Source organism: Gossypium raimondii, chromosome 5 (genome assembly GCF_025698545.1).
Source record: "Gossypium raimondii isolate GPD5lz chromosome 5, ASM2569854v1, whole genome shotgun sequence".
NCBI classification, from domain to species: domain Eukaryota; kingdom Viridiplantae; phylum Streptophyta; class Magnoliopsida; order Malvales; family Malvaceae; genus Gossypium; species Gossypium raimondii.
Window position 1 is genome coordinate 25,990,416 of NC_068569.1, and position 70,227 is coordinate 26,060,642.

At 33.7% G+C, this 70,227-nt stretch overlaps 8 protein-coding genes across 12 annotated transcripts; 7 read left to right on the plus strand and 1 right to left on the minus strand.

The window, feature by feature from the left end:
• Positions 1-1,473: 1,473 nt before the first annotated feature.
• LOC105770477 (uncharacterized) lies at positions 1,474-3,819 on the plus strand. 3 transcript variants are annotated; one of them, XM_012591691.2, is made up of 4 exons: positions 1,474-1,596; positions 2,349-2,421; positions 2,530-2,742; positions 3,348-3,819. In XM_012591691.2, exons 3-4 carry the CDS (start codon positions 2,560-2,562, stop codon positions 3,615-3,617), a joined length of 453 nt encoding a protein of 150 aa, XP_012447145.1. In that variant the 5' UTR covers positions 1,474-1,596; positions 2,349-2,421; positions 2,530-2,559; the 3' UTR covers positions 3,618-3,819. The 3 variants fall into 3 exon arrangements, with proteins under 3 accessions (XP_012447145.1, XP_012447147.1, XP_012447146.1); XM_012591693.2 differs by having other exon boundaries at positions 1,498-1,596; positions 2,354-2,421; XM_012591692.2 differs by having other exon boundaries at positions 1,510-1,596; positions 2,505-2,742.
• Positions 3,820-4,699: 880 nt separating this feature from the next.
• LOC105770474 (CSC1-like protein At3g54510) lies at positions 4,700-8,714 on the plus strand. Of its 2 annotated transcripts, XM_012591687.2 has the most exons (10): positions 4,700-5,035; positions 5,122-5,262; positions 5,356-5,419; positions 5,552-5,764; positions 5,854-6,039; positions 6,602-6,900; positions 7,030-7,309; positions 7,714-7,992; positions 8,100-8,333; positions 8,424-8,714. In XM_012591687.2, the coding sequence occupies exons 1-10, from the start codon at positions 4,755-4,757 to the stop codon at positions 8,577-8,579; spliced, it is 2,133 nt and encodes a 710-aa protein (XP_012447141.1). In that variant the 5' UTR covers positions 4,700-4,754; the 3' UTR covers positions 8,580-8,714. The 2 variants fall into 2 exon arrangements, with proteins under 2 accessions (XP_012447141.1, XP_052487623.1); XM_052631663.1 differs by lacking the exon at positions 4,700-5,035 and having other exon boundaries at positions 5,153-5,269.
• Positions 8,715-8,803: 89 nt separating this feature from the next.
• Positions 8,804-11,683, minus strand: LOC105770475 (annexin D3). Its single transcript, XM_012591689.2, has 6 exons — positions 11,422-11,683; positions 11,198-11,343; positions 10,353-10,580; positions 9,755-9,967; positions 9,543-9,632; positions 8,804-9,150 (listed from the first exon to the last, which is right to left on the minus strand). Exons 1-6 carry the CDS (start codon positions 11,570-11,572, stop codon positions 8,947-8,949), a joined length of 1,032 nt encoding a protein of 343 aa, XP_012447143.1. The 5' UTR covers positions 11,573-11,683; the 3' UTR covers positions 8,804-8,946.
• A 4,436-nt stretch (positions 11,684-16,119) lies between these two features.
• On the plus strand, positions 16,120-18,989 carry LOC105770871 (annexin D4). The gene is made up of 6 exons (XM_012592233.2): positions 16,120-16,277; positions 17,120-17,289; positions 17,714-17,929; positions 18,080-18,304; positions 18,412-18,483; positions 18,637-18,989. Exons 1-6 carry the CDS (start codon positions 16,232-16,234, stop codon positions 18,820-18,822), a joined length of 915 nt encoding a protein of 304 aa, XP_012447687.1. The 5' UTR covers positions 16,120-16,231; the 3' UTR covers positions 18,823-18,989.
• A 6,459-nt stretch (positions 18,990-25,448) lies between these two features.
• Positions 25,449-27,118, plus strand: LOC105766909 (uncharacterized). The gene is made up of 3 exons (XM_052630285.1): positions 25,449-25,772; positions 25,824-26,789; positions 26,912-27,118. The coding sequence occupies exons 1-3, from the start codon at positions 25,449-25,451 to the stop codon at positions 27,116-27,118; spliced, it is 1,497 nt and encodes a 498-aa protein (XP_052486245.1).
• Positions 27,119-27,306: 188 nt separating this feature from the next.
• LOC128041014 (uncharacterized) lies at positions 27,307-31,764 on the plus strand. Its single transcript, XM_052630288.1, has 6 exons — positions 27,307-27,902; positions 28,311-28,737; positions 29,071-29,470; positions 29,585-30,924; positions 31,009-31,507; positions 31,679-31,764. Exons 1-6 carry the CDS (start codon positions 27,307-27,309, stop codon positions 31,762-31,764), a joined length of 3,348 nt encoding a protein of 1,115 aa, XP_052486248.1.
• A 9,339-nt stretch (positions 31,765-41,103) lies between these two features.
• LOC105765923 (annexin D4-like) lies at positions 41,104-43,475 on the plus strand. Its single transcript, XM_052631685.1, has 6 exons — positions 41,104-41,191; positions 41,976-42,148; positions 42,248-42,466; positions 42,551-42,784; positions 42,876-42,947; positions 43,115-43,475. Exons 1-6 carry the CDS (start codon positions 41,146-41,148, stop codon positions 43,301-43,303), a joined length of 933 nt encoding a protein of 310 aa, XP_052487645.1. The 5' UTR covers positions 41,104-41,145; the 3' UTR covers positions 43,304-43,475.
• An 8,740-nt stretch (positions 43,476-52,215) lies between these two features.
• Positions 52,216-57,796, plus strand: LOC105770482 (xylose isomerase). 2 transcript variants are annotated; one of them, XM_012591699.2, is made up of 21 exons: positions 52,216-52,362; positions 52,751-52,840; positions 52,939-53,043; positions 53,388-53,462; positions 53,545-53,674; positions 53,772-53,863; positions 54,021-54,071; positions 54,239-54,315; positions 54,387-54,441; positions 54,560-54,661; positions 54,850-54,901; positions 55,074-55,119; positions 55,210-55,265; positions 55,979-56,030; positions 56,148-56,227; positions 56,348-56,418; positions 56,520-56,560; positions 56,670-56,769; positions 56,863-56,934; positions 57,041-57,118; positions 57,450-57,796. In XM_012591699.2, exons 2-21 carry the CDS (start codon positions 52,784-52,786, stop codon positions 57,483-57,485), a joined length of 1,428 nt encoding a protein of 475 aa, XP_012447153.2. In that variant the 5' UTR covers positions 52,216-52,362; positions 52,751-52,783; the 3' UTR covers positions 57,486-57,796. The 2 variants fall into 2 exon arrangements, with proteins under 2 accessions (XP_012447153.2, XP_012447150.2); XM_012591696.2 differs by lacking the exon at positions 52,216-52,362 and adding an exon at positions 52,510-52,608.
• Positions 57,797-70,227: the final 12,431 nt, after the last annotated feature.

Below are 70,227 nucleotides of genomic sequence, written 5' to 3' on the forward strand. Positions count from 1 at the left end.
TAACAAGTCATGACAGTCCACTTACTTTACCTATGGTCTAATTACTCTTAAAGACCCTCAATTCATGTTTTTACAATCATTTAACACATATAAACTAATAGTGATTAACTTTTCTAATTTTTACAATTTAGTCCTTTTTCTTTAATTAACTATTCAAACCTTAAAATTTCTGAACCAAATTTCAAAACACCTATATAATCATTATTAAATATTTATAGGCTTGGTTTACAGAAACGAGGTCCCGATACCTCATTTTCCAAAACCACTTGACTTGAAGGACAAACCAATTAAACTTAACTATTCATTCAAATAACAAAAATTATCAAATCAAAATTTAATATAATTTGTGGCCTCAAAACCATTATTTCCAACACCACTGAAAAATAGGTTATTACACTTTCCCTCCCTTGTAAACCCTGTTCTCTTTCTCGGAGTAAGGGTTTTTGTTCCAAGTGGTTTACTACTTCAGCCTTCAACTTCAATTGTTTTTTCAATTGATTTTATGGTGGAATTTTGTTCTATTGATGATATTAATTATTCGATTCAACCTTAGTTTGAAATCAATTTGATTTTTTTTTGTTTTTTTAAAGGGTTGGTGGGTTTTGTACTAAGTTAAAGAAATGCCTCCATATGATTGTATGCTTTTTTGATGAAATGAATCCTTTACTTCTAATTTGACAAGAAAAATGGTATTGATGTTATTCCTCATATTACCAAATTTTGATATTATTGGTATATTTTCATTATTTAGTCCAATACTCTTGAGGCGGTTAAGGACATTTAAGAGGGTCTGGTGGAGGGCTCTAACTCTACTCTGGTCAAAAGAATTCATCAACTGTTGTTATGATCTGATCACTGGAGTATTTGCCACATAAGAGAGAAGACAATCAGGATGCTAATAGATCAGTAAAGATGGCACATGAAAGAAACTACGAGTTGCATATGTTCGAGGATTCCCCGTTTGGGGAAGGTCTTAGGGCTATGTAGTTAGTTTTTTATATTACTTGTCACCAAAAAAAAAAAAAAAACCTTAACCAAATGTTCCCTAATTTCTTTTAAAAAAATATTTATTTCTCCTTTGAATGAATAATTTTTTCTATAAATTTAACTTATTTCTTTTATATACTCCCAATTTAAAAAAAAAAATGTATCAAAATGAAAAGTAAATGCGATATTAGAAACTAAAGATGCATGAATAAAAAAATTTAAATAATTATTTTTTCATTTGATACTAAAAAAAATAATAAAGTACTTAACTCAAACTAAGGGCATAATTTGAGGGCCCAACTATTAAATTAAGCCAAAGAAAGAAATCAAAGCTCGGGTTGGGGATAGCCCGACATTGGACAGTCTAGTCATCATATCGGACACGTGTAAGCAACAAGCCCTCCTAAAAGCCTACTTCAAATCTCAACCGTTGATCTAACAAATCCGTAAAAAACCATCCTAAACCCTAAAACTTATCTATATAAATGCAAATCAATTGTGGCTGTTAAGGTTTCCAATTTGCAACACTATTCGGCACTTCCTCTCTTCCGTAATCTTACTTTCAGATTTCAGTCTCAGTAAAGCTTTTTTGGCACCAGCCAAAATGGGGTTTGTTTTCCTTTCTAAACTTTTTTTTTTTAATTTTTACAAAACGTTATTATTTGTTCGTTTCCATTTATTCCTTTCTAAACTTTCTAAACAATGATAGCTTTGTGAATCATTTTTGCGATCGCCGTTTGTTTATTCCAGTAAAGTAGTGCGTAAGATCCAGTTTATATGATTAGATGATTTGTGGGTCAATGATTTCTTTTCCCATATGCTTCTGGGTGTTTTGGTTGGTGAGGAAACTGTGGAAACTGTTTGGTTGATGGGAAAACTGTGGAAGAAGGGATGGTATGTGAAAAATTAGGGTAGTATGTCTGGTTATGGCTGTTGGTCATGATTTTAAACTTGTTAAAAAAATGATTGATGACCTTCTACATCAATGGGTATCTTTTAGATTTTATTTCTGTGATGCTTCCTTATCTTGAAGATTGCTGTTCTAGGGAATTTGCATTTCCGTTTTGGTGATTTGGGGTTGGTTCTGAAAAATTCAAAAATTTTACTTGAGCCTTAGTGATTGCTTCTGTTTTTGGTTATTTATTTGGTTCATAAGTTGGAAAATCGCAATTATTCTAATCGAACTGAAATTTATGCATTTTTTTTAATATTTCATAGTATTTAATTGTTTACACTATAGAAAATAAGTATTTTATTTCTAAATTGGTGAAAAAGAACTTCAAAATGCTATAGAAAAAAAAAGAGAGATAATTTAAATTACCTAAACCAATGGACTAAAGTGTAGATTTCCGTTTGATCAGTTCAGTTATATACTCTTTCTCGGAGTGAGGGCTTTTGTTCCAAGTGGTTTACTGCTTCAGCCTTCAGCTTCAGGTATATTTTTCAATTAAATTTATGGTGGGATTTTGTTCTATTGATGGTATTGATTATTCGATTCAACCTCTGTCTGAAATCAGTTTGATTTTTTTTGTTTTTCTAAAGGGTTGGTGGGTTTTGTACTGAGTTAAAGAAATGCCTCTATATGATTGTATGCTTTTATTGAAGCCCCATGTGAAGAAGGAGGGGCTCATCGATTTGGTAGCACGTGTAGGTAGACATGTTTATAGCAGAAATGGGGTTCTCACTGAGCTCAAATCATTTGGCACTGTTCAATTAGGTTATGGCATCAGGAAGCTCTCCGGAAGATACTACCAGGTCTGAAAAATCTTACTTTTTGTTCGTATTTATTGTTTGATCTTGCTAAAACTGTGTTTTTATTGTTGGGTTTTGCCTTTTTTCCCCTTTGAAGTTTATCTTGCTTTGATTTGGAGTTGCTTCCATTATTGTTATTATTGAACTTTGAAATGGAAGCTTTGCTTTATCTAAAATAACATGTTGGTTGTCAATGGCCAGTTTATGAGACTATGTGGATTGCTTGATGTTAGAATGTTGTCTCGGTTTAGAAAAAAGGAATTAAGTGAACTAACTACAGTAGATAGAGTTGCTATGGTAAATGGAAAATCCAAACATGTTACAGATTGCTCGTTGTTCTGTTTTGCAAGTTAAGATATTTAAGCTGGTTGTATCGAGGTCTGTCATAGTTCTCTGCTAACTTGTTTTATAGCAAGTTTCTGGTTCAGCTAAAGAACTGTTAGACATGAGCCATTGGCAACTATTAGGTCTTGAGTTCGAATCTTGGTATTTTCAGCCCCTTCTTTCTTTAGAACAAAGAAATTTGTACACAAATTGGTCCTTTTGGCATAGAAATTTATTAATGTAATGATGGATTGAACAATCTGTTTATATCATGTATTATACAGGGTCAACTCATGCAGATGACAATGATGGCCACACCCAATATCAACAAGGAGCTGCAGTACTTGAACAAGGAAGACAGACTGTTGCGTTGGCTTTTAGTTAAGCATCGTGACTCGAAATATGGGCTGGAATTCCTTAATGAAGATGATGGGGAATTGGAGCTTAGCAAACTCTCTCGAGGCAATATATATGAAGAGGACATTGATGACGACGACGACGACGACGATGATGATGAATACGATGAGAACCCAGGCAATGGCGGAAAACTCTGATCGGTATAAGATTTTGATAATCCGAGGATAGAGCAGAACCTGATAGATAATTGAAGTCGATAACTATGTTCTTTGTCTTTGTAGCATGCCTTTTTAAAGTTTTGAATGATCCAACTTATGTTGTTTGTAGGTCTTTAAGAGACTAGAAGAAATACAGGGAATTGCGACCATATTTCAATAAATGAGTGTTTTAATTTGTTTATTTTATGTTTTTCTGACTCATGAATGTCGAATATGTGAACATATTCAATGTTTTAAAAGTTCTTTTATGTACTTGGAGAATGTTTAGAGGGTCATATTTTCGTTCTCATGTCCGAATGTGTTGGATATTGGTGTCAAATACAATGCTATATGAAAAATCCTTAGGCATGCCAAAATTGACATGCTAACAAGTGTTTGCGACAAAGATATTGTAAATTTAGAAGCATCATTGTTTATAGGCAATACATGAACTTATTAAACTCTTAAATAGAAGCAAAATCATATTTTTATAAAAAACGGTAGACCAATGTATTTAAGCACATTGGTGTTCAACAATGATGTCAATTAAGTTAAAAGATTTATTACAATTGTTAAGATAGATCAAATTTTAAAAGTTACAATGATTCTCAAAGTTTATCAAATGGAGTAGAAAGTATATGAAAGTTTTTGTATTAAGAGTTAGATTATATTTTGTCGTTTTTATTTAAAAATAGAGTTAGATTATATTTTATCGCTTTTATTTAAAAATAGACAAATTAATCTTTATATATTAGAAGAAGAAAAAATTAATTTTTTATTAAAAAATTATGCATTTTTGTGGTTTAAAACTAAACATAAATAGCAGAATAATCAAGACGTGATTAATGTATCACATGCTAATATAGAAAGATAAATTTTCAACGATATCTAATTCAAGTCCATGGTCCTTTTCAACTTCAATTGGAGCAGCTCTTTTAATGGAGTTTTTCTATTACAGGTGTCTCGAACATGTGTCACTTTTTCATGCAAAAAATTCCAAGAAAATCTACGTCCTCCTCCGCATGCAACACTGCCACGTTGCAAGACCAAAGCTAACAAAGCAAGCCCCTTTCCTCTTCTTCTTAATTGCATCCTTCACTCAAATCTTGAATCATCTTTTGTTATTTTCTATCAAAAATGAATTCACAGAGTTTATTGGCTTCGGTAGGCATTAACATAGGACTGGCAATGGTGATTCTATTTCTCTTCTCAATCTTGAAGAAACAGCCTTCAAATGCTGCCATATATTACCCTCGTCCTCTTTCCAAACGACATCCCATCACCTTCCCTCCTTTCTCTCTCCGTCGTTTCATTCCTTCCTTTTCGTGGATCCCTCGTGCCTTTCGCGTCACTGAAGATGAAATCCTCCAAACCAATGGCCTTGATGCACTCATTGTTATAAGACTCTTCAAGTTCGGGTCTGTTTATTCTTATAATAATCTCTCTTCCTGCTGGTTTTCAATTATATACGAGTTAAGACCCTTTTTTGTTCTTCTTTTTTCAGGATTAATTTCTTTACTGTTTGCTCTTCTGTTGGATTGCTAATACTCCTACCAATTAATTTTGGTGGACAGCCAGCTTCCTCTGATAGCTATCGTTCCATGGATTCTTGCACAATATCCAACATCAAAACAGGTTCTAACATGTAAGATGTAAGACTATCACATATATATATTGTCTTGATTCAATCTGTTCATCAATAACATAATAATACAGAGTTTGACTCCTTTTTTTACAGGCTTTGGGTGCATTTTATGTGCTTGTGGTTTATATCTCTCTATGGATTACACCTTTTATATAAGGTGAGCTTTTACAATTATAAAATGGTGGATTATTATTTCCAAATTCATGTTTGTGTGTGTTCTGAGTCCTGATTTGTACTTGTTAACTTCCAGAAATGTTTGACATATAACAGGTGAATTCCTACTCTCCAGGAATATTCTGAGATTTTGGTTAAAAGGATTCAACAAGTTCGCAACCTCAGGCATCGTCCGGATCAATTTACAACTCTAGTTCGAGAAATTCCGGTCTGCGGTGAACACCAGGCTCGTGGCTGTTGTGTTGATCACTTCTTTTCTAAACATCATCCTTACAGTTATCATTCATACAAAATGTTATATGATGGGAAAGACATTGAAGATCTGTCGGTAAGCTTTCGATGGTCTCTAATTCGATACAATTCGGAAACATGTTGGATGCTGTTTTAACTGCCATGTTATAAATGATTTGAGTGTAGAAGCAGGCGAAATATGTGCATGAAAAGGTTCAGGGATTAAGAAAGAAATGTGAAGGCAAGAAACATGGTAAAGAATCGGATGAATGTCGAGATGATTTATTGAAAATTACAGGGCTTGAGGAAAAGCTTGAGGAACTTTGTCGTAAGTTTCGCCAATTACAGAGTGAAGATATGCTCAAAGGAAAGGTAATACTAACCTGCGCATGAGCCATGCATTTGTTTTTGGTCGAGTCGCGTTTATCACTGTTAATTGGAGATAGTTAATGAATATTGGATGCAAAGAGAGCCAAAACCTTTCATACTATTTAAATCCTAGACTTTTGGTGCATTCATGGAAGAGTAGATTATGTGCTTTTATTACTGTTCTTAGCCAAAAGACTGGTTTCAAGCTATGTTACCCGTACTCTGGTGCGAGTGCCGGATACAAATATGTGTATGATTTGAATATATTCAAAATCTACAAGTCTTTCCATGTATTTGGAGGATTCTTGGAGGGTTATATCCTGCACCACTGTTTGAATATGTACTTCAAAAGACTCAAACTAACATAGGTTTGGTTAGATAGTTGCTTCATCATGTAACATGGCTACTTCGATTCCATATGAGAATGAATATATTGGCAGTTTCAACCCTCTCCACTCATCGATATTTACGTAATTGACTGATATATTTGTTTCATTTACAACCACGATAAACATGAAAAGGATAATGCGCAGTAGATGACAATTTACATCTTTTTTCTTTCAAGGAATTACCTGTGGCATTTGTGACATTCAAATCTCGGTGGGGAGCAGCAATGGCGGCTCAAACTCAGCAGCACACGAATCCACTTCTATGGATCACTGAAATGGCTCCTGAACCGAGTGATGTCTCATGGAGGAATCTATCAATTCAATACAAAATCTTGCCTGTTTATAAAATAGGAGTCATTCTTGCAGCAACACTTCTCACTATTTTCTTTGCAGTGCCCGTCACTGCTGTTCAAGGGATTGCTAAGTTTGAGAAACTTAAGAAATGGTTTCCTCCAGCAATGGCTATAGAATTCATGTAAGAACTCTTTTTCTTCAGTTTCCATTACCTCTTAGACTCAACTCAAGTCTCCGATACGGAGATGTATCTGGAACAGGTATACTCTTTTAATGGTTCTTTGAGTTGACATATTTTATTGAACCATAGACCAGGATTATCCTCAGTGGTGACAGGGTACCTTCCAAGTGCAGTCCTCAAAGGGTTCATATACATTGTTCCATTTGCAATGCTTGGGATGGCTAAACTGGGTGGGTCCATCTCAAAAAGCAAAGAGGAGATCAAAGCTTGCAACATGGTTTTCTATTTTCTGTTGGGGAATGTTTTCTTTTTGAGTTTAATTTCAGGCTCTTTACTTGATGAGATTGGAGAATATGTTAGTCATCCTAAGAATTTGCCTAGTCATCTTGCTGCTCTCGTCTCTTCTCAGGTAAGTTCTCTCTTCATATATTCTTCTGTATTATAGTTATTTATGTAGCTCTACCAGTCTATTTTTGTTGAACATGAATATATTTGTTCTAAATGCATAATCATACATGGATATAAGAATATGATCTTTCAAATACATGAAAAAACTTACAAAACTCAAAGATATGTCTAATCTAGCCGACACACATCTAAGTTCGAGTAGGGTACTTTCTTTCTGTTCACAAATTATGTATGATCTGTGCACGTTTAAAGGATTAGCATCATAAGGATGAAAGGATTCAAAATGATTCACATATTCTTTATATAATCTGTTATTCACAATATATATATATATGTGTGTGTGTGTTTTCTCATCAATTATTTGCGAAAACTGCTCTGATTTGAGTAAGGATTCACATGTTCCAGGCAGATTTCTTCATGACATACATCCTCACAGAGGGGCTCTCAGGGTTTTCTTTGGAAGTTCTTCAGCCAGGATTACTAATCTGGGATTTTATAAAATCCCGGACTTACTGCCGAGGAAAAGAGAAAGATCTTTATCTTTATTCACTGCAATATTTCCGGATCATCCCCATCGTCTCCCTTTCAATACTGATTGGCATAGTTTATGCAGTCATTGCCCCATTGTTGCTTCCTTTTCTTATTGTCTACTTCTTCCTTGGCTACGCCGTCTATATCAATCAGGCAAATTTCTACGTTCCGGTTCTTTATTTTATAAAAACTTGACACTAGTACTCAAATCCTAGTGGTTGTGGCAATTGGGTGAACAATTTGGTGCAACATTTTTGCAGATTCAGGATGTATACGAAACTGTTTATGACACATGTGGTACATTTTGGCCATTCATTCATCATTACATAATTGTTGCAATCATTCTGATGCAAATCACAATGATTGGTCTCTTCGGATTGAAGTCGAAACCAGCAGCTTCCGTATCCACCATTCCCCTCCTTTTGCTCACCATAATGTTCAATGAGTACTGCAAGATTCGCTTTCTTCCTGCATTTCGAAGCCACTCTATTCAGGTACGTTGAATTTTTATAAATTATTCTTAATGCCCACCCAGTCACCGAACACTGAAATTAAACAAACTAGCGGTTGTTTTTCATGGACAGAATGCTGTTGAAAACGATGAACTTGATGAGAAAAGTAGTGAGATGGAACATAGCTTTGACAAGGCAATTGAAGAATATCTTCAGCCATGTTTGGTTCCTGTGAGTTTTACACAATCAGACTCTAGCTTGTACCAGCCTTTGATTACATCATGGTAGTTATAGTCTAAACACTGTTGGGGTCTTTTCTTTCCGATGTTCGAGATTGAGTGTTAGATATAGTATCTGTTGATACAGATTCATTTAAAATCTTTTCATATATGTGGATGGATTATAAACATATTCCAATTTTCAACAAATCTAGATGCAAATATTTCTAAAATTGCATATATCAGAATGAAAACAGAAACTAGTACAGAAACCTATGTACAATCAGATTCAAATAACATTCAAACAATGAAGGCTTTCAAATTCAATATCTGAAAAAGAAAACAATATCCATTGAAATACCAATATAAACAATCCATGGTTCACGAATTCAAACAGTATATATATATATATATGACAGACTGAATGAAAGAATCAATCAGATTTTTCCACCAAGTAAGGTGACCAAGAAATTCCTGTAATCTCCAGAAGTATCCCCCGTAACTGCATCATCGAGACTGGACTTATAAATGTTCAAATATTCTGATTTTACTTTCATCATATCGATTTCTGCTCTGCTTATTATTGCTCTTGTCAGTGAATCTTCATCGGTTCCCAGTCCAATGATTGAAGTTCCTACAACCTGTTGATGGGTTGAAGTTTGAACAGATTTGAAGCCAATCCAAATGGATAAATGAAAACAAAACTCATAAAAAATACACCCATATTTGAGGTTGAAAGTAGTACTACAACATAAATTCCAGTTTTATTATATGTTACTCTGATTCTTTATCTTTTTTCATATCCGTGTCCAACTCATTTCTAAACATGAATATAAACATGACTCTCTGATAGAGATGTAAATGAGACATCTGTGCTCACGAGTTATACTTGAGTTCTGACTTGAACAATAAACTCAAATCCAACTAGGCCAAACTTGAGAAGCTGAAGCTATTGAGCTAATCAAATTCAAATATTGCAATACTCTCAACTCTAGTAATTCATAAATCTTGTTAGAAACAGCTAAATACTGACCTCTGCAAAGTGCTTCTCTGGGGAATCAATGCACAAAATAACCATTCTCACAAGTGATTCCAAATCACCCTTCCCAGATTTCTCGATGTCCTGCAAAAGAAAGGGAAAAAAAAATCAAAGAATTACATCCGAGACTGTGATAAACGCGAACTCTAAATGCATACACAACCGCAATTTAAATCCTTAATGTTTATAATAGATGAAACCAGTACCTTATCAATAGGATTTCCATGTTTTTTCTTGTAGCATGCAAATGTAGTCCTGAGTTGATAGAAGTTTCTTGTGGAAAGTATAAAAACTACATCATCATGGGCCAAATCCTTGGTTTTGATAGCCTCATGTAACCTATCTGCCTCTAAGTTTGCCACATCATTGTCCACCACTTCCTTGTCATATCTGTAGGATGTCACTAGGCCCACCAAAATCTGTTTCACCAAAATTAACATGTCAACTAGTTGCTTTGCAAAACTGTTCTGACCTATGTTACTTGGGACTCAAGTGTGAGTATCGTGCTCATGCATGTGGAATGTCTTTGGAGAGTCATATTTCCATACCAACACGAGTATTTTAATTAAAAATGACGAGCCAGAACAACATAGGCTGTGACTCTTCATTTTCCTACAAGGACCAGTATCTAACACTTATATTATTCACATATTCAGACAAGGATATGACCTTCCAGAAAAACTTAAAGTATATTACTCATATCCGACACAGGTACCATAGTCTAGATAACAGAAGATTGCAAACTCCCAAAACCTACTATACATGAAGGTGAGATCAGTTAAGTATGGACTGGTTCTGATTTACCTTTCTGAGAGGCGGAGGTAGTGAAGCTACGATGTCTTCTTCGACTGAATGATCGAAGAGAGTGCAATAAGCCTGCCTTACTGCCACAACATGCTGAGGAGACGACGCACATGACATCTCAACAATGATCTCGAGATGCTTGATACCCTTCTTCTTTGACTTCAATGCTTCATTTGCCAGTCTAGCATCTCTCTCGGATGGATCATATGTCCAAAGAATGACTGCTTTCTGTTGAACATCACAAACTTTTTTTTTTCAAAGTATGGACCATAGGGATTCACATGGATTGAACATTAATTTTCAGAAATGAAATGCTTCATTAAAACCTACTGTGCTCTGGCCCCGTATCGCACAGATATTTGAGCATGGATATGAGGCTATAACATTCCATGGACCCTCTAAATACATAAAATTACACACCCCATATCCGACACTCATTTCTAAATCCAAGTAACATAGCATAAAACCATGGGAAAAGTTCAACAAGTTCTAAGACTAACTGCAGAACTAAAAACAAGACTTATCCCATATCGTATTTTTTTATGAAGCACCCTAATAAGATGTTTTAATTGAAAAGTTCAGCAAATACCCATGGGACTTGGGAGTACATATTCGTATCTGGCACTAACACCCGAATCTCCTATTAACATATGATTACAAGCTTCTGAATTTTAAGGGTTTGCTACAAAAAAATTAACAAACAATCATTGAAAGTTTGATAGGAATTTCACATTGATCTTAATTAAATCAACTAAACAACTATGTTGTAATTCAGAATAAGGAATCGGTCAAGATAAATTTTTTTTTTAAAAAAAAAAGGGAAGAAAGAACAGAAGAGAACATACTCCAAAATCACCAGAAAGTTCAGACTTAAGAGCATCAATGAGAGTTTCATTGTAAAGCTGGTGATAAGTTTCTCTAATCTTCTTCCTTTGATTTGCATCCCTGTGTCCCAATATCTCAATTATCCCATCCTCATCTGTTCCGAACCCTAAACAATTTCTCAACAACAACAACATCAAAACAACGATTTCAGATTCTCAAGAAACAAAAGGGAAAAAAGGAAAACCTTGAAAAGCTTTCTTGAGTTTGTGAGAGTCATCTTCAGGAGAAGGAATGACATCAAGTACTTTAAGTGAACCCATTCCTCCAATCTTAAAACTAGATTCAGGGTTATGTGTTTTTGGTTTACTCGTGAAAAGTTTCTTAAAACTCTTCATTATTGTTCTTCACTCAGTCAGTTACTTCAGTTTCGGTTGTGTATTTTCCTCCTAATAGTTAGCTGAATATCAGGACCCGTAATCTTTATATTTCTTATACTTTGATACCCTTTTTTGCAATATTATAACAATTTGAGTGTAAATTAAAATTTATTTGGTTATCACTTATCACAATACCTTCATGAAAAGGAAAGAAAAAAAAGGCTAAAAGACCCTCGGGTTTTGACATATTTGTGGAAACGTACATGAAGTTTTGCAATTTATGTTTAGTACCATTAAAGTTTGAAACTTTCCTTATCTTTGACTGCAATAATTCAGTAACATATCAGTCAATTATCCACTTTTAGAGGAGAAAGATAACAACTTCAGAAAAATTATTATTTTTTATTATCATGGGTGTTATCAGAGAGAAATTAAAAAAATTCACACGACTTGCATTCGTTTCCATTTAGATTGTCAAGTGAAGGTAATGATTTGGATTTGTGATGTTACCAACCACAATAATTTACTCAAAATGTGTTTCTCGTGTGGATGGTAGGTAGGAACAGCATCATGATCTTTCCACTGTTGAATTCAAATGGATAAGCTTTCATTTGAAAACAAGAAACAAAAATATCATTTTTATTTTTTATCATATTATTATTTTGGTGTCGTATTATTCATATATAAAATTATGGCAGGGAATGTAAGAGAAGAGTGGTGAAGGATCCAAAGCATAAATGAAAATGAGGTACATACAACCCAAAAGAGAAGAAACTACAAAAAGAAAAAGAGCAGTTTAAAACCAGTGGGTTGCATAAGAGGACTCAGTTATGAAATATTGGTGAATTTTTCCAATTTGGAAAGATCATACAATTAAACATGTTAAAAATTATTTTTCAGTCAATTAAAATGAAATGAAATGTCATTTTAAATCTAACAATAGCTTTTGCTTCTTCTTTTTAAACCAAACTGAACAATAATGCACAGCTTTTATCTCTTTCCAATTTAATTTTTATTAAAAATTAAAGAAAAAGAAAGATGCTTGAATTTTTTTGCATTAAACTAGAGAAAGGTATTACCTTTATATAGAGAATTAAAACTTAAGAATTCCAAAATGCAAGTCCAGGGAAGCAATATAGTTTTTATATTTACTTTTAATTTTTTTATGTAATTTTATTTATATCTAAATTCGTGCCAACACAAATATCTATTCCTTCAAAAAGAATTCATAAAAAATAGGCATAGGTTAATATATATATATGTCTGTTTATTAATTTAAGATTTTTTTAGAAAAGTCTTATATTTAATATTTAATATGTTATTTTATTTAATTAAAAAATAATCATACATCACTTTAATCAATGCAGCTGATTAGCATTTCCTAAATAAAAGGAAAATGGTTGGGAAGTGGAAGATGGTTGTGACGTGTGGTGGGTAAATTATGCACAAGTATCACATGCTCTTGCTTTTCCCTGACAACAGAAACAACCAAACATGAAAGATGAATGTGTTTCAAATTAAGTGATACAATCCAAAGGTGGTGGGGATATTAAATATGAATGTCTTAAATTATATTATATTTTTAAGAAGAAAATATCATTCGAATTTTAGAGATGATATTGAAAATAATTGTTACAAATTTAAAATATCAATTGTAAAATAAGTACAAGCTGTCAATGTTTCATTGCTCCTTCATGGGACCCTAGCTTTAATACTACTCAATAAGGTGTTTGGTATAAGGAAAAAAACTGTTTAAAAATATAAGGAAAAATATATTGTAAGAAGATCAAATGTCTAACCAGACATTAAAGTAAATATATATATATATATATATATTAATAGATTATTTGTAATGATGATTATATAAACTAATAAATATTTTTATGAAATTAATTTTGAAAATTTATATGAATTTAATGTTTAATTTTTCTTAAAAAATATTTCATGCTAACAATTTAATGTTTAATAATTTTATCAAACGTCTAAACAAATATTAATAATTTTGTTGTTTGTAAAAAAACAAAAAAAGTATTTTTTTTAGGTTTTCTTTGGATGGTTAGTAGGCATTAAGGAGGTTTGTTTGAACCCTTTTTCCAATCAACCGCACAACAATATGACGTCTGGATTGTGTTTCAGCAACTGGAGCTAAAATTTTGGTTAAGTGTATCACAAGTATTCGCACCATATCATTAAGTTTATTCTACTTTTTCTGCTATTAAAAAAATATTTTAATCTTTATACATTTAAAAGGTTAACATTTTAATCTTTCGATTTTATTTTATTTTATTTTATTACTTTTACATAATTGTTGTGTTTAAACTATTTATAGTTTGGTCCACATCGACCATCATTAAGTCATGTCATCCCATTAACAATAAAGTTTATGTGTAGGGAATAAAATGTATCTTTTAAACATACAAATATTCTTTTAAAAGTAAAGAGACTAAACTGTACTTTTAATATGATATAATGACTTGTAATAAACTTTAACCTAAAATTTTCAGATGAAATGGGTGGATTATAGCAAAATGGATAAGGTTATTTCTTTTTATCCTTCAAAGCTAGAATAATATCCTTTTAAAATTTGGGGAGGAATGTACTAGCATAGTGTAAAAATTATAGTTTTACACACTTCCGTAATTATTTGTATGATTAATATTTTAATAATTCAACTATTGAATCTATCAATACAATTGTACTTGGCACGCATGAAAAGTTTTGAACGATCCGATATCTCAATCATACCAATCTAAATTACTCTATATAATAATATAATATTCAACGGTTGAATTTTTTTTTACATAAAACAAATAGTAATAAATTTTAAATTTACATCAAATTTGGCATACATGATTTACATAAATAGATCGTAAAATATAACGGTTGGGTTGCTAAAATATTAATAATATAAATAGTTACAAAAATTTGTAAAACTACTTCAGTTTTTATACGGTATAATTGCATCCTTCCCTTTAAAATTTTATTCAAGTATAGTAATCTTATTTGTTAAAATAATACTTAGCATTATTGATAAAAATTAATTAATTACAAAAATTACCATTTCATATAATAAATAATTTAAAATGATTATAAAAATTAATTAAAATATTTAAAAATTACAATCTTACATATTTTTAATAATTTCATAAAATAAAATAATTTAAAACTTCTATTATATATCATTTTAATATAATTGACCTTAATAATTATTTCAATTCTCACCTCATCATTACACCATATTTGAATTTAAACATACAGTCTATTACCGATTTTAATTTCATTGATCCGTATTAATCTCACTATCATCATTATTTTTAATCTTACATCTCTCCGTCCATCCAAATTAAAATAAAAAAAACACATTTTAAATGTTTTAAATAATAAAATGACTTTGTTTGGTGTGTTTTTTTAATCCAAATCAACTTATCAAACTATAAACAATAATAAAATAATAATTTTAAAATCAAACTTTTAAAATTGATTTTCAACCCAAATTAAAAAAAAATTGTAAATAAAATTTTCAAGAGTCAAGTCCGGCTACTTTATTTTTATTCTTTTTTCAAGTCCTTAAGCTTTATTCATATTTATGGCTCGTTTTATCATCTCAAAATAATATAATATTAAAAAGTTAATATAAATATTTATATGTAAATTAAGTATAATTTATTTTTTATTAAATAAAAATTCAAGATAGATAGTGTATTTCTATTTATCCTTTTGAAAGAAAAAGAAAAATATTTGTATTTATTATTGGTGGAAAAAGATCATAAGGTAAGACCAGCAAACATATTAAGTTGGACATAAAAAGTTGACTTCATAGATGTTGCTTAATAGATGAAAAATCTTATATCATACCATTATCTTTTCTTTTTCTTCTTTATAAAAATGTCATTTTCAATTAATAGGTTATATTATCATCATATACAGTCAACCACGTGATGTTCTACATTTTGCTTTTAAACATAAAAGATGACCACCCTAAAATGTGACATTTCTCTGTTCAAACTGAAGATCAAAATTTCTTGGTTATGTTTAACAACATCACCTTATTAATTATTTCTGATGGTATGATTAAAATTAATAATTCATCGCTTTATTAATATATTTTCACGATTATTATTTTTATACAATTATTTTATGGTTTTAGATCGAAAAATAATATATACTTAACCATCTTTATCTCATATCTTTCTAACTATTACAATGATAATTATATTTCAATGGGCCAAATTACAATAATTACAATAATAATGGTTAAAATCAATTTAACAAGTTGTCGGGTGATGTACATGAAGAGTAATTTTGGGTGGAGGAACATTTGTATGAAGAGCATTACAAACTTGTAGTTTATGTATTTATACAGTAATTTATGTCAGGTTACATAAATATGGCAAAATTATAAAAGGAATACTAAATGAGACGTGGCTGTTACAATATGTTCACATTTATTAATTATTGGTCTTTACCGTTTAAGAATTGAAGCGTTACCTAAACCATCATTTTGTTTTTCTTAAATTATGGTCATTATTATTGTAGTTGTAGTTTTATTTATTTTCAGTTTTTTCTTTTTCTTTTCTAAAATACCAGAATGACAATAATAACCTTCCAATTTGATATAAATATATTTATCCTCTTTTGAAATATTAGTCATCATAAAATTCAAATTTTCCTCCATTAATGGCTCTTCCTGTCGATGTCGAAGCTCTTGATAAAGCCTTCTCAGGTTAACTTATTTTCTGTCTCCACCTCTAATTCCCATCGTCTGATTCAGTATTCTTCTTTAATCTGTTTTTTTTTTTCACTTAATAAGTTCTTAAAGTGTTTCTCTTTTGATTCTTGGTGTTGTTTTCAGATTGTGATTTGTGAATTTGGTGAAATTTTCCTTTTAAATGTGTGAATTTTCATGTAGTTTTCCATTTCTGGCCAGGGGAAAATGTTAGCCATTGCAGTATTTTCGATAGGTTTTTCTGATAAAACTTGAATTTTTTTTTTCCCGACGAAGTTTCTCGTTAGTAAAAAGCTTAACAGAGAAGTATTTCTTTATCAATTTGTTGATCCTGTTTTCTTTTTATCTTATATATCAGAGCTTGGTGCTTGTGGAATATATTCAAAAAAGAAATTAATATATTTACATGATTATACTTATTTTATATTTAAATATGTATCAGATTTGGAAAAAAATTCAAAAAGCAGCCCGAAGGAAAATTGACTAACATTGTATGCAATTTCAATTCTTTTCAAATATTCATATACATTATTGTATCTTAAGTTTCTTTAGTTTATCTAACTTCAATATAAGCTAAGACAATGACTTGCATAAGGTTTTAATTTTATTGGCATTTTATTCAGAGCTTGAATTTTCCCGTGAAATCTATAACTATCTCCTAATGTAATATTTGTGTACTTGTTTTCATATATTGTTGTGTATATAGTTAATTATATTTATATTGTTGCATATATAGTTAATTAGATTATTAAAGTTAGCTATTTAGTTCTCTTTTTTAAGATATAGATATATAAATGTTCAAATATTATTATTTTTATAAACTTTATTTTTTTTTTCAGGAATTGGAGTGGATGAGAAGTCACTAATCTCTATACTGACCAATTCAAACGAACACAAAAGATCCCTAAGGAAGGGAAGTTCCAAGTTGTTCATTGAGGATGAAAATGGATTTGAACGATGGGACCAATCTTCCATTAAAATTCTCAAACACCAATTCAACCGATTTAGGGTTTGTTACACATATACCTTAATATATTTAGCTTCGAAAGAGAAGAAAAAGAAACTACAAATATTTAACTTTATAATCATATATTATCCGCGGCACTCAAAGATTAATATTATATATGTTCAAACTGTAAAATCTACTTGAATGACCTACAAAGGATTGGAGAGATTCTTGAGATTGGTATAAATATTCAAATTCATAGACAACTTTGTATCAAAATAGACCAATTTACAAGTCGAGCCAAACGATCTAATTGGTTCTCTAATCAAAATTCAGGTCTACATAGGACTCATTGAAAAAATTGAAATAATATAATTCTTTCCTAGCTGTTGTTTTATATTTGGAAAGCTAGAATTATAATGCTGAAAACCATGTACTGATAAGATTTTTGTGGTTTATGTTTTACTCTGTGTTGGGCGGTTGTTAGGATGCTGTGGTGCTTTCACTCCTACACCCATGGGAAAGAGATGCTCGTTTGATTGAAAAAGCAATAAGAAAGGGCCCAAAACACTATAACGTGATAGTGGAGATGGCATGTACAAGATCATCAGATCAATTATTGGGTGCTAGGAAGGCTTACCATTCCCTCTTTCATCACTCCATTGAGGAACATCTTACCCACATTAAAGGTCGTGAGCGTAAGGTAATTTCCTTAATCTTTATTGGCATTCAGCACATACTTGAGGATTGCTAATTGGGTCTTGCTCGACCAACCCAATCTGATAAAAATATACTTTTGGACCATCAATAGCGAAAAATCTCATTCTTACTTTTTTTAATCTGCTTGGAACAGCTGTTGGTGGCACTTGTTAGTGCTTACAGATATGAAGGGACAGGTGTAAATGAAGATGTTGCAAAATCAGAAGCTCAAATCCTTTACGAAGCAATCAACAATGGCGATAAAAACAAACTTCTCGACCACGAAGATGCCATCATGATCCTGGCTTCCAGGAGCAAGCAACATCTTCAAGCACTGTACCGACACTACAACCAAAGCTATGACAAGACCCTTGCTCAGGTATACAACTTTGATCTATTCAAGAGCCCGAGGTAGTAATATTTTCCAAATTTGAGTAAACATAATAAGTATTTATTTGACTCTCATACTTTTTTTTGTTTGTTTAGGACCTCGAAGGTGAGGGAATTTTAAAAGATACCGTAGAATGCCTATGTACCCCTCAAACATATTTCACCAGGGTAAGGTCTAAACCAAAGGCTTATTTAGATGTAAATTAGAAGTTTACTAGATAAAGTTATCCAAGGGGAAAAATTACTGATTCCTAAAGATTACTGTATGAAGCAACTGAGTTACGAGTTATGAGTTAGCTAACCTCTTCACTTTTTGTTCAGGTATTGGAAGCAGCTGTGAAGGAGGACGCAGATGAGGAATCAAAAAGAGCACTGACTCGAGTGATTGTTACTCAAAAGGAGCAGCTGGTGAAGGAAGGCTTTGTTCCTAATAAAATTCAAGACATTCTTTTAGGGCTTTACAAGGATTTCATGCTTGCCTCCATTGCAAGTGGAGATATCAAATAAACAAGAAACCCCACTCTTAAATTATTCAATAAAATTATGAATTACCTTGGATTCCCCTATGAATTGATATCGTCCGATAGCTGTTGTTGATTACGACACAAAGTGCCTTGTGCTTGTATAAAGGCTGGATTTTCAAGTATTGTTTATCTCATTTCCTTCACAAGAAACTTAAGCAGTCCGGGAGAGATCATAATTTATGTTTTCCAACATAAATCCTCTGAATTTCCAGTAATATATTAAGTCAGTCTAGGATTTAAATAAATATTTAATTTTAATGCATAAACTGAGATAAAATCGGTAAAAGTGATTATTTTAAATTTAAAAAAAGATAATATCATATTTGGTACCTATACTTTCATAAGATATTTAATGTGGCACTTGAACTACCAATATGTGTTTTATTATGGTACTTGTACTTTCGTAAATGTCCAATATGGGACTTGATCTATCGGTATGTGTTTTATTATGGTTGTAGAAGCCCAAATTTGCCCAGGACCTACCAGCAAAATAACACCAACCCGCAAGCCCAATTACAACCCAAACCCGAGGCCCAAATTCGGAGCCCAATTTCCCAAAAAAACCCCAGCTAGGGTTTCAGAAAAATGAAACCCTAGCCAAGCCTAGCGCCGCACCCATCCCTCTACCGTTTGCCTTGTCCCATCGCCACCCACCGTGCCTAGCTTCATCAACACCGCAAAAAGCAGAGCGATCGCAAAAAGCAAAGAACAAATAATAGAAATATAGAAATAGATGAGATATAAAAGCAAAAAATATGATCTTTGTAACAACAACAACAACTGAAATAAAAAACAAAAAAGGTTGACTCCATTTTCTTTCTCTGTTCTTGCATTCTTCTTATTTTATTTTATTTTTATTTATTATTTTTACTCATTTGTAACGAAAATAAAAAAGGGAGACGAGGAGAAGAGGCCTTACCTGCGCCGTGCCGGACGGAGAGGAGACGAACGGTCTCCCTTCGTTTTTCTCGGGTACGGTGCTCATCTCATGGGATTCGGCCTCGAATCCATGTCCGAGAGACGACCGGTTCCAAAGGGGACCAAAAATGGCCCATTTTTGTGCCTCCAACCACCGTGTGCGGTGGCCAACGGACGTCGGCCCGATGACCGGAGGCGGTCGGATTTGAGGATTTGAGAGAGAGCCCCAAAGCTCTCTGATTTTTTTTATTTTTTTAAAAGAAGGATCTGAATCTGTTTTTTTTAAGGTTTTTTTGTATTTATACTAAATGCTAAACAGCGCCGTTTTGAAACCCCGACCATGCGGTGACCCGACCCGGGGAGGATCCGCTTTTTTAAAAGGGGATAATTTCGCGTCTAGCCTCCGACTGCAGCAGCGCTCAATTCGGCCCATCTTCACTATCTTCTTTTATTTTTATTTTAGCCCGTAATTTCATTTTTGTTACAATATGATCCATTTCAACGCTGCGTTTTGGGGCTTTTTGTTTATTTTCGCTTTGGTCCCCTCTTTCCATGGCGTGTCGCATTTTAGTCCTTTTCGTCCTTTTTATTTTATTTCAAATTTGCCCAAGATATTTGTTTTATTTTGATTTAGTCTCAATTTTTAGCAATTTTATTACCTTGCTCATTATTTTTATTATTTTAGCATTATATTCATGCTATTATTATTAGTATTATTACCAATATTATTATTACTATACAATTGCTTACATATATATATATATATATATATATATATTTCAACTTATTTGATATAAATACACAAACACTTTTTATATATCCATATATGTATATCTATATACTTTCCATTTTTTTCTCACGAATACATGTATACACACACTCTTATATTTTAGACATTCCATTTTTTTATACATACACATATACATATATATACATCATTACACATATTTTTATATTTGATAATTTTAAAATATGTATACACATATATATTTTTACATTCTCATAATTTTATGTACACACATATATCATTTTACTTTTTATATTCAGTATTCATTTAGTTATTTATTTCATTTCCGTTATTGACTTGAATGAATGCTTTAATTTTATTTGCTTGTATACATTGCTATTTCGTGTGTTATTGATTCATACTTTGTATTTATCTTTTTCGTTGCAATTGTTCGTATTATTTTGCACTATTGTATTCAATATCATCTTGTTATGAGTATTAACATCGTGTTTTATTATTTCATGTTAGATTAATTTATTTCAATGCATAAATTACAATTTTGAATAAGCAAAATCTCGTGTTTAGATTTGAGAATGTCGTACCCTAACTTACTGGGTTTTGATTTTCACGATAAATCTAAATGCACGAATCTTTTTAAAATCAAATTTTAAATGATCTCGAGATTAAAAGATCGTGTCCTAACTTACTGGTCGTGATCTCTTTTTTAATCCAAGATAGTTAAATATTTTTTAAATAAGCATTTTTTCATTCGCGTATCGGGAATTCGAGACATTGTGTCCTAACTTACTGGATATAATTCTCTTTCTCGAATAACGTGAAATATCCCATTTTTCCTGAAAATTTTCAACGTTTTAATAAAAGGATCGTATTTTTAAAATTCTTCAAGGTTCTCAATTTTCGACATTAAGACATTAAGTAATCAACTACGTACCAATTTTGGGCGTATCGAGGGTGCTAATCCTTCCTCGTGCGTAACCGACTCCCGAACCCGTTTTTCTGAATTTCGTAGACCAAAAGCGTTGTTTTAATAAAAATTAAATCGTTTATTAAAAATAACCACTTTTCGAGGTGACCCGATCACACCTCATCAAAAAAGATTGGTGGCGACTCCCATTTTCGTTCCCTTTTTTAAAACCCAAGTCGACCCCGTTTTTCATCAAAAAATGATGTCAACAGCTTGGCGACTCCGCTGGGGATGTAAATAAGAGAGTCAAGCCACGAGTTGATTATCTCTTGTCCTTTTGTCGAAAGTTGAAAATTTGAGTTAAATATCCGATCCTCTCATTGCATTTTATTTTGAGTTATAGTTTTTATCATGTTTTGTATTTTAAGTTTTTTATATACCTCTGCACATTGCATTGCATGACCGTTGGTCACACCTCTTAGGTGGGAGTGAGAAGCTACGCCTTCGTGAGGTTTTCACCTCCGCATGGGATAGTGAATCGCTTCCGGGATACATCCGTACCTATGTCTTCGTGAGATTTTCATCTCCGCATGGCCATAGGGAAATGTATTCCCCTGAACTGAACTCGGTCCGTATGAGCCTATAATGGGTGAGGATTGAGGAATCTGCTGGTTCAGGTACCCTGCTTAGAACCAAACCACATGTAATGACCCATAAGAACCGACCTAGGTAGAGCTACGCCAAACCTCAGTGCTTACCTAAATGGATGTTATATTTATCGTCATTTACGTTAAATCTTGTTCTGCGTAATATTATCTTTGCTTTATTTGCGATTGTATAGCATTGTCATTCTAAAAGAGGTATCGATTCATGTTCAGTGTCTAAAACGAAAGCTTATCATGGAAAAGGGATTTCTTGATAAAGTAGAAGATAATGCAGCTGTGCGAGTTTGGGCTGAAACGACACAACGGGAGAAAGGCGATAGTCTTACCGAGGGGCACGTGTTAGAATTATGGGATTTCACCCGTATCAGTGTAATCCAGAATGACCTTCGAGAAATGAAAGAAGTCTGGGATCAGTGGGATGTCGGGACCAAGCAGCTGTTCTATTGTAACTACGGTGACCTACCTTATCTGCTCAGTGTCAAAGTGGACAAGTATTTATTCCGAGCCCTTGCTCAATTTTGGAATCCTGCCTACAGTTGTTTCACTTTTGGGAAAGTCGATTTGACGCCTACTGTGGAGGAGTATACGACCTTGCTTCGGTGCCCAAAGTTTCAAGTCGACAGGGTTTATTCTAGAGCTGCTTGTGTCCCTCCATTGTTAAGGAAATTAATGAACATTACCGGGATGAGCGAGCAGTGGGTCGCTGCCCGAATCCAACAGAAGGGTGACAGTAAATGTGTCCCTTGGAAAAGCTTACGAGATTTGGTACTTGTACATCCTGACGTAAAGAAAAGGGTCGATGTCTTCGCTTTAGGTATCTACGGGCTAGTGGTCTTCCCCAAGGCTTTAGGGCACATCGACGAGGCTGTATCTGATTTGTTTGATCGGCTTAGTAAAGGGGTTACACCGGTTCCGGCAATACTGGCGGAAACTTTCAGATCCCTGAGTGCATGTCGGAAAATAGGTGAGGGAAGGTTTATTGGATGCGCACAACTTTTATTGGCATGGTTTCATAGTCATTTCTGGAAAATGGAAAAGGTCTCTTATCGAGTGTTCTCTAACGGTTACTCCCCTCTAGAGGAATTGGTGGCCACACCAAGACGGGATGATATTTCAGAAGAAAGATGGAGGGAGATACTCCAGAATCTCCAGGATGAAGATATTGAATGGAGGGCTCCTTGGTTAATTCCTGATGAGATATTGTACCGGTGTGGAGATTTCGACTGGGTTCCTCTGCTCGGGATATGGGGAGCTATCGGATATGCTCCCCTACTCGTATCCAGACAGTATAGATCACGACAATTCGTACCAGCAACGCTGGGGTTGGCCTATTCTGATTTTTCCTATAGGGAGGACAATTACAAGAAAAAGGTTCGAGAAGTGTCTAATGCCTGGAACCAAACTCGCCGAATGAGAATTTTAGCCGTGGGTCCGACGATGACCCCCGAGTATAGCCAGTGGCGTGATCAAAGGGTCAACGATAATATCCCGGCGTCTAATCCAGAAACTGCTCGATCTTTAGAGGAACACCTACAAGTACTGCCCTCTGAGATAGAGATTATCAAGCAAGAATTTGAAAAGAGGAGTTTGGAGATAAGAAAGAAAGTAGAGAAGTTAGAGGAAGAGAAAATGCAGTTAGGACTAGATTTGGACATTCAAAGATTAGAGGCCGACAAATTAAGGAAAGGGAAGAACAAGGCAGAAGAAGATTTAGACAGCCTGAAGACTGATTACAAGAAGTTGCGCAGGTCGATAAGAACTGCTGGCTTGGGTAAAACGTTAGAACAATGGCGACATGAAATTCAGGAGGAAAGAATGAAAGCTAATCAGTGGGAAAAGAAATTTCAGGATGCTCAAACTCGAGAAGTTACTTTGGGAGAGAGTCTGCTAGTCTACCAAAATGAGAAGACGAAGTTGAATGCCCGAATAACTGAATTGGAAAGGTTACTTCACCAATACCGTAGTCGTAATTCTGTGATTGAATTAAAGGCAAGCTTGGAAAGAATTGAAGAATTAAAGGGACAAGTAAGAGAGCTCGAGGACGCATTGCAAAGCAGCGAATTCCGAATAGAGCTTCTGGAAAGAAGTAGTGAGCAGTGGCAGGGGCAATTCCAGCAGTCTCAAGATCAGATTAGAGACAGAGATTATGTTATGGGTGAGGCAGTGGTTCAAGTACGCGAGGTAGCTGATCACCTGCAAACCTTAGCGGTTCAAGTTGATCTATTAAGTTTAAAGTTTGAGTTGGAATCGGACCAGGGCCGAGAATTAGCTTGGCTCCTTAAAAAGGTTAAGGCTTTGGGTATAAGGGCAAAGCCGTATATGTAATCTATTTTATGTAAAGAAATTTCTTCTCTAGTAAAGCTTTCTAATGAAGTTGAATTAGAATCAGTGCCTCTTTTTGCATTCATGCATTTACATATCATCATATGCATTAAGTTTTAAAAAGGGAGCCTAATTAATTTAAAATTATGACAGAACTACCCTAGAAACTAACAAAAATTCGCCAATCGTTTATCACTACGGTACCCGTCGCAAAATAAAAGCCATGGATCAAAGACTCGAAAGACTCGAACAACTCCAAAGGGAGATGCAAGAACAAATGCAAGAGCGGTTAGAGAAGATTCAACAAGATATGAAGAACGAAATGATAGAGTCTCAAAAAAGCATGATAGCTGAATTAACGCAATTGTTCAAAGGGGAAGCGACAAGGAAAAGACCCGTGGTTAATATGAGAAGAAGAAAATAATGATAGCCCTCTCTATCCCCTGTGTTTCACTCCTCCTCATGCATAAACCCAAGCCGAGGTGCAACCACGCAGATCATCTGTTACTATCAGGCCTCAGCAATTTCAAACTGGTGCCTCAATACCAGTAAATTTCCAAACTGGAATAGGTTTTCATCTCGGAGAAGCCCCTACTAATCCCATAGTACCCGATTTTGACGAAATGATGGGAAAAGAGAAAACAAAGGAAGAACTACCGAGCCGATTGGAGGAAAGATGTAAATGGCTCGAAGAGAAATTCAAAGCCATGGAAAGTAGCGAGAATTATCATGGGATGGATGCTAAAGATCTAAGCTTGGTACCAAATTTGGTCATTCATCCCAAATTTAAGATACCGGAGTTTGAAAAATATGACGGGACAAGTTGTCCCCAGGCTCATATCACTATGTTTTGCCGAAGGATGACCGGGTACATCAACAATGAGCAACTGTTGGTTCATTGTTTTCGTGATGCTTTGATCGAATCGCAGACTAGATGGTACAATCAATTGAGTCGAACCGAAATCCACTCCTGAAAAGATTTGGCGCAGGCCTTTATAAAGCAGTATAGACATGTGATGGATATAGCACCCGATCGAATTGTATTGCAAAACATGGAAAAGAAAACTAATGAGAACTTTCGCCAGTATGCTCGGAGATGGAGGGAGGTAGCAGCACAAGTTCAACCACCACTTTTAGAGAAGGAGATAACCATGCTTTTTATCAATACCTTGAAAGCTCCATTTCTCAATCACATGTTGGGCAGTGCCACTAAAAGCTTTTCAGACATAGTGATGTCTGGAGAAATGATAGAGAACGCCATAAGATGTGGCAAGATTGAAGCAGGAGAAAGTACTAAAAGGTCGGCTCCAAGGAAAAAGGAACATGAGATAAACAATACAAGCACGTTTAACAGGGACCATTCTAAATCAATCACGGTGGGGCAAGCCAGAGCAGTAACCGCTAATCAGTAAATTTTTTCGACACAGGAATCCAATCCAAGGCCAAAGGTAGAGAAACTTCAATTCACACCCATCCCAGTGACGTATAGGGAATTGTACCAGAACTTATTCGATGCACGTGTGATATCTCCATTTTACCTCAAACCTATGCAACCTCCATACCCTAAGTGGTATGACGCAAGCGTTCAATGCGAGTATCACGCGAGGACCAAGGGGCACTCAATTGAAAACTGCACTGCATTCAAGAAGTTAGTTGAAAGACTTATCAATTTGGGGATCGTAAAGATAGGTGACTCATCAGGACCAAATGTAGCAGAGAATTCGTTGCCCAACCATGATAATAAAGGGGTGAATGCGATAATTGAATATGGAGGAAGGAGAGTCAAAGCCAACATAGCAGAGATAAAGACCCCCCTTGAATGGGTTTGGAAACAAATGATGAAAAGAGGTCTCATCAAGCAAGTTTCAATAGAAAGGCCTGAAGGAACAAAGAAATTTTGCGAGTTTCATGCAGAGGAAAGCCATGACATCCAAGATTGCACCGAGTTCAGAACTATGATGCAAAACTTAATGGATAGCAAAGAGTTGGAGTTTTATAAAGAGATTAAGGGACTAGAAGGAGGAGAGGTTTATGCTGCAGAAGAAGGATCCACGGGGAAAGCCCAAAAGGCTAATTACCCGGTGGTAATTATTGCAAAACCAATGAGCAGAGAATCTGGAATACAAATAGCACCAAAGGTCGTAATCCAAAAACCTGTATCCTTTCCCTACAAGGATAGCAAAAAGGTTCCTTGGAATTACAACTACAATGTAACAATCCCAGGAGAGGAGAGCTTGGTAAATGCTTCAGGAGAGGATGAAGGATTGTATACACGAAGTGGAAAACGCTATGATCCGGCAAACGCAAGAGTGGAGTCTGGAAAAGGAAAAGCCTTAGCGGTTGAATTGGGAAAAGCAAAGACAGACAAAATTGAGCCGCGCATCAATCAGCCGGTAACTGAAAATGAGGCTAATGAATTTCTAAAATTTTTAAAACATAGCGAGTACAGCGTGGTAGAGCAATTACATAAGCAACCGCTCAGATCTCGATGCTTGAATTGCTTCTAAGTTCGTAGATACATCGAATGCTACCGATTAAGGTGCTAAATGAAACTTACGTCGCTGATGATATCTCAGTGAATAAGTTGGACCGTTTGGTTAATAATATCAGTGCCGACAATTTCATCTTCTTTAATGATGATGAAATACCGCCCGGGGGAAGAGGAACCACCAAAGCCTTACATGTTTCTACTTCTGGAAACATATGTTGTCAAGAGTGCTAATTGATAATGGATCAGCCTTGAATGTTTTACCCCTATCCACCTTAAATAGGGTACCGGTGGACAGCTCTCACATGAAATCATGCCAGAACATAGTGAGAGTATTTGATGGTACCGAAAGAAAGGTGATGGGAAGAATAGAAGTACCTCTCTTGATTGGCCCAAATACGTACGAAGTGGATTTCTTAGTGATGGATATCAAGCCTTCGTATAATTACTTACTGGGGAGACCATGGATTCATTCAGCAGGGGCGGTGCCTTCATCATTGCACCAGAAGTTGAAATTAGTGACAGAAGGCCGGTTAATTACGATTGACTCTGAGGAAGACATCATTGCATCGGTAACCAGTGACGCACCATATTTGGGAGTAGATGACGATGCGGTCAAATGTTCTTTTCGATCCTTAGAGTTCGTAAATGCAACTTTTGTCACTGAGGGAAAGAAAATCCCAATGCCCAGCATATCTAGAGCCACAAGGATGGGACTACAAATGACAGTTAGGAAAGGAGCTGTGCCTGGAAGAGGACTGGGAAGATGCCTTCAAGGAAAGATTGAGGCACCAGTGGTGAAAGACAAACAAGACCGTTTTGGTTTAGGATTTAAACCAAATGCCAAGCAGAGAAAGAAAGAGTTAGAGAAAAGACAAGACAGGAGGAAAGCGCGTTTGAACGGAAAAGAAGTTGATTGGGAACCTATGGCTTTCCCCCACATATCCAGGACATTCATATCGGGAGGAACCATGTATTCTGGACTGAGGACTCCAAGAAAGAAGACCGCAGAGGAAATGTTATGAAACTTAAGCATCAATGCCATATTTGAAGAAGAATCTGAAGAGGGAAGTACATCAGGCATCTATCCCGTTGAACCTGGGAGTGTTTTAAACAATTGGACTGCAGAAGAAATGCCTGAAGTTTTTAGAGCTTTTCCAGAGTAATATTCAAAACATATTAATTGTTCTAAGCCCGGAGAAAATAAAACTTTTGTGAACTAAAATAGGCTTATATGTGGACATTGTGATTTCAATGAAATATATCTTCGCATTTTGAGTATATATTCTTTTAAAATTCTTTTCATTCTTTCATACGAATAGTCATCCCGAATGCTTTTATTCAATCATTCTTTTATTCATGGTCATACTAAATAAGAATCCTTAAATTCATACATTCCTCAGACATTCTTTGATACCTATAACAGGTCCCAAGATATCAATGATATGAGTGACTCTACTATGGACTTAGAAAATCCTTTTGAACGAGATATGTGTTTAGAGGAATCTCAAGATTTTGAAGATAACACGGATTACAACCTACCTCCGGACTTGTTGAGGATGGTAGAGCAGGAAGAGAAACAGGTTCTTCCTCACGAGGAGACGATAGAGACAGTGATCCTAGAGGAGGGAAAGATGGTAAAGATTGGCACGTGCATAGCTGATGAAGTGAAACGAGACCTCGTTAAATTGCTTCGAGAGTTCAAAGATGTCTTCGCATGGTCATACCAAGATATGCCGGGGTTAAGTACTGACATCGTAGTTCACCGACTTCCTATAAAGGAAGATTACAGACCAGTTCAGCAAAAGCTCCGAAGGATGAGGCCAGATGTTGTGTTAAAAATAAAAGAGGAGGTGCAAAAATAATTCGACGCTGGATTCCTGCAGGTGGTCAAATACTCCGAGTGGGTAGCCAATATCGTTCCTGTCCCTAAAAAAGATGGAAAGGTACGAATGTGTGTAGATTATAGAGATTTAAATAAGGCCAGCCCCAAAGATAACTTTCCCTTGCCGCACATTGATGCCTTGGTGGACAACACAGCAGGACATTCATTTGTTTTCTTTCATGGATGGTTTCTCCGGATATAACCAAATTAAGATGCATCCCGAGGATATGAAGAAAACTACATTCATAACCCTATGGGAACCTTTTGTTATAAGATGATGCCATTTGGGTTGAAAACGCAGGGCAACGTGTCGGAGGCCATGGTAACATTGTTCCATGATATGATGCATAATGAGTTAGAGGTCTATGTTGATGACATGATTGCAAAATCTAAAACAGAAGAGGAACATGTGCAGGTCCTTAAGAAATTATTTATGAGGTTGAGAAAATTTCAGCTAAAGCTAAATCCAGCAAAATGCACATTTGGGGTCAGATCAGGAAAATTGCTTGGGTTCGTGGTCAGTGAGAGAGGAATTGAGATTGATCCTGACAAAGTAAGAGCAATACAAGAATTACCCCCGCCGCGTACTCAAAAGAAAGTTCGAGGTTTCTTAGGAAGGCTGAACTATATTGCTCGGTTCATCTCACAGCTAACTGAGAAATGCGACCCCATATTTCGCCTCCTCAAGAAACATAATCCTGGTGTATGGGATGAGGAATGTCAAAAAACTTTTGAAAAAGTCAAACATTACTTATCCAACGCCCCAGTGCTGATGCCACCCTGCCCAGACAAACCACTCATACTGTATTTGGCAGTATTTAAAAATTCCATGGGATGCGTGCTTGGTCAACATGATGAATCAGGACGAAAGGAAAGAGCAATCTACTATCTCAGTAAGAAGTTCACTGAATGCGAAACAAGATATTCGCCAATCGAGAAATTATGTTGTGCCCTAATCTGGACCACTCGGAGACTGAGACAGTACATGTTGTACCATACGACCTGGTTAATCTCTAAATTGGACCCTTTGAAATACTTAATGGAGTCAACCGCTCTGAATGGAAGAATGACCCGATGGCAAATTCTTCTATCTGAATTTGACATAGTCTATGTAAACCAGAAGGCGGTCAAAGGGAGTGCAATAGCGGAATTCCTAGCAAGTAGGGCTCTGGATGATTATGAGCCATTGAACTTCGATTTCCCAAATGAAGATTTGATGTATATCGCAACTGTAGAGAAAGATTTCCAAGAAGGTGGTCCTTGGAAGTTGAGTTTTGACGGAGCTTCAAATGCTATACGCAACGGAATTGGGGCAGTACTCGTGTCTCCCAATGGAGACTATTATCCTTTCACTAGCAAATTAGACTTTGACTGCACAAATAATATGGCTGAGTATGAAGCTTGCATTATGGGCATCCGGGCAGCCATAGAGCGGAAAATTAAGGTGCTAGAAGTATACGGGGACTCTGCATTAGTAATTTATCAGCTCAAAGGGGAATGGGAAACAAGAGACCTGAAGTTGGTCCGCTATCGAAAATTGGTTATGGAATTGATTGAGGAATTTGATAGTGTCACCTTTAGTTACCTCCCGCGAGATGAAAACCAGATGGCAGATGCTTTGGCCACTTTAGCCTCCATGTTTAAAGTGAACAAATTAGAAGATATGAAGCCTATCCAGATCAGCATCTACGAGGCTCCAGCTCATTGTTGCAACATTGACAGTGAAGAGGGAAAGGATGATCACCCTTGGTACCATGACATATTGCAATATGTGAAGAGTCGTGAATACCCTGACCATGCGACAGAAAATGATAAGAAGACATTAAAGAGATTAGCCATTGACTATGTTCTAGATGGGGAAATTTTGTATAAAAAGGGAAAAGATCAAGTATTGTTGAGGTGTGTGGATGCTGTCGAGGCAAAAGAAATTTTGGAAGAAGTGCATGAAGGTATCTGTGGAATGCATGCCAACGACTTCACGATGGCCAGACAAATTATGAGATTTGGGTACTATTGGTCCACCATGGAAGGGGATTGCATTAATTATGCCAAAAGGTGCCATAAGTGTCAAATCTACAGTAACAAAATGCACGCACCACCTTCACCCCTTCATGTTATGGTTTCTCCATGGCCTTTCTCCATGTGGGGAATGGACGTTATCGGGCCAATATCTCCAAAAGCTTCTAATGGGCATCGTTTTATCTTTGTGGTTATTGATTACTTCACTAAATGGGTGGAGGCTGCTTCATATGCAAATATCACGAAGTCGGCAGTTAGCAAGTTTCTGAAAAAGGAGATCATATGTCGATACGGGATGCCTGAAAGGATCATATCCGATAATGCGATGAACTTAAACAACAACTTAATAGCGGAAGTTTGTAGTCAGTTCAAGATCAGACACCACAATTTGTCACCGTATCGTCCAAAAATAAATGGTGCCGTGGAAGCAGCTAACAAAAACATCAAGAAAATTGTAGGAAAAATGACTGAAACCTACAAAGACTGGCACGAGAAATTACCTTTTGCTCTCCTGGCATATCGCACTTCTGTTAGAACCTCTACTGGGGCAACACCGTTTTCTTTAGTCTATGGGATGGAAGCAGTTTTACCCATAGAAGTTGAAATTCCTTCCCTCCGAGTATTAGCTGAACTAAAGTTGGATGAGGCTGAATGGATTCAATCTCGATATGACCAGCTAAACTTGGTAGAAGAAAAGAGGTTAAAAGCTATTCGTCATGGTCAGATGTATCAGAAACGAATGACGCGAGCCTATAACAAAAAAGTTCGTCCCAGAGAATTTTATGAGGGGGACTTGGTTTTGAAAAAGATTCTTCCTCTACAAAAGGATTTTAGAGGAAAATGGATGCCAAATTGGGAAGGTCTTTATGTGGTAAAAAATGCCTTTTCAGGAGGAGCTTTGATCTTGAGCGAGATGGATGGTAAAAGCTTGCCAAATCCTGTGAACTCGGATTCAGTCAAGAAATACTTCACCTGAAGGAGGAGGACCAAAGTGAAAACCCGTAAAGGGCATTCAAAAAAAAAAAAGAGGAGAGGCCAAGGTGAAAACCCGTAAAGGGCACCTTGAGACCAAAGGGGATTTGAGTTGAAAACCTGAAAAGGCAGCTCAAATTTTGAGAAGACATGAGGTGATCGAAGCAACCCAAATTTTGATTAAGATCTGGGGCATGTGGTAGTCTCGATATACCTGAATCAACAAGGAAAGGGTAGATGACATCTTGGGGTATCGACAAAACCCTGTTGATTCCCTGAACACATATCAAACTCAGAATGGTTTTCAGAAGGTTTATGCAGGGAAGCTCGTGCTACAATGTCTTGAGCACCTTTTGTCATTTTATTCATTTTGAATCCTGACAAAAGTTGTTGTCTTGATTAATGTATTCATTTCAAACTTTGCTCCCCAATAAAATTTCATTTTGTCTATTGAAATTTGCTATCTTGATTAACCCATTCGTTTCAAGATTTGTTTTCAATAACATTTGTTTGTTCGTTGTGATAATTTTTTTCGAAAAATTTTTTTTGAATAACTATTAATGAACTGAATGTTCAAGCAAATGGAGTTTTGCATATTACTCTAGAAATTTCTAAATAATGAAGGAACCTGAAACGGGACTGGTGTTTAGAGCACACCAAATTCAAAGTGTCTAAAAGGGAAAAGTCCGAGTCAGGACTATCCTTTCAAATTTTGTCGTCCAAACATTGAACAAAGTGACAAGATGTCGTGTTGGTGGCAAAGCTTCAATGAACAAACAAGCGATATTCACCAAGCTAAGAAAAGATCTTCTGGAATAAGAAAACTCTTCATTGGGCATAAACATTTGGTATAACACCTTGGGAACGGAGTAAAGGAGCAGAGAGCTTCACATTCTGTATCATTGAATTGTGATAGCAGATGATCAAGAAAAGGCCAGATCTTTCTACCTTTAGGTTACAGCGGGAGAAAGATGGTTCAAATTTTGCATCCATTGGATTGAACTTGGAGGCTTACAGTGGGGGCAATCTGATTAAATGTTTCTTTGGATATGCCAGTCGAGCAAGAAGGCATTGTAACACGTCAGTGATAAAACAATGAGTAATAACAACTCAAACAAAATGGATCATTCTTATGACATTCTGCATTCATACAAATATCATTCATACATATCTAGTTAGGAAATTTTGATTCATTTTAATCATGACATCCTAAACACTAGGCATAAATAGGTCCATCAAATGGATTATGCAGGTCATGTTCCCCAGAGAACAGGTCAATGAAGATAGTAGATCTTGCCTTCCTGCACTGACAGCGGATCTCACTTCCCCGACACTGCAATTTAAAAGATCGAAGCCACAGCGGCGAATCTCACTACTAGTGATGCAGCGGAGCAGATTGAAGCTACAACAGCGAATCTCACTTTCCCGACATTGCAATTTAAAAGATTGAAGCCACAACGACGAATCTTACTTCTGGCGATGCAGCGGAGCAGATTGAAGCTACAACGGCAAATCTCACTTCCCAGACATTGCAATTTAAAAGATTGAAGCCACAACGGCGAATCTTACTTCTGGCAATGCAGCGAAGAAGATTGAAGCTACAACAGCGAATCTCATTTTCTCGATATTGCAATTTAAAAGATCAAAGCCACAACGGTAGATTTTACTTCCAGACGACGCAGCGAAACAGATTGAAGCCTCAACGGTGAATCTTTTCCTCGACAAGACTCGGCAAAAATTGGTCTTTCTTAGTCTTTGCTCTGTTATCGTTACACGACAACGAGCAAAGAGGGCAAATATAAAGCCTAAATTTGCCCAGCCCTACCAAAAAAATAACACCAACCCGTAAGCCCAATTACAACCCAAACCCGAGGCCCAAATTGAGCCCAATTTCCCAAAAAACCCAACTAGGGTTTCGAAAAATGAAACCCTAGCCAAGCCTAGCACCGCACCCATCCTCTCGCTGCTTGCCTTGTCCCATCGCCACCCACCGTGCCTAGCTTCATCAACACCGCAAAAAAGCAGCGGATACGCAAAAAGCAAACAACAAATAATAGAAATATAGAAATAGATGAGATATAAAAGCAAAAATATGATCTTTGTAACAACAACAACAATCAAATAAAAAACAAAAAGGTTGACTCCATTTTCTTTCTCTGTTCTTGCATTCTTCTTATTTTATTTTATTTTTATTTATTATTTTTACTCATTTGTAACGAAAATAAAAAGGAGACGAGGAGAAGAGGCCTTACTCAAGTCTTGGTTTGGACGGAGAGGAGACGAACGGTCTCCCTTCGTTTTTCTCGGGTACGGTGCTCATCTCATGGGATTCGGCCTCGAATCCATGTCCGAGAGACGACCGGCTCCAAAGGGGACCAAAAATGGCCCATTTTGTGCCTCCAACCACCGTGTGCGGTGGCCGACGGACGTCGGCCCGATGACCGGAGGCGGTCGGATTTGAGGATTTGAGAGAGAGCCCCAAAGCTCTCTGATTTTTTTTATTTTTTTAAAAGAAGGATCTGAATCTGTTTTTTAAGGTTTTTTTGTATTTATACTAAATGCTAAACGGCGCCGTTTTGAAACCCCTGACCCGCGCGGTGACCCGACCCGAGGGGAGGATCCGCGCGTTTTCTAAAAGGGGGATAATTTCGCGTCTAGCCCTCCGACTCTGCAGCGCGCTTCAATTCGGCCCATCTTCACTATCTTCTTTTATTTTTATTTTTAGCCTGTAATTTCATTTTTGTTACAATATGATCCATTTCAACGCTGCGTTTTGGGGCTTTTTGTTTATTTTCGCTTTGGTCCCCTCTTTCATGCGTGTCGCATTTTAGTCCTTTCGTCCTTTTTATTTTATTTCAATTTGCCCAAAGATATTTGTTTTATTTTGATTTAGTCTCAATTTTAGCTATTTTATTACCTTGCTCATTATTTTTATTATTTTTAGCATTATATTCATGCTATTATTATTAGTATTATTACCAATATTATTATTACTATACAATTGCTTACATATATACGTATATATATATATATATATATATATATATATATATTTCAACTTATTTGATATAAATACACAAACACTTTTATATATCCATATATGTATATCTATATACTTTCCATTTTTTCTCACGAATACATGTATACACACACTCTTATATTTTAGACATTCCATTTTTTTATACATACACATATACATATATATACATCATTACACATATTTTATATTTGATAATTTTAAAATATGTATACGTATATATTTTTACATTCTCATAATTTTATGTACACACATATATCATTTTACTTTTTATATTCGTATTCATTTAGTTATTTATTTCATTTCGTTATTGACTTGAATGAATGCTTTAATTTTATTTGCTTGTATACATTGCTATTTCGTGTGTTATTGATTCATACTTTGTATTTATCTTTTCGTTGCAATTGTTCGTATTATTTTGCACTATTGTATTCAATATCATCTTGTTATGAGTATTAACATCGTGTTTTATTATTTCATGTTAGATTAATTTATTTCAATGCATAAATTACAATTTTGAATAAGCAAAATCTCGTGTTTAGATTTGAGAATGTCGTACCCTAACTTACTGGGTTTTGATTTTCACGATAAATCTAAATGCACGAATCTTTTTAAACTCAAATTTTAAATGATCTCGAGATTAAAAGATCGTGTCCTAACTTACTGGTCGCGATCTCTTTTTTAATCCAAGATAGTTAAATATTTTTAAATAAGCATTTTTCATTCAGCGTATCGGAATTCGAGACATTGTGTCCTAACTACTGGATATAATTCTCTTTCTCGAATAACGTGAAATATCCCATTTTTCCTGAAAATTTTCAACGTTTTAATAAAAGGATCGTATTTTTAAAATTCTTCAAGGTTCTCAATTTTCGACATTAAGACATTAAGTAATCAACTAGGTACCAATTTTGGGCGATCGAGGTGCTAATCCTTCCTCGTATGTAACCGACTCGAATCCGTTTTTCTGAATTTCGTAGACCAAAAGCGTTGTTTTAATAAAAATTAAATCGTTTATTAAAAACAACCACTTTTCGAGGTGACCCGATCACACCTCATCAAAAAAGATTGGTGGCGACTCCCATTTTCGTTCCCTTTTTTAAAACCCAAGTCGACCCTGTTTTTCATCAAAAAAATGGTGTCAACAATGGTATTTGTACTTTCCTAAAATGTCTAATGCAGCACTTGTACTTTGAAAATATCCAACGTGGTATCTAATGTTAATACCATTTATAACTTGCTAAATCAACCAATTAAAATTTGACACATAAAGTTTTTCCCAAACTATCAAACTCACATGGATAATATGACATTACGTGAAAATCTAAATTTAAAAAAAAACAAATAACTAAACATATGGTTAATAAAAAAAGAAGTAATGTACTTTCATGGATAAAAAAAGGCTTAATACCTCTTTTTGCCCTTATACTATAGCTAAATTATCATTTTGCTATCTATACTACTTTTTATCAGTTAGATCCATGTACTTTCATTCTATATACCTCGTTGCCCACATATATATTTATATATTTTCCATGAAAAGAAGTTAAATCAACCAATGGTATGCCACCACGTGCCAATTAAAGTAAAAAAATTTAAAATTTTAAAATATCAATTTTTTAAAAATACAGTAAGAATCCAAAAATTAATTAAAAATCTAAAAGCCCCTCCCAAAAATCTTAAAACGTAGAAAGTTATTTAAAATTTAAAAGAAAACATAATATATATTTTGAAAATTATAAAATTAATTTTATAATTATAAGTATGTAAAACTTCAAAATTTTAAAACTTTCATAAATTTTTAAAAAAATCGTTTTTTTTGGAATTTTAGGAGTTCTTTTAGAAAATCTTAAAATTTTATAAAAATTTAAATAATTTAATGATTTTTAAAATTTTAGGTTTTTTTGCATTTTTAAATGATTTTTATTTTGTATTTTTAAGGAATTTTTTTAGTAAAAAAATACCCATAAAATTCTCTAAAAATTAGCTCAATGGGAGGCATGTAGAGTTGCTCATGGGTCGGGCGACCCGGCCTGGCCCGACGGCCCGCCTAAAATATGGTAGGGTTAGGGTAAAAATATAGGCCCGAAATATGAGTTTGGGTAAAAAAATGAGGCCCATTTAGAAAATGGGTCGGGCCTCGGGCACCACTTTTTTGGCCCGGGCCTGGCCCGAACCCAGCCCGGCCCATGAGCACCTCTAGAGGCATGTAGTTAGATGGCACCCCTGAGAAACAATGTATAATAAGTTTGTCTAAAATGCCCAAGAAATTGATACCAAATAATACAGACGAGAGCTGAAGAGGATTGTAAGTTTGTCCAAGGCGTGGATTTGACTTAGGGCTTTAGACGATCGAAATAAACTTGGATTCTAACACAACTTGAAACGCAAACAAATCCAAGCCAGATCTAAGAATTTAAAAATTAAAGAAAGCAATGGAAATAGATAATTAGGACAGAAAAAAGAACAATTAAATAAATCAAAGATTTGAATAATTAAATAGGAGCAACATAGAATAAAAAAGAAAATAAAGCAGATAATAAAAAAGGTAGATGGAAAAGATGGAACGCGGCATGTAAAAGTCCTAAAGAGCCTTGGAAACAAGAAAAATCCACAACCCCTTTCAAACGGCTCTAATTTCCTCTTCAAGAAAGAAAACTTAACAAAAAAATTTGAAAATGGTTCCCACAATCTACAAAGATTGTTTAAATTCTTCTAAAAGAAAACTCAAGAAAAATTCCTAAAAAGAAAAAAAATCAAAGAAAATTTATTAACTCAAAACAGAATTGTTGAATAATAATGAATTGATTTGTATACAATGAAGAGGTCTTTTATGGGCTAGCTAAGTATATCTAAATAAAACTTTTAAATATATTGAAACTCTAATGACCGTAAACAAGAAGTAGTTTTAGATTAAACTTTCATGGTACATAAAATTCCTAAATAACTCAAAATACTTTAAAATTATCCAAAATTTGGAATAAATAAATAATAAAATAATAAAACTTAATAAATAAAATATTGAGCTCGTATATAATAAAAATTAAGCCCGAAACTCATAATTTCTATAATATCCTCGTCCAGAAATTCTACTTATGCAGTCTTCAACAAAAGCCATAACTCGAGCTCCCAAACTCAAAATCGGGTGTTTCAAAGTGCGTTCCGAAATTAAGAGATAGCTCTTCAACCGCTATTCAAACATCTAAGCCCATAAATTATGGATCCCATCCAAAAATTTGTTACAAGTTAACTAATCTTTTCAGCTTGAAAATTGGTAGCTTGGTTGAATTGACTTCAATAAATTTTACCAATTCCGTGCGTGTATCATTTTTCCTTTCCTCAAAAAGATTTATCCTCGCATATTGTCTTTGATCGAATATTAGTTTGATTTCATTGACCTTTAACATTGTTATTAGGCCTTGAGGTAGTTTAAACCCATCACATCCATGGGCCTAAAATTGAGCCTTCAGACTTGCATCGAAATTTTTGTGACTTTTTTTTTATTGTAATAATTTACATATCAATAATATTTATTTTTTGAGAAAAAAAGAAGTAAAGCGATTATCTATAATTAATATGATGAAGTTTATAAAGACACCGAAATTTGCAACAAGTTTAAAGATGCCTATTTCAAGTATTGATTTCCAAAGATCAACATAAGTTTGGGAGAAGTCCGAGGGATTGCATAAGTTTTGAAAGAATCAAATATGAAGTTGAAGGGGGATAATGGTAATAGGCTAAATTAGATTATTTTTTACTCACTACAATTTGAGCTATAGCAACCAATTTTGAAGAGTTTTTAAGTATGGCTCTTGGAAGGTGTAGATGATTATTTGAAGAGCTATAACAACATGTTATCTCACTTTACATTCAGCTTATTTTAAACATAAGGAAGATAGTTTTGCCAAACACTTAGGAACTATTATTAACTGCATCTATAATTCGTCTTTATGTGATAGGAAATTGAATCGGAAATATTTTTGGGGATTTATCTTTTGTAATTATTTTATGAGTTCATATATCCAGCGTATTAACTTTTAACTGTATTATCAATTGAATTTAGGCTATTAATACATTAAAGTATACGAATTATATGCACATAGGCATAGCCCCTCACTTGCTCAGAATTGAGGTAAGGCACACTATGATTAATGTCATTAGTGAATAAATTCATAAATAAATCTAGGATTTATTCTGCTTGGGTCATGTCTGATGTATTGTCAATCCAAACAACCACATCTATGTTTCTATCTTCTGAAAGTCATCCATTCTGATACTCAAGACAAGGTATCTCCTTAATCAGACTTGATATACAACATATTAGTCTTTTAATCGACTTGTTCAATCTCAATTAAATTAACGACTTGTTTAAATTATCTACTAATACAAGTTGTCTTCTCACATTATGATTCAACCACACAATGCAACTTAATATTAATTAAATGTTAGATAATTAATGAGCTAATATATGTTCTCATTTTATTTTGCATGCAAAAATCAAGAAATATAAATTTGAGAAAGAAAAAAAAAAAGCGTTGGAACTTAAGTTGAACAAAAGCCCTACAAGAGGGAGTGATTTGAGGGGTCAAGGATTGATCAGATTCAGCAAAGGGTTAGAGATTGTCAAACCTCTATTCCGAAGAAAGTCCCTTGTAAGGATGATTTGTTGAAGACGTTAAAGTTTAGCTTGGGCAGAATGTTAAGTTTGAAGGCTAAATTTTATATTATTGCTTGTATTAATAATCATTTTTAAAGTTTAAAAATATTAAAATATTGATTTCAATAATATTATACATATTCACATGTAATAATATATAATAAATTAGGCTTAATACCTCTTTTGACTCCTGTATTCTAGTTAAATTATCATTTGGCTTATGTACTTTCATTCTATATACCTTGTTATCCGTTAAAACAAATTAATTTGATCAATAACATGGTACCACGTGTCAATAAAAATAAAAAAAAAATCTTAAATTTTAAAAAACATATCAAAGAGAACATACCCTTTCTTTCATCAAAGAAAATTGCCCAGTGCAGTATCCATGTAGTTATGTTGTGACTATTTTAAACAAAAGAGGCAGACCGTTTTAATTAGGTCTGCTCCAATTTTTTTAAAATTTTTTAAAAAAATTCTCATTAAACTTTTAAATTTTTAAATAATTCTTATTAAAGTCTTAAATTTTTAAAAAAATCTTACTAAGTCCCCAAAATTTACCCAATAAGTCAACACACCCTTGCCGTAGTAATTAAAGACTTAAAAGCTCCTCGTTTTGACACTCAAAAACCAAGATTCAAATGGAAGTGTAATAAAAAATAGTGCTCCAATATGATACATATATAAAACGATAATAAATTAATGCCCTGATATGATACATATATGTTGCTTCACCGCTAAGTTGGTATATACATGAATTATATTTTATTTCTTTAGTAAAAATTTAATTTTATATATTATATCAAAAATAAATTGGTCTTTTGTTTAACATTTATGATGTTAAAATTGATCTCTATAAATCAAAATGAGGTACACATGTGTTACTTTTTATTGTTCTATCAATCACTTCAGTTTTTAACAGTACAAATAGATGAAATTTTTAATGAAACAACTAATTTGCTATTTGATCTAACATATAGAGATTAATTTACTCATTTTATGAGTGAAAAATAAAAATACAATTCAACTTTTAATACAAGAGTCTCTCGATACATAATATATATCAGAAAAGGAAGGAAGATTGAGAGAAGCAAGAAACGTACAACTTAAAAATAAAATGTTTTTTAAAAAATGGCATCTCATTTGCATAATATATAATATATGTGGCATCGCATTTACATAAATCATAAGGAAGTCGAATGTTAAATAATTTTGCATGCTAATTATTAGTATAATATGAAAAGAAAAGGAAACTGGTTATTAAATTAATGACAAAAAGAAGTGTAAAGGCATGCACATGCAACTGCTTTTTCTTTTATTATTCAACATGCATGCTTTTCAAAACCTATTTATTATAAGTATTAAAGGTATTATGAGATGCATGAATTTCAGATTTGATAATAAACTACAATTGCTTATGTATGTATTATAAGTTTATTACCGACATTATTATTATTATTGCTTCTTTATTCTCTCTTTATATCTATATATATATATATATATATAGATATATATCTTTTACTTTTCCTTTAATTCCCATATGCAATCTTCCAAAAATATCCTAAATTTGAGGGAATTTTTTGACAAAAATAACCTCATAGGTTGATATAAATGAAAGGCATTTGAACCTTGGAGTGTCAAGTCTTTGTCTTTCATACTCCAAAACTCTATTTTAGATTAAGGAAAATTAAATGGCTAATCCTTGTGAAGTGGAAGTTCTCAACAATGCCTTGTCAGGTTCTTCATATCTTCTTTCCCTATAACCTTTTTTTATAGACATTTTGAATTAATCCGAAATTATAAATTATGAAATAAAGAATATATAATTATAAATATAGTAAATGTAGGTCAAATATATATATATCCATAAAATATGATAATAATTTTTTATTCATAAATTTTAATTCCATATTAGGAGTAAATGATAGGTGATATAAATTGAATTCAGTATTAAAAGAATATTTGATAAAAACTTTAACGGTGCTTTATATAAGTTCTAATTAAGTTGGTATTACTTAACTCATAAGTTAACTAGATACTATAATGTTCGGACAAAGACTCAATCTGCTGGAGTTAATTAATTTTTGCATTGTTCCAATGGGGGAAATGAAACATTTTCTTTTCTAAACATGTGTTGAGCTATTTTTTTTTTTTTTAGTATTTAACATTGTAGTCCACAATGGCTGTTCATCATATTCAAATTAAACTTGTTTACAGCATGAATTTAATTATAAACTCAACTAGTAAAGCAAGGTTTTAGCCTAATATCAGTAGCTTGAATCGAACTCATACTAGTATTAGAAAATAACAAAATATTGTGTCAGAATATGAGGCGACCCAAATTCATATCACCCCTATGCAAGGCCCTGGATTAGACGGATAGCCAAGTCCTTAAAGGTTAAAGCCTACTAAATTTGGAATTACAAGAATTATATGTCATCCTTTGTGACAAATTATTGCTAATTAACCTTTAGTATCGAAGGTTATAGATTAGTTAATTTTGTTTTTTTAATTAATTTAGGGATTGGAGTTGATGAAAAATCACTAGTTTCAATACTGACAAAATCACAAAATGAGCACAAGAAATCCATGAGGAAAGGATGTTCCAAATTCTTCCTTGAGGATGAACGTCAATTTGAGCGATGGAACGACAGTGCCATCAAGAGCCTTAAAGCTGAATTCAAGCTATTTAAGGTATATATTCTTATCTAGTTCATTGGCTGTATAATCTGACTTTGTGATCGTAAAGCTTAAATAAAATAATTTGTAGTAATTTATGAATATAAACATCAGGATGTTGTGGTGCTTTCGCTGATGCATCCATGGGAGAGAGATGCTCGATTGTTGAAAAAGGCGTTGAAGAAGGGACCTCCACACTATAACGTGATTGTTGAAATAGCATGCACCCGATCATCCGATCAGCTTTTGGGTGCCCGAAAAGCCTACCATTCCCTCTTCGACCGTTCCATCGAGGAAGATCTTGCTTCCCACGTTAAGGGCTCCGAGCGCAAGGTCCATCCATCATTTTTTACACATTTGTATATTTTAAACTTGTTATGTTGCGGAATAATTAGATTTATGTGTTGTTTTGAGCAGTTGTTGGTGGCACTGGTGAGTGCTTACAGATATGAAGGACCAAAGGTGAAGGAAGACGCTGCAAAATCGGAGGCCAAAGCACTTTTAAATGCAATCAAGAATAATAATGGTGATCATAAGAAGAAGGCTATGGAGGAGGATGAAGTTATCTGGATTCTAACTACAAGGAGTAAGCCTCATCTTAAAGTAGTCTATGAACAATACAAGAAAATTTCTGCCAAAACCATCACTGAGGTAATCAAAAACAAACCCAAAAAATACAAGATAATTCATCCATCAATGGAGTTTCTAATTTCTATTTGTATTGCTTTTGGTTTTGGTTTAGGACCTTGAAGTTGAGTTGCTCTTGAAAGAGACAGTGGAATGCCTCTGCACCCCTCAAACATATTTCACCAGGGTAACATAATTAACGTCTAAACCTTAAGCTATGGGTCTTTTGCTCTTTTAGTGATTCAAGTTGGCTCAAATTACATTTTAATATGTTTTACTTCGAGTTGGATGCAAGAGCAAATCTAATCTTATTCATAAGCATATTTGATCTTGATAAATTCTCTTTATCTCTAGGTTTTCGATACAGCTTTAAGAGAGGATGCGAAGGAAGATGCAAAAAAAGCACTGACTCGCTTGGTTGCAACACAAGAAGACGTAGATTTGAAGGGAATCGCTGCTAAGTTTGAGGACAAAATAAAAGAGAGAGTTAAAGGAGCCTATAAGGATGTGTTGCTTGGTGTGTTAGCAGATGATAGGAAATGAATGGTCAACTAAATGCCTTCAATTTCTATTTTAATTTGGTGGTTGTCTTTTTAAATGGTTGTTGTTTCTCCGTTGCCTACATCAAATATTGTTCTGCCCATCTTTGGCCTTACAAGGCTATTCTATTGCTGTTGCTTTAATCTGTACTCCTTAATAAAATCATCTTTCATTCCTTTTGCCCTTTTCCCTCTAAAAAAAATCAGAGCAATTTAATCCATGTTAATTTCGAAAGTGAGCAATTAAGGGCAATTAGTCTCAACGTTAATATTTTCTGTCAGTTATACGCAATTTTTATTGATATGATAACAAATTTAGCTCTCAAAGTTTAGACATTCTGTCAATGTTGTCCCAATTTAACAAATTTAGCCTGTAACATTTGTGTAAATATTGATGTTAAATTTGTTGAATTTTTTAGAATTAAGACCAAATTGACAAAACATATAAATACTAAGGGCTAAATGTGTTGTTATACCAATCAAAATTATGTACAATTGACAAAATATATTAACACCGTGATTAATTGTCTTTAGTTGCTCACGTTCGAAATGGTTTGAAATTAAATTGCTTTGATTTTTTTTCGAGAGACGCCAATTTACTCAATTTCAAAATTAAGATGGACTAAAAAGAACTTTTTACCAATAATTAACCATATATTAAAAATAAATCAAATTACATATTTATACCTCTATATAAAAACATGTTATAAGTTTGGATTAATCGAGTATTTGTTTTCCAAGGCCAACATGAAAAATCTATTATACTATTTTAAAATAATAAAATATTAAAAATACTTTTATATTATTTATATATTTTGATAATTATTTTTGAAAGGATTTTGATAATTAAATTTAAATTTAACTTTTCATTATAAACTATGTAATATTTATCTATGATATTGTAATGCTCATTATTGGATTGTTGTCATGAGTTGATTGGTACTAAGTACTAACTCAAATATAAAAAAATTAAAAATTATTTAAATAATAATAATATTTTATTATTAAGTGGACGCCCATCAAAATCAAGATAAGTTTAATACATTTTAGGGTTCTAACAATCATTAGAAGTATAATTTTATATCATGTATACTTTTTATGGCAATAATTATAGACTTCGAAAAATATTGTAAATCATTCCTATTAGTAAAATTATCGTTTAAACTTTATAAAATTAAAATTAACATAATAAAAAGTTTTATTTTAATCCTTTCAAAATTTTATAATTTCATTTTTACCTTACCTAAAACAATTACCTTGCATTGTCGCTAAACTTAAAGATGAAACCCAAAATTGATAATAAAAAAATTATACAAAAGTCGTTAGTCGTTAACACTTCAATTTTTTTATTTAATAAACAACTTTTCAAAATATATTTTTGACATAAAATTTTATAATATAAAAATAAATTATAAATGGAAAGTTGGCTCTGTAATAAAATTATCACGAGAAATTTACGTGTACAACTTTATTTGAGAATCGTAATACGTTGTTATATCTTCATCTATATTTAGAAAGTGATCAATGAAGTCATCGTTTTTTTGTATTTTTTCAATGTTACATGTCTCTAGCTTTTGATATCTTGGAATTTTACAAAAGCTTTTAGATGATTTGATTATATAAAGTCTAGGATAAATTCTAAAATTGGTTACTTATATTTACATAAATTTATGGTTAGGTCATTAAATTTTTTTTAAAAAATTATTTTATAATCACTAACATATCAACTTATCTTGCATCTATAGCCATCCCACTCACCTCCACTTCTCGACACGATCCATAAATCTAAGCCTCCATTTAACACCAACCTACTAAATCACGCCATAGCTCCCTCACCAACTAATTTGCTTCTCATCACCTCCACCTTTCCTCTCTACGACCAACCTCATCATTGCCACACTAACCACAAACTATCTATTGGTAGATTGCAATGTCTAGTAATTTCACATTGCTAATAAATGAATAAATTATAGGTCAATTGAATCTCTATGACTAGCTCATATAGAGCTAGCTACTTATTTGGCTCATATATATATATATATATATATATATATATATATATATTATAACAGCCCGATTTTGGGGCTAGATGGAACAGTGGTTTCGGGACCACAAATCCGACAAGGAAAAATTTATTTTAAAATTATGACATGGGTTGCATTATGATAGGAAGGTTGCATGAAAATACTGATATGGTAAAATAAGGAAATAAAGTGATAAAAAGGGTAATTGAGTTATGTCAACATTGGAAAGTATATTATGACATATTAATCCAAGAAAGGATTAAATTGCAAAAGTGAGAAAAGTTTTGTTACCCAAGAGTAAATACTCAAAAATTGAGGGGTTAAAGTGTAAATATGAAAAAGTTGAAGGACCAATAGTGTAAATATCTTAAGGGTGGAATAATCTAGAAACTAAGAAAAATGGATGGATTAGGACCAAATTGAAAAAGGTGAAGAAGTTTGAGGGACTAAATCACAATTTTACCAAATTAAGTGATGAATCAAGGATGAAATTTTAAAAGATAATAAAGGGCAAAATGGTCAATTAGAATAGAGAGAAATCTAGAAGATAATGATGATGTTGGAGATATTTTAGATTAATAAATAAATAAATATTAGTTTATTAATATTTTAATTTGATTTTTTTATGATATTATTTTATTATTATTAATTTATTTAGTATATATATATGTGGAAAGAAGGATGAAAAGCATCCATCCCCACCATTTTTGCATGCATTAACGTGAGAAGAAGAGGGGAAGAAAGAAAGCTTTGCTTTCTTTACAATTTGGTCCTTTCACCAAAAATTCACCATTTTCACTTAGAAATCAAAAGAATTTCCATATCCATCAAGAGATAAAGATAACAAGGAGACTATGGGGAGCTAGAATATCAAGTTAGATTCAAGAAATAGAAGATGGAGGAGGGAGAAAATCAAGTTAAAGATTGAAATCAATGGCATAAGGTAAGAACATCAAGATTTTTATATACTTTTGAGTTTGATATTATTGAAAAAGTTGGAAATTAATGTTAAGGTAAAGTTTCATTATATAAGGTTCTATATTCTTGTTATGTTAGTAAAGGAAATAAGAGAAAGTGATGGAAAATATTGAAGAGAAAGGAAAGGAAAGTGTTATAAATTTAGTTATCAACATTTTACACTAAAATAGTTTTGAAACAGCAGCAGTAGTCTGATTTTGAAAATCTACCAAAAATCGTATAAATTGAATTAGAGGATGAAAAAATATGAAATTAAATATTATTGAGTCTAGTTTCTCATAGAAGAAACGGTGTAAGCAATGGAATTGTAAGTTATGAGATATAATAGGTTTTGTGAGATAATGTCAGAATGATTTCGGGTTCCCTGTTCTGACTTTGAAAAATCATCAAAATTGAAGAAAATAATTATGAGTTATAATTTATATGATTATAATCCTTAATGAATCTATTTTCAAATTAAATAAACAGAAACGTCATCTGAAATCTGTACAATTATGTAATTCATTTTTAGTGAAGAAGGGTCGGAACTGTCAGACAGCAGAATAGAGATGACTTTAAAGAATAAACTGTACTTATTGGATAAATCAAAAATTCTGAAAATTTTATGGTAAGAAGATATGTGAGTCTAGTTTCAGAGAAAATTAACATATTCTAATTTCAAGTTCTGTAGCTCAAGATATAAATAATTTAGTGACTACGACTCAAGTGGACAGCTTTGAATGAATATTTAAGTAAATGGTGAAATTATAGATAATGTTACCTATAAGCATGCTATATACATTAAGGATGTGGAATGGAGAGGAGGAGGAGGAAAATATATGATTATTCAACTAGCATGAGTTTTCATTAAGAATGACCAATTTACATGTTTTAGGTTCAGGGACAAAATTGAACAAATGTGAAACTTTAAGGGTAAATTTGTAAAAATATCAAAAAGTGACCAAATTGCATTAAATGAATTGTTTTATTATTTAAATTACTAAATTGAATGAAATATTAATTTAGATCAAGTTTGGGTGGAAATTCGAGAAAAATAGAATATTTTCAAAATGTCCCTGAATTTTGGTATTTCTGCAATTTAGCCTAGTAAGTTCGTATGAACTATATTTTGTATAATTTTAATTGAATTGAATGCTATTTGGTAATGAATATTATATATATGTTTGTTTGGAATTGAATTATTATTGGTAATATGTATAATTATTAGATGTTTTGAAATGATTATCAGAAGCTCGATTGGGTTGGAAGCTTGTTGGAGATATATCACATTATTCATTGATTCTATCGGTAATTTTGGATGATTGGATTCTGGTTATAATGACTTGTATAAGTTAAGTTGGTTAATGTTAGCTCATAAATGTTTTGATTTTGATTGGTTATAAATATGAATGCTTGATGAAATGAAATGTCTGAAAATTCATTTGTAAACTTCGGTAATGCTCTATAACCCTATTCTGGGGAAGGATACGGGTTAGGGGTGTTACATATATATATTCAAAGATATCACTTTCATGTAAAGTAAATGTTGGTCTGAAACAGTTACTATGTAAGAAATAAAGTATGAGAAAAAGTGACAGCGAAAGTAGGTACTTCAACAAGCGTCTTGACAAGCACAAACAAAATAGGGAACAACAAAGTTTGTTTATGCAGTTTAGTTTCTCTACGTTTACGGAGTCTAGCTGAGTGAGAAGAATCTACTATCTCCAATCAAATACAACAAAGTGAATATAATTCTAATGCACTCCAGTGAAGAATCCTCACTCTTGCTCCTCAAAGGCTAGATCTCTCATCACAAATTCTCTCCCTAAGAACTTAGTCTGTAAAACCATAGCTTTAAGGTTTTACAATCTCAAATGCACTCGAACAAATAAGTGTTTTCAATAATCAATGCACCTATACAAGTCTCATAAGTATATAAAGTTTTTGAGACTAACATAATAAAGATTCATCACAATCCCTACTAAGCAAAAGCTAAAATAGCTAAATACAATATATATTAATAACCAAGGTAAACATGGACTGTTGATAGCTAAGTCATTAACGTTTTGGTCCGATCCAACTTCCTCTATCCAAGGGATTTGATATACTCAATTTGATCCTTTTCGACCTTCTAAATAAGTTTCTCCAAGTGAATTGATCTTCATTGATGGGTTTGATTTGTTCCATAACATTAACAAAACCCAAAGATATAGTTCAATAAATTGCTAGTTTTCCAAAGTGGCAGAGGAAATGGACACTTCTCTTAGCACATTGCAGCAACTTCAAATATCTCAATAATCCCCCATTTGGCAATTTGTTGAACAAAACACATACAAGACAAGATGTTTATTCAACAATCAATCAACAACTCCCACTTAGCATACTCCCTTTAATCCAATCAACTTAACTTAGAAAAAAATTTAAATAATTTAACCATCAATGCTTAGTTTGAAATTGGAATCAATAATCAAACAACTATAATTGTAAATAAGTAAGCTAATGAATTAGGAAATTATAAACAATCAATGTAAACAAAAATATTCATCCACCACAAGCATTAAGTTCAAATTACAATCCTAAAAAATCCCAAAATCAAATAAAAGTTCTTTAAACAAAAAACAACATTTGCATAAATAGTAGCACGATATCAACCCTTTCACCAGCATATCCCGTTGACTTTCATCTCCCCTTTTTTGATCAACAAGACTGCCAACTTAATCTTCATCAGGAAGAGAGTGAAGTTCAGCTCAAAGGTTCTTTTGCTTGTCTTTGATCTTCTTTACAAATCTTGGCTTCAGCTCGAAGTCTGGCAATGCGTCAATCATCAATGCCAACTGGTTCCTCCTTTGGTTCATTGGTTGTGTGCTTGCCTTCTAGGCACTTATGGGAGAATTTGAGCTCTGGGACAGGCTTTTCATATTGCTTAGTGGCACGGACAACTCACGGGTTTTGCTTGTGCAAGATTTGAAAAATCAGGGATAGGAATGGTAGGAAGGATCTACCATGTACCTTTTCAGCGTGCTTTACTATCTCTTTAAAGATTGTTTGGTCCAAATCAAATTCAACCATCTTGACAACTTTTCTTAGAAGGATTGCAGTCTTCCTGCTTACTGAATGAATCACACTGGCTATTAGGAAGCCAGTTCCAAGTTGCTATAGCATATAAGGCAACATAAATTGTAAAGAGAGAGGAAGCATGGATATCACCTTTCTTTGGTTATGTTAAGTAACTTTTCAACCTACACCAGAAAGTAATTTTCCCATATTTTATTATAGGAGGAAATTCCTAAGGTAAAGTTAGATTCTAAAGAAAATAAATTTTTTTGACATACCAAATGTTGGAATCACTTTCCAATGGATTAAATTCCCAAAAAAGTTATCACTTTCCACCATACCAAACGCTACCTTAGATTAGATTAAAGGGGAAAGACCCACTTACAACGGTGTAAATCTACTTTAGTTTTATACCCTTTTGTATATTTTTGTATGATTAATATTTTAATCATCCACTGTCATATTTCTTATTCCATTCATATATATTATGCATGTCAAATTTGACGTACATGAGAAATTGCTAACTATTTGTTTTATACAAAAAAATTCAACCATTCAATAAATATTAATATATACAGATCAATACGATGAAGATATCGGATTGGTTCGAGAATTTACATGCATAACAAGTACAATTATATCTATAAATTTAACGAATAGATCTTTAAAATATTAAATGTAAAAATATATAAAATTAAATTTACACCTATGTAAGTGAATCTCTATCTAAATTAAATATTAGATATATTATAATTTTAAAGAATAAAAATAAATAAGGACTCATATCTTTATTTATAAGTTAGAAAAACGCTAAAAAAATTAATAATCCTTTATATGATACTAATTAAGTACAGCACGGATATAATATTAAAATAATATATTTTACCAAATTAAAATAATATTTAAAATATAATAAAATACAATACAATATAAAATATATATATAAACACAATACAAGTTTATACATATACGAATAAACCAAAAGTTATATAAACAGGTAGTTTGCAGGAATGGATCGTCTTAAACCTGCAGAACAAACATGAATTGGGATTTGGAGAAGTCGATTGGAAATGCTTTTTTGAGATCTTAATACGGCGCATATGAAAAAATTGCAATCTCTTTATTTTTCAAGGGATGTCTTGGAATAGTATCGACACTATTAAGGTCTCCTATAGCTGGGTCAAATAGTTCATGATGGCAGCTAGGGCCCAACGATATTACTTCAGGCTTCAACTTCGTGTTCCAATCTACATAGAAACTGTGTCTACTTGAATATTGATGATTTCGTAAGGTCTGTGGATGACTCTGCTTCAACAAGAGGAATTGTGCGAGACGAAGTTGGGAATTGGATCTTGAGTTTTAACAAATTTTTAGGGAGTTGCTTAGTATTCGAGGCTGAATTGTAAGGCATCTTAGATGGCTTAGACATCTTGATTGATTGAGGCTACGATAATGTGTTAGTTCAGACGAATAATCTTGAAGTGGCTACTGTCGTGCAGGAGGAACTCACAAGATGATCAAATTCTGCTTTGATTAGGAGAATTCTTCAGCGGGTTCCTCGGTTTCAACATTAGAGCATCTGTCATATTCCTAGAGAAGCGAACCAAGAAGCTGATAGACTAGTCAAATTGGCTCATTTGGATAGTCAATGATTACTAGTTTTATAAATATACCCATTTGGGGAAATGAGTTATGTGATGTAATTTGTCCTTTTTATTTTCTTCTTTGTCAAAAAAAAAAAACTCAAAATTATCAATACATTTTAATATGCATTACTTATTAAAAATAAATAAATTTAATAAATTCATTACGTGTTGATAATATCCGTTAATTTAATTCAAAAATCATAAGATAATCAAAATTATCATTATAATAACAAAATAAATCAAGTGATAAAACAAACAACTTGATATTACAAAATTACACTTTTTTCTTTAAAAAAATTAAATTTTAAAAATATATATTTTAGTGTTTTATTATTATTATAAGTGTAAACTACACCCATGATCACTTTTGTTTATCTTAGGTTACATTTTAGTTACTTATGTTTGAAATGTTACGTTTTTGTTACTTATGTTATCATGTTGTAACATTTTAGTCACTGAGCTATTAATTGTCTCTAACAATGTAACGGTAAGTTGACGTGGCACGTTAAATCATCATTTCAAACAAAAATTTTAGGGTAAATTATACAATCGATCCCCATATTTTTTCATTTTGAGCAATTTAATTTTTTTATGTTCTTTAATTTTTTCCTTTATTTTCCATTATCTTTTGTTTCTCCCTCTATTTTCTTACCTTCTCCATTTCTTTTAACATATCAAGAAGCCGAATTGGCAATGAAGAAATAAGTCGAAAACCATCATTGCCTATAACCAAAGCCCATAAACCCATACCATGCTTTTTTCTTCACTACCAATTCGACTTCCTGATATGTTGAAAGAAATGGAGAAGGTAGGAAAATAGAGGGAGAAGTAGAAGAGAATGGAAAATAATGAAAAAAAACAAGAAAGTTAAAAGAACATAAAAGAAAAAATTAAATTGCTCAAAATGAAAAAAATATGGAGACTAATTGTATAATTTAACCTAATTTTTTTTGTTTGAAATGATGATTTAATGCGCCACATTAGCTTACCGTTATACCGTTAACGACAATTAATGGCTCAATGACTAAAATGTTACAACACGATAACATAAGTGACTAAAACGTAACATTTCAAACATAAATGACTAAAACGTAACTTGAAGTAAACAAAAGTGACTATTGGTGCAATTTACCCTTATTATTATTTTAAAAAGAATAACATGTTTTAGCATCTAACTTAGACCTAAAAACATGTAGAATCCGATTAACAAAAGGAAAACCATCCGAAAACGGTGACAGTGAGACACGTAATCTTTATCCAAAAAAATATAATAATAATTTTCATATAATTATGAATTCAATGTAGCTATAAATACAGAGTCATCATCCTCAGTGCTTGTTTCTGCTCTTCTTATCAAAACCCTTTTTTTCTTAATCAAATCTGTATGTCCTCTATATTTGTTTAATACTTTCTGCCATTATTTCTTTCGATTATTATTATTTTTTTCGATTTTCAAAGGGTCTTTTTTTTTATTTGCTATTAACCAATGATTTTTATGGGTTTAGTCATTAAAAAATTTTGTTGTTCTTATGTGGTATCTGACGATGGGTATTCATCAGGAAAAGAAAAGATACTATTTTTTTAGCATGCAAAGTGATTTTTTTTTGTCACTGTCGGCAGCACTATTGGTTGTTCCGACTATTATTTCTGGTGTTTAAAAAAATTTTTTTTTCCTTTGATGCTAACTTGATATGTGGTGATCTGAATAATTCTTAAATATATTTTCTTTGATTGGATTACTTATAGTTATTATTTTGTTATTTTTTGCAGGGTTCAGTTCGCATAATAGTAACGCATAAAAGTATGGCTGGGAGGATTTTATTACTAGTTCTTTTTATGAATGCTGCCTTTTTAATAGTGGTAAAAGAACTTTAATTTGTGATGTTTAAATCTATTCTTTATGTACTTGTTGCTTCCAATTTTTAATTATTGTGAATTGGAATTGTTTTTGCCTGTAGAATGCTGTACCAGAAACATGCCCTGCTGATCTCGGTGGAAAATGTGGTGAAGATGGTGAATGGGAAGGGGAATTTTTCCCTGGAGTTCCTAAAATTAAGTATGAGGTAAAAGAGTTACATCCCCTGCAGGATTTAACTTAGGTCTTATTTGTTGTAGTTGCAGAGGAAATGAATGTTATCATAGTCAATATCGGTGAATATCGACTCTCTAGAGTTGGAACCCTAAAACAGCGACAAAAAGGGTTACTTCCCCTGTAGGATTTAAAGGGTTGAATATATTTTGAATAATTTAAAGGGTTGAATATATTCTGTGTTTTGAAACCTTGCATCTTTCTCTGTTCGAGATATATTATTAAAGATCTGGAATACATTCTTAGTTCAAAGCACTTTTGATTACCATAGCATTAATTATTTGAATACTTGTTATTTAACAGTAATTTTGACTGCAGGGTCCTTCTAGCAAGAATCCACTTTCATACAAATGGTACAATGCAGAAGAAGTGATTCTTGGGAAGAAAATGAAGGTTAGTTTCAAATTTCCCATTCTTAACATGTATAAGATTTATTAAGATGTTGATGATTGCTGACTAGTTGTCAATTGTTTAGGACTGGTTGAGATTTAGTGTTGCATTTTGGCATACATTTCGTGGAACAGGTGCCGATCCTTTTGGTGCACCCACAAAGGCTTGGCCATGGGAAGATGGTACCAATTCCATTGCTATGGCCAAAAGAAGAAGTAAGATTGATAGTTATTTCCTCCCTATCTGTGCTTATTGATTAATACTAGTCTGCAGGATGGTAACATTCTTTGCTCCTCTTTGAAACGATTGCAGTGAGAGCCAACTTCGAATTCCTAAACAAGCTTGGAGTTGATAGGTGGTGTTTCCATGACAGGGACATTGCTCCTGATGGCAAAACACTAAAGGTTGGATATTTTTCTTATTGACTCTTCAAGTTGCTTTTCATATCTAAATGCTTGAATATGAACTGGTTTTGACTAAACTTTCTTAACAGCCCTCCTCTCCTATTGGTTTTTTTTGGCAATTGTTTATCGATCATTTTTTCTATTGTCTTCGTTGTAGGAAACTAATTCAAACTTGGATGAAGTTGTGGCACTTGCTAAAGAGCTTCAGGTAATTTCTGAATTTGCAAAAAGTTTTAAATTGCTTGTCTCAAGTAGAGACCTATCCTCCTCTTTTTTCTTTTTCTTTTTCCCCTTTTCTCAAAATTTTAAACCCTCTTGTTTGATACAAGACTAAGTTATATGTTTCCCGAATATCTTTGTTACTTGACCATGCAGGGGGACAAGATCCGTCCACTGTGGGGTACTGCTCAACTATTTATGCATCCTCGTTACATGCATGGTGCTGCTACAAGGTATCCTTACTTAAGTGATTTGCATATTTCCCTTGATGAACTTAATTCTTACTTCTGCGTTTGCTTTTCAGCTCTGAGTTGGGTGTTTATGCCTATGCTGCTGCTCAAGTTAAGAAAGCTATGGAGGTGGGCTTTTACTTCTATATAACATTGAGGTTAAACTTATTGCATTTTGTGTTTAGATTACAGTTATGTTGTTCTTATGTCTGTTAATTGCTTTATATTTTGCTTTCTGTTCCTATAGGTGACACATTATCTCGGGGGAGAAAATTATGTATTTTGGGGTGGTCGTGAGGGATACCAAACACTCTTGAACACAGACATGGAAAGAGAGCTTGATCATATGGTATATTTGTTAGTCATTTCTTACTTGGAAATCTGCTAAATAAAGTTTTTCAATGTCAGCTGTTAGTTTCATGTTACTTAAAATGTTTGCTCTATTTTATGCATTTTTCCTGATTAAACGTTCTTCTTCAAGTTTCCAATGTGGCGTCTTAGTTATTAACTATGCAACTCAATTATTTATTTTGACAGGCAAAATTTCTTGAAGCTGCTGCTGCCTACAAGAAGAAGATTGGATTCAATGGTAATTTTCCATTATAACAATCTTAAGACTGTATGCTAGCTCCCCTTCCAGCAAATGTAGGTGATGAGGAGGGGGACAAAAAAAATTATGCTATTCTGGGCCACAGGGTTGTCTTTCTGTAGTTATTTATTTATTTTTTCGTGGAATTCTGATGGAATATTCTTTGATTCAGGAACTCTACTGATTGAACCTAAGCCTCAAGAACCTACCAAACATCAGTATGTTTCGACAATCCCTTCCTTTCTCAATTAGTAATAGCAGTCAAGTTTGCTGTTCTGTATATGAATTATTGCTTGATTTATTTACAGGTATGACTGGGATGCTGCAACAACACTTAACTTCTTGCATAAATATGGGCTGCTTGGTGAGCTCTAATGAATTCTTGTCTGGAATCTAACATTGCCTGCTAGACGATTTTTGATAACTGCTGCATAGCTAAATAAAGTATTATCTAAACTTGTGTATTTGAAGGGATTTGTTTCATGGTTAACTCTTGCCTGGTAAAAGAATAACTGATTTCATGAACAAGACTGCATGCACGGTTTGAAAAGCATACCTTAAGTGTTTAGGTCTAGTTTATACCAGGACCAGAAAAATTGAAGAACCTGATGATTACAGGGTAAAATCATCTGGCTGAGAAAAAAAATTATATGATGAGAGATTGTAGTCCTCAGTCCAGAGAGTTACTAATTTGGAATTTATTAGGCTTTCTAATACTTTGTGATGTAGAACCCTATTTTGCTTACACTTTACTTTGCTTGAAGAACCTGTATCCGACACTTGTGCCTCCAAGGACCTTCCTTCTCATACATGATCATACTTCAAAAAAGTTGAACATATCTAATGTTGAACGCATATTTATATCCAGCAATTAAACCTGAGCCAAGTAACTAGATAATTTTGTTTAGTATTTGGCTTCAAAACCATGCTGCTTTCCAGAAATTGGAATTTCTAGTTGGTCAGGTCCATTTTCATTTAGAAGGAAAACAAGGCGTCGTCCAGCTATGATCTATCTGGGTATTATCTCTTTTGGTAGGCGGTTACGTTTAACGTACTGTCCACTATTTCCTTTTGCAGGAGAATTCAAACTTAACATTGAGTGTAACCATGCGACACTCTCTGGTCACAGGTTTGTTGTGTTCCATGCCTTCGAATTATATTTGCATATCATTTCCAAGTAAAATTTCCCCACAACTGCTTGCATGTAAATTCCTCTGCCAACCTATGGTGCTTATGTAATTTGCAGCTGCCATCATGATCTTGAGACTGCAAGAATCAATGGAATGTTAGGAAATATTGATGCAAACACTGGGGATCCTCAAGTTGGTACGATCAATTATTAACTTAAAAATTTCCTAGTGTTTACAAAATATTCTTATTTCATGTTTATGAGCTTGGGATTACAATCTTCTTAACATTGAAGATATGGATTTCTTTGTGATACAGGTTGGGACACAGATCAGTTCTTGACTGATGTCGGGGAGGCAACCATGGTTATGCTAAGTGTGATAAGAAATGTATGCGGCGGACTCTTATTTTATTTTCTTTTGATAGTTCAAACTTCAAAAGAGTGTTCGACTTTCTACTGTTTTACACTCTTCACATTTGTGTGTGGCAGGGAGGATTAGCACCAGGAGGCTTCAACTTCGATGCAAAATTGTGTGTAAACATTTCCTTCGTTATTTTCTTACAATTGTGTTGTGTTTACCTAGATTCTTGTTATCTTGAGCCACTTGTGATGATCTTTTTACCTTTTATTGTTTTGTAGACGGAGAGAGAGTACAGATGTTGAGGACTTGTTCATTGCTCATATTAGTGGAATGGACACCTTGGCTCGTGGACTCCGAAATGCTGCTAAACTGATTGAGGTAATACAATATCAAAGTTATCCCTCCGCTTTCTAACCAAATGCCTATTTCTCCCCTCTTTCATATATTAATTAATAATTTTCCTCATTATAGGATGGTTCTTTGGCTGAGCTTGTTCGTAAACGATATTCTAGCTTTGACACAGAACTTGGTGCCCAGATTGAGGTGATGCTTTTTTCTTTTTTTCTTTAAATGATAACTTCTCCTTTGGCTTAAAGTCTGGCCTTTCCCATGGAAGAATCGCTAATATAAGTAATCCATCATCGAACAGGCTGGTAAAGCTGATTTTGAAATGCTTGAGAAGAAAGCCATGGAATGGGGAGAGCCCAAGGTTGCTTCAGCCAAGCAGGTAGATATTTTACTTCAAAAAAGATGTTTACAAGTTTTTTTAACTTCATGCTATACTGTGATGACCTATGGCCCATAACCGACCAAATAGCGAGTTATTCATATTAGATTGTTTGTTACGTTACGAACTATAATTTCTAACTATAAAATATAACAGAAAGCAATGCTTTTCATATAAACTTTTTGACTTATTCAGTGTTACCTTTTATATACACTCCATTTCGGAGCGATCCGTCCTGTGTCTGTCCCGTATACAATCTATAAACAGAAAATAGCATGTAATGCCAGTATGAACCAAATCTAAAATGAAAATTTTGGTTGTCTTGTTGCAGGAACTTGCAGAGATGATTTTCCAATCTGCACTTTAGGATACCTTGATTGACCGATTATGGTCAATGTTTTCGGTTTTTCCTTTTAGTTAGGAATAAGCCATGATGCTTATACAAATAATTAGATTTATGTAGTTTATAACAATGCATTAGTGCTTAGGTTTTTAAGAAAAATGGTATGTTTTAGTAGTTGAACTCTTGGTGGTATGCCACCTTACCATGAAGGGAATCCATGCCCTTTTTAGGTACCCTTCTTGGAATGTTGTGGATAAGTGATGGCAAGTTTGGCTTTAAATAAAAGGAAATTGAATAAAATTATCTCAGGGGGTTCATGCCTTCATGGTTCTTAATCGGATGATTAGACCTTAATTTTTGGAATATTCAAGTCTAAATGTATTTAATTTATCCTATGTTCTATCCTCGTATTACATTATTATCATTAGTATAAAAGCTAAATTTTTTCTTAAGTTTTCATTTAAGTAATTTAGCTATTCAAAAGTTTTATTTAAGTTATTAGGGTATTAAGTTTGTTTCTTTAAATTCTGTCGGTCAGTTTCAAGCAACAGTTCGGGATCGTTATTAATATTCGTTGATGAGTAAAAGTACATATTTTAGACTCAAGTTTAATTAAATAAATTTGTGGCGTTGCTTTTAATTAGTGTAGATAATGCAAATAGAAAAAGATATATAATATTGATTTTAATAATTTAGTGATGAAAATTTTAACTAGTTTAGTGATTAAATTATAATTTTTAATTAAATGATTAAAAAGTTACTCACAATTTAAGGACTAATGATGTAGTTTGTCCTTAATTTAATTTAATTGTGTTGGGTTTAGATAGTAACAGTTGGTTGTCCGAATTTTTAGTATTTAAATTATATTCTAAACATAATATAATAATTATTATATATATATATATCTATAAATTGATACGAGACTCAAACATTTAGATGTTATTTGTATAAATAATGTGTATTATTGTTAAAGATAGTAAAACGACGGTGGATTTAATATTAGAGAATGAGAGAGAGGAATCTCTTGGCTGAGATTGGAGATTTGTAATTGGATGATAAAAAATTAGTATGTTAAGTTTCGATTTGTGTCGAGATACTTAATATTATAGCTAAAGAGATTAGGAGACGCACGATAAAGTTGATTGTATTTGCTCAATCACCTCCAACGTTACATGATGCAATCTTACAAAATAAATGTTAAACAATTTTAATTTTAATTTTTTCTGTTCAACTTCCTTTTGTATATATCCATGTGATAACTATATAATTCTTAAATTCCTCATAATTTTTTTCCTCTGAGGAGGGTAATTCACATATTCTAGAATATCTCGAATTAAGGGACTAAAAATTCCTATTTAAATTTGTTATGAATAATAAATTTTATATTTAAATGCAAAATGTTATAATTTAAGTAAAAAATCAAATTAATTATAGGAATATTTAAGTTTTTAAATTTACGTTTCATAAAAAAATCTAATTTAGTAAAAAGAAGAGAAAATTAAAATGAATTGGAACCTCATAACTATATAATAAATCAATTGTAGTTATAAACTTGAAAAGTATTTTCACATAAGCTTTCCAACGGACCATGAAAGCAACGTTGAAATCACCCAAAACCACAAAAGCCCGACTAGACCTTTCTAGTCAAAGTACCAAATTCAATTTCCAAAAAGAGAATTAATTCAAGCAAAACCCTAAAGCATGAAAAAGAGTAGCAAAAGGAAGAAAAATAATAATACCCTCTTTATTTTTACTTTTTATATTAAAAAACTAAATAACACCATCATTTATTGTGATTTTATTTGAATTTGCTTATGTTAATCATATTTGAATGTGATGTACATTATACCATTTTATATATATTACTAAATATGTGATTTTTCATGTCATCAGTCTATTTATGAGAAGAAATTAAGTTATAAAAGATTGTTTAGATTTTTTTTAATGAAAATGATTATGTATAGTTATATTTTTGGAAAAATCGAATTTTTGGCAGGCTGATTGTGGTCGGTTTCGACGTATGCAGAAGGTACTCTAGGATTGTGAGTTGTTAGATTTGGGGTTTATTGGTCCAAAGTTTTCTTGATATCAGTCGCCTAACAGTCGGAATTCGATGAAGGAGAGGCTTGGTAAAGTCTATTGTAATGCGCCATAGAAGTCTTCGTTTTCGAACGTGGTTGTGTTTCATTTATTGCGGGTTAAATCTGATCATTGTCCTATTCTACTTGATATCAAGGGTTTTGCTCAGCCGACAAGAGCGATGACTCCTTTCTGTTTTAGGGGAGCTTGGTTTTTTCGTTCTAAGTTTAAGGAGATTCTGCAATCGAGCTAGAGTCATTCGGGTGGGGCTATTAATGAGACGTTGGCGGTAGTGACTACTGATTTAAAACTCTGGAACCACTTCCAGTTTGGTAATATTTTTCAACGTCAGCGAATGCTTGTTGCGAGAGTTGTTTGGATATGCAAAGAATACCAAAAGAATAAAAATATCTCCTCATTTTATATTTTGAGCTCACTTGATATTAATAGGATCAAGCTTATGAATATATATACAGGAGGAGAGTGAATGAATCAGTCAAGAACTTCTGCTAACAATAAATCTCAACAAATTCTTGACTAATACTCTAATTGAAACTTAACAGATTACAATCAAACTTAACTGCCTTAACTACTAACTAATAGAACTGCTAAGTATGAAGCTGCAAGCCCTTGCTTCAATTGTCTGCTTTGTTGAACTTACGTTTGTTGTTGTTCATATTTACTAGCTACACCAAGACTAAATCTAAATTTACTGAAGAATGGAGCTAAAAGGGACTTGGTAAGAACCATTGCAATCTGGTCTTGTACAAGCACATGGCCAATCATCAATTTGCCTGCAACAACCTTTTCTTGAACAAAAAATAGATCCAACTCAACATGTTTAAACTTGGAGTGTAGTACAAGATTTGCTGACGTTGCTACTGCTCCTGAATTGTCACCCCAAATAGTAGCTCAACCATCAACACTAACTAGTAACTCAGCCAATAAGGACTCAAGCCAGATGATTTCAATTGTAGCGTGAGCGAAGCCCATATACTTAGCTTCAGTCGTGGATCGAGAAACAACCTGTAGCTTCCTTAACCCCCATGAAATAGGATTGTCTCTTAGAAAAACACAAAACCCTGTTGTGGACCTTCTACTATCTAAATTTGTTCCCCAATTTGCATTAGAATATCTTACTAGAGACAAACGAGAGGCTGCTTTGAATGTGATACCATAATCAAGAGTCCATTGTAGGTACATTAGGATTCTTTTAACGGCCTTGAAATGTAATAATAATAAATTGTAGAGCACCTATAATGCTTCTGTAGCCCGAATCATTTTCAACTGGATTGCCACAATAAGCTGACAAGTTACTGGAAGTGACCATGGGTGTAGGGGAAGTTTTCGATTGATCCATATTACACATTTTCAACAAGTCTGAAACATATTTCCTTTGACTCTGAAACAAGCCATTTGAATTTTAAAATACTTTAATGCCCAAGAAGAAATGTAACTGCCCCAAGTTCTTGTGTGAAAACCGTAAATCCAATGTCTTGACAAAAGCATCCACAGAAGAGGACTATTTTCTTGTGACAACGATGTCATCAACATATACTAAAACACAAAGAACCATGTTGTTAGAAGTTCTAATGAACAATGAGGCATCCGTTTTGTATAAGACAAAACTAGAAGCAATTAAGTACTACCTGAGCTTGTGAAACCAAGCTCGAGGTGCCTGTTTCAGGCCATAAAAGGCCTTTTTCAACTTACAAACAAGTGGTTGACCATCAATATGTGTCTCAAAACCTGGTGGTTGACTCATATAGATCTCTTCATAGAGGTTACCATTTAAAAAGGCGTTATTGATATCAACTTGCTTGTGTTGCTAGCCATAGGTCACTGTTATAATGAGAATAACCTTTATGGTAGTTGGTTTGACCACAGGGTTGAAAGTTTCATAAAAATCAATCCTGGCTTCTTGAAAATAGCCTTCCACATCCAACTTTTTGTGAATCTAGCTATGGTTTCACCAACATTCTTCTTGAGTTTGAAAATCCAACTTATAGCCAGCCGTTTTTCTGTTGAGAGGCAAAGGAACCAACTCCCATATATTATTTTTGAGCAAGGCATCATATTCCTGCTTAGAAACCTGTGTCCATTCAAGGCTGGTGAACGCATCCTCAATAGTAAGGGGCTCATGCGCAGACAAGGCAACTGAGAAGGCTCTTGGTTTGAAAATACCATTCTTTAATCGAGTTTGCATGGGATGAATCTTGCAAACTACTGGAGGAGGAGCAAGGGTGACAGGTGATGCAAAGTTAGCTTGGATAGAACCAGCTGAAGACAAAACAGGTTCTGAAGTAACTATATTATTTACAGGTTCAGGATTAGCCATCACATCTGTAGGTTCTAGAATGACCCCACTGTCTGTACATTATCAAGAGACTATATTGCCTGTAGATTTAGGAAAAATTGCTTTAGATGAAATGCCATTCATAGTTGAAATAGAGGAAAAATAGTTGGAGAGAAAACAATAGGAACAATAGACTTCTGATATGTCTGAGAATGAGAGACTTGAGAGCTATTGAGTAGTCTAGAGGCAAAAGGAAACTTATGCTCATAAAAAAGGTGTCGTAAGATGAAAATCTTACCTGATTCATCAAGACATTTATATCCTTTATGATAACTGTTGTAGCCAAGGAATGTACAGGCATTAGATCAAAATTGAATTTTGTGAGTGTTGTAGGGCCTCAAATTAGGATAGCAGCAACACCCAAAGACCCTGAGATGTGAGTAAGCTAGTTTGACTTGATGAAGCAATTCATGAGGATACCTCCCTTGCAAAACTAGTATAGGAAGCCTGTTGATCAGATATACTGCACTTAAAAAAGCATGTGCCTATAAGTATATAGGTAAAGATTACTGTGCAAGTAAAGTTAAACCAGTGTTAACAATATGCCTATGTTTTCTCTCGGCAATGCCATTTTGCTCTGAAGTGTGGCTGCTTTATTCCTTAGTAAGTAGATTCATGTATACCTACTATAAACATCAATAAAAGAGATGTAATACAAGCAACCTTTAGAACTCACATGAGTTGGATCCCATAAATCTGATACAATCAACTTAAAAGGAAATGCCTTTACACAGTTTCAAAGACAACAAAAGGAAGCTTGTGACATTTTCCAAGCTGATAAGTAGAATATACATCAAGAGACTTAGACGTTGGTATAAAAATGTTACAAGTACAAAGAAATTCATGAAGAACTTTATTAGATGGATGCCTCCAACTGTTATGCCTCAAATTAACAACTATTTTGGATGCTAGACGAGCATGATTAAGAGAACTATTACTTCTAAAACCTTTGTTAGAATAAGTAGCAACAGACACTTGTTGAGATGAGGAAGGGAACCTATGTAAAAGTTTATGAATGTGGTCCACTAGCAAAACTTTCTGTCTGTAAATCTTTCACAAAACAATAAAAGGGGGTGAAACTCAAAAAACACTTGATTATCTTTGGCAAACTGTGTAATAGACAACAAATTCTTGCAAACATAAGGAACATGAAGAACATTTTTAAGATGCAAGATTCTATTACCAGAAAGAATCAATGAGGACCTACATGTGCAACTGGTACAGAACTACCATTTCCCATAACCAACTGAATTGTACTTGCATATTTAGTGGCTTTATGAAGAGCGGAAATGTTATTAGCCATATGATTAGTTGCTTTTGAGTCTGGATACTAGACTTGGCCACTAGTGCCATCAGTTGACAAATGACACTCTCACTAAGAAAGTCCTGAACGGTTGTTGGCCTGAGACTTGCCATAATGCTGCCAATTGTGATGAAAAGTATTTGATTAAGTCAAAGGAGAAAATAAATTTCCTTGCATTTTTTTAGCACAACAGTTTCCTTTTCCTTGATCACCAAAGTAATAGAAATTGACTTACAGTTGGCCATCTTGATCTAAATCAAAAACCCTAGTAAATTTTTCATCAAATCAATAGTAACATTTTTGTACTATATGGCCAATCTTGCCACATAATTGACATTGAGGTCGACTATGTGAAAAATGACCCCCTCTACTTCTACTTCAATAGGTGATTCTGCCTCCTCGATACTGAGTTTTGTACCCTTGATTGTAACTCTTGTTAGAATCACTGGCTGAATCTATATTCTTGACCTATCTTGCATAACCAGTTTTCTGTTGAACCAAGTTTGCTTGCATAGGAATAGAGGCCACAAATTCAAGTTTTCTCGATTCATAATCGGTGAGCATTTCAGCAAGAAAGTCAAGAGGAATTGAGGTGGCTAAAGCAACTACTCTAATAGATTCATGTTTAATGGGAATACATGCAAGAATGATGTTTTCTTATTCTTGATCAGATACAAGGCTTCTTGTTGCAGAAAAATATCACACATATTCTTTTTCTTGAGCAGATACTCTTTTATGGTTAATTTCCTTGTTTTATGAGAATACAACTGTAACAACCCGTTTTTCAGTGGTGTCGAATATAGTGGTTCGAGACCATCAAATCTAGCGAGTAAGCTCGTAAATTTTATTATTTAATATTTATGAGTCAAATATGGTTTTAAAAATATTTTTAAATTAATAATTTATATCTTATAATGAATTATTATATTCAAGTGATAAAACCCTAGTTCAAGTAGTTTTGGAAAATGAGGTATTAGGACCTCATTTCTATAAATCGAGTCGTAAATATTTTTATAAATATTTATGGAGTGTCAATAATGTGGTATTAAAGTTTCGTTAAATTTAACGTTTAGTTGAAAAATTTTAACATTTCGATAGTTAAAATTAAAAGGACTAAATTGAAAAAGGTGTAAAACTTGCTAATTATAATATTTAAGAGATTAAATTGCTTGATTAATAAAGAGGAAGGACTTAAGAAGCAAATATAACTAAACTAAAATGATGAGGCGGCATAAGCATGGAAAATAATAAAATAAAAGGATTTAATGACAAAATGGTAAATTGTTTGAAATTAAAACAAACAAATTGAATTTTAATGTTTCTGTGCAATTCATTTTCTATCTTCTGCTTAAACTAACATGGAGGGAGAGCTTTAAGTTGGTTTTCATATTTTTGCTGCAGGGAAGTTCAATTTAGCCTCGTTTTCAATAATTTTTATGTTTTTAAGATCGTTACAACTAGGTCTAGTTAATCCGTACCTTCGATTGAAACTGTTAAAGATTTTGAATGTTTCCATTGATGAATCTATATGATTTTAGATGTTAAATGATGAACTTGAGATATTGGTTGATATTTAAAAGTATTTTGTTAAGTAATTTTGATGAATTTCTCAATTAGGGACTAAATTGTTGAAATTGTAAAAACACAAGAGTTTATTGTGAATTTATTGAAAATGGACTGTATTAAATGCTATGAACATTTGGATAGCTTGTATTTGTATTAAAATGGTTAATTTGCATGTTTTGAGTTCAAGGACTAAATTGAATAAAAGTTAAACTTTAAGGGTAATTTTATAAAAATGTCAAAATGACTAAATTACATGAAATGAATGGTTTTATTGTCTAAATTAATATATTGAATGAAATTATTAATTTAGATCGAGATCGAGTGAAAAATCGAGAGAAATATAAAATTACCAAAATGCCCCTAAATTTTAGTATTGCTGCAATTTAGCCAGGTAAGTTCGTGTAATTAAATTGTATATTTATATGTTTGAATTGAATGTTATGTGTGTGAATTGTGTAATGGTCATGTATGAAAGTCAATTACATATCCGATAATATTCGACAAATATTAAGTTCCGTATGAATAAATGAAATTCGATGGATACAGGGTTCTCGAATTGGTTGTAGCCCTACATGTGTTGTAGACAAACCACAACTCGAAAGAGCGTCCCGTTATTATCTCTCATGAGCATCCTGATATTTGGCTCTCACGAGCTTCCCATTAAATGGTTCTTGCGAGCTTCCTGATTAATGGCTCTCTTTTGAGCTTCATGTTTATTGCTCTTCGGAGCTTCCCGATAAATGGCTCTTATGAGCTTCTCGCTAATGGCTCTCCAGAACTTCCTAATATTGGCTCACTTAAACTTCCCGTTAATGGCTCTACGAAACTTCCCATTACATGACTCACATGAGTTTCCCGTTATATGGCTCGAAACAGCTTCCTGATTACATGCTCATATGGCATACCTGTATATGAATTGACGGCTTACAGAATTGTACACTTCATGTGTACTACCTATGTATCCATTGAATAATGAATGATTTAACGGGCAAATTTCTGGTATGAGATTATCTGAATTCAAGACGAATTATTACGGAAATAAATTTGAAATATATGGATACGATTTGTACATGTTATATGGACACGTAATGTGGAAAATATATGTATATATGAATTTGATTATTATTGAGCTTATACATGTTTCTTGATATTTATCTGAAATACATGGAAATGATGGGTATATGATATATTGATATAATGAAATGAATGATATATGTTTATGAAGAAACAGTAAGAGAATGATATGTATCATGACATGTACATATATGAATATTTTTTATATAACGATACAAGGAAATTATGTAAGTTGAGACGAGTAATAAACTCAAGTGTGACATGTCGAGAAAATAAATTTATCAATGTTGAATTTATATGAAATATGTGCAAGTACGCTAACCAGTGTTGTTGCTGATGCTTAGGCAAGTGCCAAGCTATTGGTTGAATGGTAATATGTTATTTATATGATGCATTGAAATGGTAAGAACTCAAGAGAAAATATGCTAGTGCTCATCAAAAAGAGTGGTAAGGTTTAAGTTTTGCAATTTCTTATGAAATGACTTATCATGTGATTAATTTCAAAAAGGCTATATTTAAATGCACTAGCTTGTGGCTATAGTTGAATGATATGTTTATGACTGGTGTGTTATGCATGTGAAATGAGTGTGGAAAATAAAAAAATACAAATGAAAATAAAGAAATTTGGAAGAGTTAAATTTGTTTAAAATCCTACTATGCTAGGAATAATATGTATAAGTGATGCTGTGGATTTATTCACCTTATGAGTTATTGAATATAACTTCACGAGTATTGCGGTGTCAATATTGGATTATTCTTGATATGTATAAATTTCATATTTGAAATGAATTGATATGATTAAAATTTATACGAGCTTATTAAGCATTCATTGCTTACATAGTTGTTTTCTTTTACTTTCTAGATTATTGGAAGATTGATCGGGTTGGAAGCTTGTCGAAGATATATCACACTATCTATTGGTTCTATCGATACTTTTGGATGTTTTGATTTTGGTTATAATGGCATGTATAGGTATTCTGGTTAATGTTGGCCTATATGTGTTTTGTTAAAATTAGTTACTTATTTGGCTAATGTTTAGGCACATTTTGGTTTGGTGCATATTTGCCTTATATAATTGATGTGTGATTTGGTTTATGATTGTATGGTAAAAGATAAAATGTTAGCTAAAAGTGCATTTATATACATGTATTTTGGGATGTAATGAATTGATTAGGAATCGGTACCTTAATATATAAAGTATAAATATATTTAAATATATTAGTATTTAAAATACATTTTGACACCAGATGGTATGATTTGGTAGGTAAGTGACTTGGTTTGAAATCATGCAAATTATCTTGGTAAACTTTGGGTACAATTATGCATATGTCACGGGGCTAAACCTTTAGTCTCGCAATCCGTACGGCCTTAGGCGATCCGTTCGTCCAAACTCGCCCAAGTCAGCCTTAATTCAAGTGAGGATTCTTTTAGAACTCCTCCAAGGCACCAAATTGAAGAGAGGAAGTGATTTATGCCAAAAGAAGAACAACAAAAAACAACAGAAAGAACGCTCGCAAAGTGTTTGAGTAAATGCTCTCTATTTCTCTTATTCACAAAGAATAATGAAACAATGAATGGAGTTAGTACAACTGAGAGGGAGGCTCTCTATTTATAGTTGAACTCCCCCAAAACCGACGGTTAAGATACATTTACATCGATGGATGAGATTAACCATATCCCTTAATTTTAAGGATTTACAAGATATACCTTATCAAATCTAATCTAATCTTTACAAGATATGATTCCCTCTATCTTCTAAGATTAATTACCATATTAGCCTAAGTTGCCTTTTCTTCCTTATCAGGCCAACCAGGCTTCAATTTGACAGGTTTTTCCAATAACTCTTTGAATCGGGCCAGTTCTCGTAGGCCAAATGATCCCCATCTGAGCAATAGAGCTCCATTGGATACATTTGGTGCGATGGTCAAGGGCTTTAAACTGCGGCCCGTGAAACTGCGGCCCGTGACATTCTCTCCAACCCATTCTCACAACGTCCTCATTGCGATTTCCGAATGGCACTGACTTAATTCGCCTCGGTCTCGTTTCGACGCCTTAACCTTTCACTTCCTTCTGGACTTTTGCCTCGGCTTACGTTGTTTCTTAACACAAACCGTCCTACTCGTTTGTACATCTCGATGACAAGAAATTATGTCACTCTCTTGTCCACATTCTAACTTCGCTCGTACGGAATCCTCGTGATTTGCCACCCTTGGCTTCGCTTTTCTCACAGTCTCTCGGCCTCTTTGCTTAAGAACTTCGAAAGTGCCCCTACGTTCTTGCCAAGTCAACAAGTTAGAATGCAAAACACTATCATAGTTTTAGGAATGTACCTTCGCATTTACTCTGGTCAACTGTCCCACAGGCATCACTTCTTTTTCCTTGAAGTCCGATGCACCACCCACCCCTCCCATAGGTGGAAGCCTTGTCGATGACTCAACCAACTCCGACACTTTACTCAACTTGAGCCTCATTGGTCTTAGCTTCACTGTTTTCATCACAACTCTTTCCTCTAAGTCCGATGACAAACTCACCTCTTCCTTGGGTGGAAACCCCTCTGATGACTCACCAAGCTCAGACGTTGTCTTTCTTTTGACTCCGGCTTGCTTTGGACAGTTTCGCAACTCATGCGGACCATGGCACAAGAAGCACTTTACTCACTTCTTTTTGCTCCTCTTTGCCCTCTTGGCTTCAGCTTTTCCCTTGCTCGAACCAAGCTTCTTAGGTCCTTATCTGCTCCATCGTTCCCCTTGATGACAGACTTCTTCGGACACTTTCGCAACCCATGCGGACCATGACACAAGAAACACTCCACTGGCTTCTTCTCGCTTTCGGCCTCCTTGGCTTCGACACCCCTTGCACTCGAACCAAGTACCAAAGCCTTACCCATCGGCTTCTCCTTAAGCGTGAATTTCTTCGGACATTTCTTTAACATGTGTGGACCGTCGCAAAGAAAGCATTTCAGCTTGTCCCTTTTCCTCTTGGGTTTCTTCTTCCCAACTCATGGTTTCCCATTACCACCATTGTCGCCATTGCCTTTGCTATCAACAATATCTTCCTTGTGATCCATTTCACATACGCCCTTTTCCTCGGACTTGGAAGACCCAAGCTTGTCTTTCCCTAGACCAAGCTTGACCACGGACTCAACTACCGTCATGGCTTCCGACAGTTTTTGGACACCTCTTTGTTCCACCTCTTTTCTGACCCACGGCTTCAATCCATTCTGAAAAGCAAGCAATACCTCTCTTTCGATCAATTTTGAAACTTGGAGCATTAGTTTCTTGAACTCTCGAACATACTCCCCCACTGTGCCCCGTTGCGTTATCCCTTGCAACTTTTCCCGAGCTTCTTCCTCGGTAAATTCTGGGTAAAACTGTTCCTTCAATTTGCATTGGAACTCTTGCCACGTCCCAATCTCACCTTGCCTTTTATCTGTGATCCTACCTCGTCACCATAAAAGCGCAATGTCAGTAAGAAACATTGAAGCAGCATTTGCCTTAACCGCATCATCCATGATGCATTTGGCACGAAGTAGTTTTCCATCATCCACAAGAAATTATCCACATCGTATGTAGACCTTGTCCCCATAAACTCTTTCGGCTTCGGGACATCCTCATTATTGAGTGTTGTATTTGCCACTCCTTTCCCCACGGCTGCTCGACACAAGGCCAGCTCTCCCTCGAGCTCTTCTATTCTTGTGCTCAAAGCCCTCGTCGTGGCCATTGTTTCCTCTTTCAAAGCCATTATCATGGCCTCGAGAGCATCATTCCTTTCCGATAGCTTATCCCTGTGTGAATTAAACAACTCGTTTACCTTATCCATGGTGGAACCAAGAGACATCTTTACATAGTCTCTGGACTGCTCCTTCCAGTTTGCTATGCGATCTTCGACCCCATCGAGTGCCTCCCTTACCTCCTCTATGGATCTCTCAAGTTTACCCACACGTTCCTCTACTACCGATAATGTCTCCCTCAAAGACTTCCTCACCCACATTTGTTCGAACTCTTCTCTCGACATCCCAACGGTGCCTTTGAACCAACAACTCAGATATTACTTGGTTCAAACCTTGCTCTGATACCACTTGTCACGGGGCTAGACCTTTTGTCTCGCAATCCGTGCGGCCTTAGGCTATTCGTTCATCCAAACTCGCCCAAGTCAGCCTTAATTCAAGTGAGGATTCTTTTAGAACTCCTCTAAGGCACCAAATTGAAGAGCGGAAGCGATTTATGCCAAAAGAACAACAACAAAGAACAACAGAAAGAACGCTCTCAAAGTGTTTGAGTAAATGCTCTCTAGTTCTCTTATTCACAAAGAATAATGAAACAAAGAACGGAGTGAGTACAACTGAGGGGGAGGCTCTCTATTTATAGTTGAGCTCCCCCAAAATCGAT

Bases quoted from the DNA above. Each gene is read 5' to 3' on its own strand.
- LOC105770475 (XM_012591689.2), bottom strand. From the start codon at position 11,572: ATGAAGAGTTTTAAGAAACTTTTCACGAGTAAACCAAAAACACATAAC. The intron at 11,344-11,421 runs GTTTTCCTTTTT...GAAATTGTTTAG, and splicing joins ACTCAAGAAAGCTTTTCAAG to GGTTCGGAACAGATGAGGAT. The intron at 10,581-11,197 runs GTATGTTCTCTT...GATGTTCAACAG, and splicing joins AACTTTCTGGTGATTTTGGA to AAAGCAGTCATTCTTTGGAC.
- LOC105770871 (XM_012592233.2), top strand. From the start codon at position 16,232: ATGGCTCTTCCTGTCGATGTCGAAGCTCTTGATAAAGCCTTCTCAG. The intron at 16,278-17,119 runs GTTAACTTATTT...TTTTTTTTTCAG, and splicing joins TCTTGATAAAGCCTTCTCAG to GAATTGGAGTGGATGAGAAG. The intron at 18,484-18,636 runs GTAAGGTCTAAA...CTTTTTGTTCAG, and splicing joins CTCAAACATATTTCACCAGG to GTATTGGAAGCAGCTGTGAA.
- LOC105770474 (XM_012591687.2), top strand. From the start codon at position 4,755: ATGAATTCACAGAGTTTATTGGCTTCGGTAGGCATTAACATAGGACTG. The intron at 6,901-7,029 runs GTAAGAACTCTT...ATTGAACCATAG, and splicing joins GCAATGGCTATAGAATTCAT to ACCAGGATTATCCTCAGTGG. The intron at 7,993-8,099 runs GCAAATTTCTAC...ACATTTTTGCAG, and splicing joins ACGCCGTCTATATCAATCAG to ATTCAGGATGTATACGAAAC.
- LOC105765923 (XM_052631685.1), top strand. From the start codon at position 41,146: ATGGCTAATCCTTGTGAAGTGGAAGTTCTCAACAATGCCTTGTCAG. The intron at 42,149-42,247 runs GTATATATTCTT...TATAAACATCAG, and splicing joins CTGAATTCAAGCTATTTAAG to GATGTTGTGGTGCTTTCGCT. The intron at 42,948-43,114 runs GTAACATAATTA...CTTTATCTCTAG, and splicing joins CTCAAACATATTTCACCAGG to GTTTTCGATACAGCTTTAAG.
- LOC105766909 (XM_052630285.1), top strand. From the start codon at position 25,449: ATGGAAAAGAAAACTAATGAGAACTTTCGCCAGTATGCTCGGAGATGG. The intron at 25,773-25,823 runs GTGGGGCAAGCC...TTTTCGACACAG, and splicing joins ACCATTCTAAATCAATCACG to GAATCCAATCCAAGGCCAAA. The intron at 26,790-26,911 runs GTAACTGAAAAT...CTAAGTTCGTAG, and splicing joins AGCCGCGCATCAATCAGCCG to ATACATCGAATGCTACCGAT.
- LOC128041014 (XM_052630288.1), top strand. From the start codon at position 27,307: ATGGATATCAAGCCTTCGTATAATTACTTACTGGGGAGACCATGGATT. The intron at 30,925-31,008 runs GTTATCGGGCCA...AAATGGGTGGAG, and splicing joins TCTCCATGTGGGGAATGGAC to GCTGCTTCATATGCAAATAT. The intron at 31,508-31,678 runs GTCAGATGTATC...ATGCCTTTTCAG, and splicing joins GTTAAAAGCTATTCGTCATG to GAGGAGCTTTGATCTTGAGC.
- LOC105770482 (XM_012591696.2), top strand. From the start codon at position 52,510: ATGTGGTATCTGACGATGGGTATTCATCAGGAAAAGAAAAGATACTAT. The intron at 54,072-54,238 runs GTAATTTCTGAA...TTGACCATGCAG, and splicing joins CACTTGCTAAAGAGCTTCAG to GGGGACAAGATCCGTCCACT. The intron at 54,316-54,386 runs GTATCCTTACTT...TTTGCTTTTCAG, and splicing joins ATGCATGGTGCTGCTACAAG to CTCTGAGTTGGGTGTTTATG.
- LOC105770477 (XM_012591691.2), top strand. From the start codon at position 2,560: ATGCCTCTATATGATTGTATGCTTTTATTGAAGCCCCATGTGAAGAAG. The intron at 2,743-3,347 runs GTCTGAAAAATC...TGTATTATACAG, and splicing joins TCTCCGGAAGATACTACCAG to GGTCAACTCATGCAGATGAC.